General features: G+C 30.5%; 2 protein-coding genes across 2 annotated transcripts in view; one reads left to right on the top strand and one right to left on the bottom strand.

The window, feature by feature from the left end:
- Nucleotides 1–4,545: 4,545 nt before the first annotated feature.
- LOC119690123 (beta-1,3-glucosyltransferase) lies at nucleotides 4,546–25,272 on the bottom strand. The gene is made up of 9 exons (XM_038105115.1): nucleotides 25,097–25,272; nucleotides 16,691–16,766; nucleotides 13,167–13,471; nucleotides 10,350–10,486; nucleotides 9,441–10,032; nucleotides 8,285–8,417; nucleotides 7,420–7,633; nucleotides 5,143–5,407; nucleotides 4,546–4,989 (listed from the first exon to the last, which is right to left on the bottom strand). The coding sequence occupies exons 2-9, from the start codon at nucleotides 16,749–16,751 to the stop codon at nucleotides 4,609–4,611; spliced, it is 2,088 nt and encodes a 695-aa protein (XP_037961043.1). The 5' UTR covers nucleotides 16,752–16,766; nucleotides 25,097–25,272; the 3' UTR covers nucleotides 4,546–4,608.
- Nucleotides 25,273–55,040: 29,768 nt separating this feature from the next.
- Nucleotides 55,041–56,088, top strand: part of LOC119690246 (WD repeat-containing protein 82-like) — a 1,422-nt gene continuing 374 nt past the window's right edge. The window contains exons 1-2 of the mRNA XM_038105266.1: nucleotides 55,041–55,127; nucleotides 55,284–56,088. The exon at nucleotides 55,284–56,088 is cut by the window's right edge and continues 374 nt beyond it. Coding sequence (XP_037961194.1) covers nucleotides 55,099–55,127; nucleotides 55,284–56,088 — 834 coding nt within the window. The 5' untranslated portion in view covers nucleotides 55,041–55,098. The remainder of the gene's footprint in view (nucleotides 55,128–55,283) is intronic.

Below are 56,088 nucleotides of genomic sequence, written 5' to 3'. Positions count from 1 at the left end.
ATGTATTTTTATTTTAAAAATGATCATAAAAAATGTCACTTAAATTGAAGGTGATAAAGTCAATTTTTTCCAAAATCCGTTTCGCTTATAGAAGAATGACCCGTATATAGCCTTACAAGCCACACAAAATTTAAATTTTATTCAAAAATTTTAACTCTAAAAGATAAAAAAGATAGGATATTGCAGAGTTCGCCAAAATCCGTTTCGATTGCAAAAGAATGTACAGTCAATCTTCTATAATTCGAAGTATCATTTAGCATAGAAAATTTTCGACTTATGGAGACTTCGAGTTAGAGATTATTTTTTTTTTTTATTTTTAAAAGAATCTAAAATCACATTTTGAGATATTTATTTTTTTGAAATCAAATACAGAACAGAAGTTATAGTTAAGTAAAATATTCAGAAATTGGGGTTTGAGATTTTAATTTTTTTTTTATTTCAAGCCTTATAGTGATCATTAGTTGTAACATAGTATCATTTGCTTGCAAATAAAAATCAAAATTTTGAATGACCCTTCTATTTCAGTCTTGGAAGACTGATGAACAATTTCATTGCTTTGAAAAAAGGGACTACAGCTAACATCAAAATGGATTCATACTTAAAACAAAAATTCGACTTGTAGAATGCACTTTCACATATTTCAATTGGCACTTGACAATATTTTTATTCGAGTTATAGAGAAATTCGAGTTATGCAAGTTCGAGTTATAAACCTTTGACTGTATATATGTATAGTTTATGATATATAGTTGACTGTATATATGCAGTTTTTTATGTATACGTTTGAAGATTTTATATGAAAAATCTATTTTGGAAGAAGTTAATACTTGATTAGAATTTATTTTTAATATATCAGTTGATACCTCTAACTTTATTTACTTAATGTCTTTTATTCTATTCTAAAGTTTTACGCCTCGTCATGCTTTGGTATCCTTTATAAATTTGTGGAAGTCTTAAATTTCCTAAAACTTTGCTAGTTAAATAAATCACGTTTAAATGGAAACGTGGACGATTTATTTGTCAGTGACTGCCACAATTGGCGTCTACTTCGGTGTCGCCATTACCAGTCACCGGTCTTTATTTTGTTGTCCTTTATTTGTCGCCTTACACTTTAACTTTTTGCGACTTTCACAAAGAAACTTAAATAACTTGACAACTTAAGCGCACCCGAAATTTGTAAGAGCAATGCATATCACAAGCACCTAGTAAATCTTAAATCTCACATGCCGACTGCGCCTATCAATTGAGGTAATCTGTTGCGGCACGTAGAGGCACGTAGAGGCATGTTACCGCACGTGCCACAAACCACTGCACGCCCATTTTTGAAGTTCCTATACATGCATGAAATACCTCAATTGAAGTCAGTTTGTTTCTTAACAATTGGATAAATCAAGCAGACAGTCAGTCAGCAGACATGCAGTCAATACGAAGTTACATTCATTGGCAATGCTTTAGCCTTCGCAAATTCAGTTGTGCTGGTTACCACCTGAAGGAATTGGTTACTCGCTCGGTTTGTTACTAGTACGTAGCCAGATAAGTTAATGTTTTGCAATTCCAACTAAAACCTACCGACTCAACTCAGTTAACAAGTATGATTGTATCCTTTTGGTATCCTTCCAGCCAAACATAGCAGCGCACGTGATCTGATAACGAAATAAATAACACACAAAAGTTTTCTCTGCATGGAAGCCTCGCTCTTTGTCTTCTTTACCAATGACATGCTCCAACTCTATTATCCGGTGTTGCCTTCGGAGCTAAGTTGCATTTCTACTGTTGCCGTTAAGTACCTACATGTTAGTTTGTATGGAATTGCATTTGTTTAAGCCTCGGGCGACATGTGTGCACGGCTCTGCATAACCTGGTAATCTTCTCGGAAGCATTTATTGCATTAAACTTGCATTTTGGATATGTGCGCTAAAATTATGTGAATCGAATTTGCGACTACGGTACTAGGAGTGTTCGTCTTGCTTCTACTGCCATACAAGCCGTACAAGTCATACAAGCCGTACAAGCCATTCAAGCCGTATGTGTGGAGCATACCTTTCAAGGGGGCATGGTGTGCTGCATCGATTTCGGTTTAAATTGTAAAATCGTTTCTCAAATTGATTTATGCAGCAACGAGCGCAAAATTTACTTAATTCCCATTATTGCCTGATAGCGCACGAATGGGTGTCACGTGCGCAGCAATCAGTCAGCGAAGGAAACCTTGCCATTAATTTTGGTGCAACGGTAGCCATTTATGCTTGAAATTCAGTAACTACTCAAAATAAAAATTAAGTAAACAAATCTATAAAAATCGTTATCAGAAAATTTGACATTAAAGCACTGTTTATATAGTAATTATAGTGACATTCCAGTTTTATCAGCAGTTCTACACTATACACCTCCAAGCGCTAATTAGAAATGATAACCTCAATGCTAAGAACAGGAAATTGATATATAACCAAATAATTTGTCCGTCACTTCTATATGGTTGTGTAGCGTTTAGCAAAGCTTCAAACACTACTATTCACCAGTTAGAAATTGCACAAAGCTAGGCTCTGAGAAGACTTTTTAAAGTTCCCTGGTACATTAGTACGAATGACATCCTCAGGGACCTTAAGATTGATCCCATCAAAAAATATATAAAGGATAGAGCCCTGAAATTATTTGCGAAATCTGACAGACTTACTAACTCCGCGTTATCAAATCTCAGAATGGTTACAGGCTCCTCGGGGAGATATGCAGATCTGAGGTCAATTATTGCTTAGTCTAATGAAGTGATAAACAATAATCCAGTCAAGGCGCAAAGAGGGGTTTTGTAGAAACCTCGCAGTTAATAGAAAGTAAAAGTGCTCAGGTGCACTGACTCAACTCAACTAGCCTCAACATATATATAAAAAATAGAATCCCAAAAATATCATTTGGAAAGAATATAAGTGTATGGTATACTGACATTAATTCAAAAATATTGGTATATAGAATTTTTATTAAATCTATAAGGACCGATTTCACAGTCGTAACTTTAGTTTTGACACTTAGTGGGGTATATGAGAAAGTATGACTTAAGTTGGAGGTATATTTTGATATAACTTGATTTCAGTAAATCTATAAGAATCTATGGTATACGCAGTATACCAACTATAGAAACATCATATACGTAGCAAGTTACCACAGTTTTCTAATGAACATGGAATAGCATAGCTGTTGTGAAACTATGCATATAGTAAATAGATAAACCTTTAACTAAACATATGATGCTTTAAACTATAGTTTTGTTTGACATTTGTTTCTGTCATAGTGCTGTCAAATAAGGACTACGGTATCGACTACCCTGTGTAAATGCGCTAGTAGAATTGGCACTTAAGCACACTTTATATTTTTTAATATAATTTCAATATTTAATTAATTGAAAAAATATATGATATTTCATCCGATTTACGATTCAAATTGTGACTTTTTAAATTTATTACTAACTCTAAGATATTATTTACTAGCAGTTAGCTAGTCGCGCAATGTGTTCAGTTGAATTTAGATTCTATATTTTTAGTTTACATCGAAACACACTTTTGTGCATGAAATTAAAGTATAGTGAAGATCTTGCTTTTTATAGTAAAGCAGAGCATTTCGACTATAGTATATTATTTGTGTTTTAACCGACCTTAACCGAGAAGATATATATAGCTTTTGACTAAAATGTTCTCTGATATAAAAAGTTCTTGATATTCGATTTGTCGATAATCTAGGCTAACGCATTCTCTTTCTAGCCTAAATTAAATCCGGGTAGTCGCTAAGAATGTAAGTATTGAATTTTCATTCCTTTACAGGCAGAGATAACATTTTACCACTATGAACAGAGTCATCTTATTTAAATGGTAGTGCAGGCTGTATACTACAGAGAAGAGATCTTTTCCTGTATTTGTGAAAAGTCTTCTTTTTTTGGAAGACTTAATCACTATTAGCGATATTTTCTTGTAGTTGTGAGAAGCCTTCTCTTTTTGGCTTACATAAAACTCGAGTAGTCGCTAAGAATGTAAGTATAGTACTTTTCTCCCTTTACAGGCAGAGATAACAGTTTAGTACTATGAACAGGGTCATCTTATTTAAATGGTAGTGCAGGCTATATACTACAGAGAAGGGATATTTTCTTGTAGTTGTGAGAATGGATTAACTCTTCAACCTGATAGTTAACTGGATTGTTACACCAAAAGCGATGTGGTTAGGTTTTATCTAACTTTTAATCAGAAACTTTGTTGTGAACCAACTATACGAGTATACGGTTTTAGTCTATACAAAGGCATGACTGCTCTGTTTCTTAGACGATTATTTACGAATTAATTTATATCAATTCCAATGTGACAAAGCACTTAGGAAAATAGTTATCCGTTTTGTGCTTCATCGTCGACAAGTATTATCAAGTCATTAAGATAAGTAAACGAATTCATATTATTGATCTAGGGTTCTTCTATGTCAAAAAAATTAGTTCCATTTTTCTTTTTTTGATTTCCTTTTTATTTTTGTTTTATTTTCTTAAATATGTACATAATATATTTTCACTTTCTGTGAAAGTATTCCATAATAACAACAACAAAACATAATCTTTAAATCCTCCTAAGCATAACAAAAATTTTCACAAATCCAGATGTTTCTCTTTGGTGTGATGCATGGCTGGAAAAAGCGGAAATGGAAACAAAATTGGTTTTGGCGAAACGAAATTGGATGCAGAATTAAAATGATTGCGGTGGTGTTGTTGTTGTTGTTGCTGCTGATGACAGTAAAATTTTGTTTCATAAATTGAGCTCGAGGATTTTGCTAATTTTACGCTTTCATAATTGAAGTTGGAAAGCCGAAAATTATATTTAGCTTTCAATTTCTCTGCTTGCAACATCTGATGGTCTGCCGTAGCAAACCAATCCGAATGCACCATATACGGATCCAATTGCCAGAATTTATGAAACGAAATTGGCGGTTCAATCTGTAGCAGTGCAGGAGGATAATCATTGGGACGTGCCTTAAAATAAACAAATAAAAATACACAAGCAGATAAAATTTTATTTTATTTCATTTAATTTTCAATAAAATATTCCATTGAGTTTATTTTTTGAAAGAAAGCGCAATTCCAAAAAAAAAAAATAAATAAAATATTAAAGGAAAAGAAGCTCACTTGATGGAACCTTGGCGTGTGTATGGCACTCAATTGAAGTGAGTGCAAACATGAGCCCAAAATCATATCATCCGGTGCAGTTGCTGACGGACAAGTGCAATGCTGTAATATGAGTCGGACAACTGGAAGGCTCAATGCGATGCCACCACCGCCGGTGATGTAATTGAAGCCATCTTCTGCATACAAACGGTAGCCGTACCGCTCGCCAAGGTAAATATTATCGTGCGGATTGAAACAGCCCAGAATTTCACAAATACCAGCCACGCTGCAGAAGTAAAACAAAAAAAAAATATATATACTTCACTCCTGGACATATATCAGTGTGGAATAATTTTTAAACTATTTGTATAAAGGGAAATAACAAAATTTTAAATATAGCAAAAAACAGAAAAATTATCAAACACGTATAATATATTTTTATTTAAGAAAATTTATTAATTGCAAGAAAGCAATATGACCGCGTCCTTTGATGAAACAATTGAATCCTTGGTATCTTTAAGCAATTTACTTTGTTTACATTGAATTTAATTAATTTATTTTTTACGTTCTTATTTTTATTTAATTAAATTTTTTTATAATATTGAAGTTGGTTTCCTGCATAAAAATGCATTGCTGACATGTACGCAACCAAGTCCTCGCAGTCAGACATGTATATATACCACGGAGTTTTCGCCCATATGAAGGCCTCGCTGGTATTTAAATATCTCGTGACGTTGCACAAATTCAGAGCCTACCACGTGAATTTAAATATACAAAAATACTGTGAGGAAAAGAAGGTATACATTAAGCTATACATTCATGCAGAGGGCACATATAATCCTCACCATATGCAAGAGAAATCATAAAAGCAATAGCGCAAATAAAATAATCCTTAATACGATTTAATACGACTGAATAAAACGTGTAAATTGATATTTTATATTTTAAATCAGGAAAAAACCAATCAAAAGAATTCAATTATTTAATTAAAAAACGAGCAAATTAATTCTAAAAATAATAACATATTAATAATAGCAAATAACTATCTGCCCGCCTGAACAAATCATGAGTTATGCTACACTCTCTCTCAACTATTAACTATAAGTGTTATACCATATATTATATTTCGTTAAAGAACAGCCCAATGATTAACTGCCTGAATATTATACTTTGTCTTCCATCGTTTCTAGATTCTTGGTGTAAATTTTTTCTTTAAATTAGTCCCAAAAAGTTCAAAGTTTTAAATGCAATAATTCATTAAGCCTATGCATATCCTCTAGAAAGTGAGCAACTTTCTATTCTTTCTAGATTCTTAGTGTAAGTTTTATTTTTAAATAAGTCCCAAAACGGAAAGTCCAAAGACCTTGAATTATAAGTTTTTTATGATTTGTGAGTATGGTGGAATATTTCAATTTTGCTAAACTAATCACTCCACGAATTTGGATTCTAAAAATTCAATAACTTCAAATGCATTATTTTATTCAGTCCACGTATAATTGCTTAAAATATTCTGTTCAGATTTTCAATCTTTTCTAGATTATTGGTATAAATTTTATTCTAAAATTAGTCCCAAAATGTTCCAAAAGTGTCAAAGTGCATTATATTATTAAGTACACGCATAACTTTTTGAATACTCTGACCAGTTTATCAATCGTTTTAAAATCATTGGTGCAAAGTAAACCCCTAAATTAGTTTAAAAAATGTGAGTCCAAATTTCCAACTTTTTGGTGGAAAATAACTATTTTCATTTTGTAAAGAGGTTTTATCAAAAAATAGTGAACTATAACAACAAAAATTCGTTTTTATATTATTTTAATGAATTAAATTTTTGGCTGATCATACAGCTGTTTTGAGTGTTACCAAACACCCATCATCGGTGGTCTTGAAAGTAATTCTTGTATTTAATTACTCATAAATAATTTTTTGAGATTGCAAGTACCAGGAATCGAACTTGTGCCCTGTCAAATTTGAAGCTAAGAGTCAGCATATCTTAACCAACTGAACCAAAGCCGTACTTGACTTTTATGTTCGCACATTTTTCTGGAGTTTTGTTAATTTGCTGTGTTTATATTAGAACGAAATCATATACCACCAGTAGAATAATTGAAATAATTTATTATATTTTTTTTTTAATTGTTAAATTTTAAAACTATTCTGTTTGTTTCATTTTGTTGAACTGAACTCCCATCGAATTTCAATTTTAAAAATTTTAAAGGTACCAAATAGGGTCCTTTATTTAGATATATACTTCTCTAAAAGATATTTAACACATTTAAATTTAATCATTGAAGTACTTACCTTAACAAAGTGTCGTCATCGCAAAGAAATATCCATTGTATCGCACTCTTCATGGCTTCAGTCTTCTCCATTGTTTCAGAATTGTACACCTCATTAACTTGTAGATTTATACGTTCTATATCCTTCAATGCGAATCGCAATATGGCCAAAGTTTTGGAACAGTGGCCCGTTTCAACATTGGGCAAACCGACACTGATGGTTGGTACATTCGCATCTGCATAAAACATGAGTATTAGCACAAACCACACACACACAGACCTACGTGCCTAAGTACACAGAGAACAAAACGTAGAGGCATGAGAATCTGCACATGCAGTTCACAGCAAACATGAACACATATTCGTCTTTATTCGTCCTGACATTGCAGTTAAACATCTTGTTGTTGTTGTTATTGTTGTTGTAACAACAACAAGAGCATCATCAGTGAATACAAATCAAATCAATAAGGTATCAATATGGAATATTGTCAACACACATACTCAAAGTGTCCCTGTGTGTAGATGTGTGTTGCGTGTCGCTTAGAAGTGAGTGTACTGTTTATTTTTGCCAAGGTGGGTGAATGTGTGTATGTTATATATGTGTGAGTAGTGTAGACATATAAACTCATTTGGGTATTAAGAACACTTTTGAAAGTTTGGGCCACAATTGTCTCACCTCTGCCGGTGGTTTGTCGTGTTGATTTTGCTTAATTGATCGCCTTTATTGTGGCGAATACTTTAGAAAATAATTTCGAAAGTTCCACATAAGAAAGACTCCTTCGATATATTTTTGTGTTCAAAATTTGTTTGTTTATCTTAAAGTTTCTTATGTGGAAAAGTTTTAGCTTCTGTGTACTTTAATTGAGGTAAAGTTTTTCACCACTCACCGGCAACGTCACTGAAGTAACGCTTATGTACCGTGAAAGGACCCCAAGTTGCTTCAATTATTGGTATGCGTTCCGTATGAAAACGTTTGCAAGTCTTGATGGCAAAATATATTTCAGCACGTCTAACAGGTAGCTGTAAGATTATATATATGAAAACAAAATGAATTAAATCGAAAATAATTAGTTCTAATTTTGCCGAAATTCCAACAAATACGTTTATTTATTTCTCTCGCGTAGCTTTAGGTTTTAACCACACTCACCAATATACTTACATTGTAGGGGCCAACCTTAATTGATTAGGACAGCTGAAGCTGTGAACTCTGATGATGAGTTTGATAGAACCAGACTTACTTCACAAAGTGAAACTCTCCTAGTACCATTTATACTCCAAACAATATTGGTTCTTGCTAATTGTATTTAGTCTTACGATAGGCATTCCATACCTCGGGAATGTTCTAACCCTTTTCCCGTTTGGGTTGTATATTCAAATAGACTGAAAACATAGTTTCGAATTTAGTTTTTAGATTTAAAAAAAAAAGCGGGTTGGGAACTTGTCACCACGTCATTGCATATTAGTTCTGAATTTAGTTGAGTCCACAAATACATGAGGTTTTATAATATTTTATATTTCTTTTGGATTTTTCGATGCTAACAAGCTGTATCCTATCTTCCCAAACTATAGATCCCTATATTAGTATACGTAAGGTAGCATAAGACGTTATGTATCTGCATAAGGATTTTGCGTTATATTGCTTTTAGTGTCTCGTAGAATTTTATATAAATACTACTACGTCCTATACTGCTTACCATGTACACTATGCACTACATAACTTCTCTAACTTTGTTTGCATATGAGAACCATTTTTTAGATAGCAGATAATTTTTTCTTTTGCTGTGGTTCATTGAATTACTGGAGTTGAACTACATCAAGTATATCAAACGAGTGATAAAAATTCATTTTTTTCGGTACATTTAAAATGCTAGTAAAACAAGATTAACATTTTTATCTCGATAGTCGAAAGAATAACATAAAAAGGAAAAGTTTGTAAGGATTTTGTTGTAGCAGCGTATGCCCTCAAGTGACGACAAAATTGTATAAATAAGAAGAGGTATGAGAAGCGAAGGAATGCATAGCTTGAACACTAAAAATACTCACACATGTTGTCACATCCATTGGCTTGGCGTACATAGCACAAACTTGGTTAGAATCATCTTCACCAACCTTCTCGTTGTTAGCATTTTTGCCATTGTCAATGCCATTACTAATATTACTATCTCTTCGGTCGGTATTACTTTCACTTTCTGGCAATGTTAAAGTTTCAACTGCTAATGTGGTCGTGGCCAATGTTCCAGCTGTGTTTGCCTTTGGGCATATGTATGAAGCTTTTTTTAAAATCATTTTCAGCTTATTTTTCAAAGCTGCTCCCTTTTGTTTTTTCACGTACGGAGACTTAAATTCATAAGCTGACTGCAGCTCATTACTGTCAGTGTTCACATTGGTGGTTGCCCTGTTGATAACATTGGCGGCAAGGGTGCTGGTAACTTTATTGTCCATTATCGGCGCACCAGCACTGTTCATTTCTTCAAGACCTCTATAGCTGCTTCCTTCTTGTACCTGTACGTTCTCCAGAATATACAATGCCAGCTCATGTGCAGCATCAATTGTAAATTCTGCACGCCGTGGCTGGAACAACGTTGTGCCACCAATATTATTCCCATCTTTATGGGATGCCAAAGCCGCAACTGTGCTGTTGTTTTGTTGTTAAATTATTTTTCAAAAATGTATGAAATAAAATTAGAAGGAAATAAAATTAAATTTTTTCAAAAATTCTCAAATATCAGGACATTTCAGGTGTGCATGTGTGCGGAGTTGCACTCATATGGTATATAATATTCTTAAGATTTTCTTAGACATTGTTTAACAATAACATTGGCTTTTGCATCCTTAATGAAGCAGCATTTCACATGAGACAATTTCACAACATGGCACAGCTCAGCACAGCACAGCACAGCAGAGCTTGACGCAAAGCGAGGGGGCCATCAAATTGGTGAGACCACCACTTACCTTTTGAAAAGCGTTGCGGTGAAAATGACACCAGAGCGCAGCATTGGATAGGGAAACCAACGTGGATTTTCAAAGAATGCGAAGTGATGAATTATGGTTGCCTCTTGATCATATAAGGCATGTCCAAGCAAAAGTGGCTGAAATTAAAATTATTTTATATAAATTAAAACATTTTGTGTTACATTTTAAAAATATTAAAGTAAAATATTTCACGAAAGTTGGAACTTAACTGCAGTTGCAGTTGCTGACTAGAAATAACTATATTATAAAAACATAACTATTATATTAAAAAATAAATTATGAATTGTAAACTGTTATAGGTATATTGAAAAAATATATATAGCCGATATCGCTAGAATTAGGAATTTGAATAACTGTATATGGGCGATTCTTTCACAAATCAGACGGATTTTGACAAAAAATGACCTCATCACCTCCGTTTAGTTTAGGCTGTTTAGTTCATTTCATAAACTTAGAAGACCCGTATCTCGGGAAAAAATTTAAAAATGTTTTTCCTAGGAGATATGGACCCACTTAGTTTTAAGAATTAGCATTGTAAGTGCACTATGTCGTCGGTATACTCTAAAACTTTAAGGTGTTGGTTGAATTGAAATGAGATTTTGCCATTAGCTCTAATGGAAACTTTGAGCGCTGTGTCTATTATTACTGTAAACAAGATTGGTGATAAGAGGCACTCCTGCTTTATTCTCGTCAACGTAGAAAAGGGTTCGCTTATTTTTCGGCATGTAAAACTCGTGCCTTCGAATCTTTGTATAACATTTTTATAAAGTTTATAATTTTTATGGGAACTCCTTTATCTTCAAGTGCATCCAAATTCGCACTTATTAGGAGAGCGTCGGAAGCCTTTTCCAAATCTATGAAAATAAAAAACAACGGAGTGTTGTATTCGTTACATTGATCGATAATGAGCCATAGGCTGTTAATGTTGTCACTGCATGAACGATTTGCACGAAAGCCTGCTTTTGTTCCTTTTTTAGTAAACGATCCAGTGGTTGTCGTATACGGTTAAGTATAATCTTGTTGAAGATTTTATTGATTGCAGGTGTAAGAGCGATTCCTGTTCAGTTATAGCAAAGTTTTAGAACCCTCTGTTTAGGGATTTTTACTATTAGGGTTTCGCTCTAACTTTACGGTATAGTTTCAGATTGTCATATATCCTTAAACAGTGGTCTCAAGATTTCAGCGACGATGCGTGCATTTCCTTTATAAAATTCTGCTAGAAAGTTGTCCATTTCGGCGGTCTTCCTATTTTTTAGTTGGTGTATAGCTTTTTCAATTTCGTCCAAGCTAGGCGTTTCGGTGGAAATAGATCTTAAAGGGTGCGTAACGATTGGTCGGCGAGTATATTTTTTTCATATCTCCGATTCGAGCTACGGATTCGGCTTCTGTAACAAAGTTATTGAAGAAAGTATGTTTATCATTTCTGGCTTGCTTCTTAACTTCTATTACTAAAACTCTGTGTTTTGCGTTCAGATGACTTATTACTGCGGGGTCGGTTGCATTTTCTAGTATCTGCTTTACCGTGCCTCTTTGAATTATTTTCTGTCAGACCTCTTGGGACAACTATTCCTTTTCTGTTAATTTTTTTTTGCCGATAGTGGCGTGTCTTTATGACGAAAGAAACTATTTAAAAGTTAGACGGATTCGAATAGCAAAGAAAGAAAGGACAAAGACAAAAATTTTATTTGATTTATTGAAATTTGGCTGACCATACAACGCTGTTTCGAGTATTGCCAAGAACTCTTCATCAGTGGTCTTTGATACTGTGCGTGGCTTAAGACAAGGTGATCCCTTATTATATGATATTTTCGTCAAGGAAATAATAATTTCACAAATGTGTCCAGCTTCTTGCTTACGCCGACAACATTGACATCATTGGGTGTAGCAAGCATGATGTAACAGTTGATTTCGAATCTGTCAAGGATTTAATTTATCTTGGCACCGTCATGACAAATAAGAAAGATGTTAGCCTGGACATTAGACGAACAATCACTATTGCTAATGGGTGTTACTATGGACTCAGGCATTTGGGATGTAAAGCTCTCTCTCTGCAAACGAAACTTACGTTCTATAGGTCGATCTTTCTTCCTGTGCTTCTGTATGGTGCAGAAGCATGTACGTTATCACGGAATCATGAAGCAGTTGTGGAAGTGTTCGAAGTTTTTCGTAAGATCTTTGGTCTTCTATGAGTTGGCAACGATTACCGTACACGAATGAACCGCGGGTTGTACGAGCTTTATCGGGATATTTAAATAACTCAGAATGGATGAAGATGCTACAGCGAAAAAGGTATTTGAAGCAGTAGTTGGAGGAATAAGATGTGAAAGTAGTTTCTCCGATGAAGTGATCAAGTTGAGGAAGCATTAATCGGACTTGATGTAGGAGACTGAAGAGGGCGCGCATGCAGCAGAGGCACTTGGAGAGATATGCTGCGTCAAGGCAAAACTTCGTAACGGATTGTTATGGTCAGACAAATAAGTAAGTAAGTAAAGTTGGAGGAAGGTTTTCTAATTAAAATTAAATTTTTACAATAATAAACTTTATGAAAATAATATTAACATGAACAGTTTTAAAATTACTAAAAAAATCAAACAAAAATAAAATTGCACTTAAAATTATATAAAATAAGAAATATTTTACTTGGAACAGGTTCCATAAAACAGTTTCAATATTAAAATAAATACTTCCGTTTTTGCATTACATTGTGGGTTATTTAATTTTTTGTATTATTCCGTTTCATCATTGAATCAATTTCATTCAATGTATATAACAGTCATACCTCACCAACCTACCTACCTCAGTGTGGTTTTCCTGTCTTAGTTTCTCTAAAAGTTGTTGCAGCGCGATGTGTGTACTGTCCTCGCACAGGATAATCCACTTTGTATTGTCACTGACAATGTAACGAGACAGATACGGCAATGCGGTCAGTAAGCTCCAATCTCCAGGGTGATTGAATATTTTATGTAGTATTTGCACATTGATTAGATAATCCAAGGATATTGCATGCGATTGGCTGATGATGTTATTGCGAAGTTTGGTACTTAATTGGTGATGGTAACTATTGTCTTGACTAGTGATGAGTATTAGCACTTCTATTGGAGCTGCAAACAAAGTTTTAAGAAAATTCAAATTTAGTCGTAAAGAAGAAGGTAAAGTTTTCTTTTATAAATTTTTTATAACATTTAATTTAAGTTGCTGGTCTTATTTTGGTGTTTTGCTGGTTCAGTATTTCAAAAAGTCATTAATAATTCGGTTCCCTTGTTTTATATGCAATTGTCTTTGTACTTTGGCATATTCAGTATTTATAATTCTGCACGTGACCTGTTAACAAATATTTCGAGACCATTTCGCTACATTATTTCATGCTCCATTAATGATATTTTTTAACTGCATTCACTTAAAAGCAATAAAAACAAATATTAAATATCTCAACATCATCATTAGTGATACAGATGTTCTTATATTTTTATATAATTTAAAACATGCCTAAAAGAAGCGAGTATGTACAATAAAAATTTATATCATATTTTAACTATTTCATCCGGTCGAACTTGATAGCACAAAAAGTATATTAAAATATTACAATACTTAAATAAAAAATAAAATTCTACATATTAAAATAAGATTTAAATTACTTCATACCGAAAAAGTAGAATCTTGATTAAATAAAATGATATGACATGATATGGCATGATAACCGAAGAAATTGTGACAGCAGGAATCTTTTGTTAGTTTTATTTCATCCAATTTATTACACTTACAAATATGAAGTGTCCAACTGTACAGAATCTTTTTTTTATTATTTTAGGTTGCCTTATATTATATTTAAATAGCTGGTTTCTCTAGATTTCACTCCACTAATGTTCTTGCACAATATATTGTTTTAGTAACCATCCTGGCCGTCTAGTTGCATTCGTAATCTGCAATATTTTCCTAAACGCATGATCTTCTGGTCTTGTCATGACATAATCGTATCGGTGGAGACCAGATTTTCACAGCATTGGATGGATTGGAGAATAAACTAAACAAACTGGTATGATTCCAGCATTGCGGTAAATAGTCTTGGGCTATCACTTCACAGTGTTTGTTAAAAAGTCGTTGCTTTGACTGACTTAAACTTTGTGTGGATGACCGTTTCTTCTGCTGTCATGGAAATTATAATTTAGAATTTTATCAGTAATGTCTTCTGACAATAATTGTCTAAATTTTTTTGGGTTCATTTCTTCTATTAACATTTTGTAAGTACTTCTTTTTTACTCTCCACTCTCCCTTGTTCTGTGTTTTGGCTACACCTATTGAGTAGAATAGAATCAATTTACATATATGCTTCAACGTTGAGGAATGCAAACAAATTGTCTGAAAAATGTAGTTAATTGACGAAATAACGGCAAAAAACAGATGTTTGAGCTTCGTACTCTGGACGGCCTCTTGACGAAATACGAAAGCGGTAATCTCAAGAGGGCTAACCGACGGACGTTGTGGGGATTTTAGTGGTATGAACTGGGCTTTCGATTGCTTTGCACCTCGTTACAAAAAATAAATAAAATAAATTACTTATATGCTTTCACTTTTGAAAGATAACTATTGGAAATTACTCTCTCAATTGTTTTTCAATATAAGAAGCCAAGTTAAACAGTGCTATTACAATGGTTTCTGCTAATGTTTTACTCAGGACTTGCTTTTCGTCGTTTATCAATATGAGCTCAAGTAATTTTAGAAATTTTTAAATTTAGAAAAGTTTTTTTTATTTTTTAATAGATAATAGAAAAACTATATTTCAACATTATTTTCACAAAATTATAAACTGATTAAGTATTTGAAAGTTTATTTATAATTACTGGGAAGCAGAAAGACACTAGCTTTCTGTGTTTTACTATTTGTTTTAAATAAATGCCAATGAATCTGTACACAAATCTATAAGAACTAGTTTAGCTATACATTTTGAGACTTTAAACTAGTTACTTCACAAATAAGTCTCTTATCAATAACAAAAGAATTGCCACCAAACTATACTAACTATTTTATAGAATCATTATATGACTATTATGAAATGAAACTCTTGTATTATCGCTTTATACTTTTGTTGCTTCTCACTATTCCTATATTCTATTTAGATTTTTGATTTAGCTTTTCTAGAAGCAAATATGTTATGGAATATGAGTTCAAACTCTAGATCGGTAAGAGGCCATATGATTGTATTGTTATAGTTTAATCAAATTATCCGATATTATTGATCGCCAAAGACTATTCAAAAGACTGCTACTGAATAGTAATTATTGTTATGGATTTCGAAAAAATTGTTATAAAAATGCTTAGGTTACACACAGATTTATTGTGTATATTTAATTTATATTCCAACTGAAGTAATAATGTATGTATATATTATTTGAGCCAACAGATGTAATTAAATTGAAAACTGTCTTACGTTTATTCTCATGTAAGCATATACGAATACAACTAATTAAACTATGATGAATTGACAGATATACAGTAGGATTCGGCCGTGTTCTATAACCACTTCAAATGCAAAAGTTATATAAAACGGTAAGTACACTTTATATTTTAGTAACAGAAACTGTTATATAGTTTATGCAGAGACACCTGATGTTTGGGTACCACATAAATCAATGCATAATAATTTGATTGACCAAATTACCATCAGTAAAACGCAATGAAAAACATATCAAATGCGGGAATATTCAACGCAAGCGATCATAATCAAAAGCTGGTAGCCTTCTACGAAGGACTTCAAAGCTTGAATTGATGACAACCAAGGTTATATTGAATATATGATGGGATTAGAATGGAATCGCCTATTACGAGCTGTTTTAATTTAGTGCAAAAGTTAATTCGGTTTTGTCTGTCGCTCATAGTTCGATCCCTGGAAAGAATCAATCAAGGAAAAACTATCAGAATTAGTCAATACAAAAAGAATTGCATTGGATTCTGACAATAACAGACTACACACAGCTTTAGTGACTCAAAAGAAATTAATGCAACTGTTCTTGCACCATCTGATTACCATTTGTTTTGGTCTCTGTCAAACTCTTTTAACGGGTAAAATGGTTGGATCAAAAAGAGACGTTGAAAATCATCAGACCGAGTATTTCGCTGATAAACCATAGAAGTTATATAGCGATGCAATTATAAATCTAGACGAAAAATGGCAAAATATTATAAATAATAATAGCCAACATAAACTTTATTAAAATTATTTTCCAAAAAAAAATATTTGATCAAAAATTTACTAAAAAAAACAGTGGAGATTTTCTATAACATCTAATATATATATACACATGTTGATAGTATTTTAAACTTACCTGAAGCTAATGTAAGCGTCAGCATAATCACAACTATTAATGTGTGTAAATAGTTCATCATGTCTATGAAACTGTTCTGCAAAAAAAAAATAAAGAATCTGTAAAGTAAAAATCTTGTTTTTTTTATTTAGATGGCAACATGGAATGATAATTATAAACTGATAAACAAACTAAAAATTTTCATCCTGCACTTGTAGTATATAACATATATTTAAAAGTGCATTCCTGCATATTCAAATGAAATGCTAATGAGTTAAATTCTTGTGTGAAATCTTTAAAATTAGAGTCTTTCAAAAGCTACGCTATTAATCACATGTGTTATATATGCTAAGCCCTACACATCAATTTATCTCTTTTACATACTATGTCACATATATGTTTCGAAAGTTGGTAGTCGTTACTTAAAACTGCATATTGCACTGGCTTCACACCTTACTTTGTACTTAAATCCAATTAGGAAGTCAACTTGACTAATTTGCATTAAAAAAGGCACCTGAAATCTTATTAAAAAGCATCATTGAATCAGATTTAGAACTCTCCTCTACACATATGCGATTATGTTTAACAAAATGTACAAAATATGACAAATTTTCAAGTAGACATACGTTTGTCCGTACCACCGTGCGTATGAGTAACATTTTTCTTTCAAGTGTGTAATTTTATTTACAGTCTCATGATTTATTATCATCCATATTCCATCCATATGTAAGCTCGTGCTTGCCACATGATGTATATTTATTTATTTTATGTTTGCAATTTCCACTCTTTGTGGTTTGAATTTTGAAGTGTTATTTTACTTCAACACTTATGTGTGCATTTCGTAGATATCTTGCTACTTCCATCCTGTTGCTGTTCATCAATTTTGCATTCGTTAACTACGTACATGAAGCCCACACCTGACAGATTCTAAGGCCAAACTGAGTTCAACTTGCAGTTTCAAATTGAAATTGCATTGTTGTTGTTCAAAATATATGAGTTTGGGAGTCTTGCTGACTATTTGACAAAGGTTTGTTGCTTTCACACAATCTTTCAATGTATACACATTAAGGTTTTATCTGGCCCCAAAGGAAGTAACTCGACAATGTGTCGATAATTAAGTTGCAAACCAAATTCAATATCTTCAATACCAAATCTATTATCATTCAACATTTTTATCTTTTGAAACTGAGTGTAATGGTAGGATATAGACAAAATAGATAGGTGCAATCATGTGAACTTCAGATAATATGTTGAATTTGTCTTAGAGATCAAGAATACTTAATATTTATTAAACTAAGTTAAGACTATTAAATTTTCATTTTAAAAATGTTGATATTTATTTTAAAAATAAAAAAATTTATTTTTAAATAATTTATTTTAATTATAATTTTTTAATTAATTTTTTTTTTAATGAATTTTTAATTATTAATATCTTCACTTAAAATAAAATAATCTCAATATACTTTTTAATAAAACAAAATATATTTAAATCTTAAATATACTAAAAATCCGATTATATTATTAAAAGATAAATACATAATATAGAAATATATATTACCATATTTTTAAAAAAATTATAGTCATATCGATATTTAGGCAGCTATCCTAACAAAAGAAATTAATTATAAAAAAAATAACAAGTAAACAAGCTACAGTAGGCTTTTTTGCAAGATCTGTTTTCTTTAAATAGATAATTATGTTATAAATCAATTTCTTATTATTTAGTTAAGAAATAAGATTAAGCATAGTATATATTTTATAGTAAATTTTATAAATCTAAAATATAAAATTGTTAACGAGTTTTATTTACTTGGCGACGGAAAAATTCATTCTCATCATTTTTACCATTAAAAGAGAAAACTGCCTTTTATTGAATCTTGTCAGTTGTCCCTTTTAAATCTATGTATTCCTGTGGTACCAAAATCGGCCATTATTCGAGCTCAAGTGGGCTTTTTGGAAACAAGACTGCTACTCCAACCTACCTACCTAACTAACTTCCTAATGAGTATCGGTATTAAATATATTGGCATGCATTTAGATTGCAGATTTTTAAGAAAAAAATATCTTCAAGCAATAAAAAAATTTTATCTGAAAACAAAAAAAAGGTTGCTGCTGGATCTAAGATCTAAATCAAGTATTCGTAATGAAATTTTCTTATACTTTTCTATTACAGTACCAAACTAGACATATGAAATACTGTAGATATATAAAATATTCAGAGAATTAGAAAGTACTAATAACAGAGGCTTTAAGGTTGTTTCATACTACGCGAGTTAATGTTTATTACCTGTTCAACCTTCTGAAGTTATTACTGTTCTATATCTGTTTGATGGTTTTAACTTCTTTTACAATCTTCTGGTGTAAGAGGGTTAATTGAATCCTTAAATTTTTACATCAAAACTTTTGTGTTCAAAAAATATATGAGGAATTTCGAAGAAGCTTTCGTATTATCATCAAATTATTTTAGTCGTTTCTCGTTATTCCCATTTTCACTCAAATTTTTTAATGCAACTGCTTTGAGAGCAAAACTGAAATATGAATGTGTACCCTAAGTAATCCTACGTTAGTGGTCTGAAGTGCGTATTAACCAACTTGATAAGCATCATCTTTGCTTCTAGATACGCACATATACTTCATAGAAAGTGTTTAAAATAAAAATAACAATCGAAATATAATATCCGAAAGTTGAATTATATTGTCCGTTAAGTTTATTACCAATTTCAAACGACTACTGCTTTAAAACAAGATTGATAAGTTATCATCGGTATGGATTTAGGAAAACTCAGAAGAAAATGGTCACATCAAATACATCAAATTTGAAATATCTTTTTTAATGTAAATCAAGAAATCGAGAAGGGAAAAAAAATGGAATTTCGATTTAAATTTGGTCATGGTGACGAGGCTATCGGAACCCCGTTACATTTGTAGCGTTTCTCAGTAGTAAGGTCAAAATTTTCGCTTATTAAGATTTATGAGTAAAAAATAGAAAAAACAAACCAAAATAGTAGTAAACTTAGGAAAATGATAATTGTGATGTAACTCTCTATATAACATGCCTTTTGGTTGTGACCAAAAAGATCGTAGAATTGTCATGACCATTTAACATGTGACTGCTGTTGATATGTTGATAGTTGATAGACATGCTGTGTATACATAATATATTTTTCAATAAAGTCGAAAAAATGCTGTATTGCTTTGATAGTTATCAAATAACATGATATATAATTAAAATTATTACAATTTATTTAACCTACTGGTAGACAAAAATAAATTTAAAGTTTTCAATTTACTTCTCAGGGAATTTGACATTTAAATTTATTGTTATTAAAGCATACAGCAAACAAATATATCATAATAAAAGAATATCCAGGCAGGGTACGATAACCACTTGTTTTCCATGCCCTCTTTAAACGAAAAATTTATATTAAAAATAAGTACAGTTCATATATATCGCCTTTACTCTTATATAGTTTACGAACTATTAAAATGCAATAAAGTTGCTTTAATGTTGCTTTGAAGAGCTGCATTACAGCACTTTAATAGTTTAAATTCATTCAATTTTATGTCCGAATATGTCGCTGTTGTTTTGTTTAAATATTAACTGTTAGCAGAAAACAAATGTTTAAAATATTCAGTTTACACGGATGTGGTGGCTTAGTAGATGTAATGTTTCTGACACCTATGTCGTTGGTAGCGTCAACATATAGCTCTAAAATGTTGCTAACATCGGAGTCAGCAATATGGCGCTCAAGTTCACAAGTACGCAAATATTACAGGCTGAAGAATCATGTACACAATCAATGTCTATTCAATTATATGGGCAGTTAGAAACGGTCGACAGATTTGTAGCAAACACTTTATAAATATATGAAAAGGCGGGACTGAAAGCTTAAAGTTTTTGAAGTTTTGCAATAACATAAATAATAATAATAGTTGAAAGTAGAAGAGATTATAGAAAAATTGTAGAATAACTTGAAGAATAAATAATTAAATAAATTGTAGAAAGTGTACTTGTGCAAAGATCTTTTAATTAAAAAATACATTATTACAATCATGAACCAAATAACAGTAACAGTGGTGCTAACAATATTCTAAAGTTACTAATATTCTAAAGTTAAAATTGCATTTAAATTTATACGAAAAATATTTTATGTGGAATATGTCCAATGAAACGGTTTCAAGATTAAAATAACTATTTCCGTTGTTGGATTGCATTGTAGATTATTTAATATTTACTGTCCTGTCCTCTATGTAGTTTATCTGTTAAAGAACTCACTTTGTGTAATTCCCTCTCTCTGAACAGTCCAACTTTAGTTATAAGTTTTAATTAAATTTTTAAACATTATAAACCAAATTTATTAACTAAGGATATAAGCTTCTTGTTTACTGATGTATTGAAGTTAACGTCTTATGTACTGCCGTAAATAGAATTGGTGTGTTTATATGCAGAAGTCTTTTACGTCCTACTTGCTCTGTTTTCTTTGCTAAGCATAAAGTCATATATTAGGTTATCGTCTACAGTATTCACAATCAAAAATAATGTTTTAATATTACTGAATTTCAATCGTGGATTTCAAATTCGATGACAAAATAAATTAGTTTGTTAAAGATAAGAACTGTGATTTATATATTAGCTAAATAACTGTGACTTGTAGTCCACTACTAACATCATCAAGACGTTAGGTTAGGTAAAATTAGGTGAAGTGGAACAAATTCTTTTAAAAATGCCCTTTAGATACCACATTCCTCGTAACAGCGAGCAGAATAATGGTTATATTAGAACCAATTGTCTTTTTTCGAGCGCCGGTATATATGTACAAGAGAACATATCACTGGACAAACCGAGCATTGGTGACATGCCTCCTAAAGTCCAGTGCCCTGTTAAAATACAGCAAAACATTATAAAACATAGCAGAAAATCATGCAACTCTTCTAAAGTGTGGGTATATGTTACCTTGAAATATAATGTATCTTTTTCAAATCCTCTACGATAGTGGTGAGTGCAAATTTCTATACATTTTCGTACGAAATGATGAATTTTTATCTGCTACAGTCGTGTCAGATCAAAGCTTTTTATTATTAACTGGAAGAAATTTGTTTAGGATGAAACCTGCATTCTAATGTAGAATGACTCATGTTTAGGAGTTGAAGAAACGTAAGACTAGTCGTATTCATAAAAATATTGTGCCCCGGATATTAATATTAAAAATACTGTTTATTTACATGTACATTGTGACCGAAAAGCTTCCGGAAATTTTAAATAAAACGCAAAATTCTTAATCTTCATCAATATTTATTTTATCTCCTTCAAAATATGCTCCATTAGAAGCGATACACAAATGCCAACGTTTCTTCCAATCATCAAAAAATTTTTTATAGGCGCTTTCCGGTATGGCTTTGAGTTCCCTCTGCGAATTCTGTTTTACGTCTTCTATGGATTCAAAACGCGTTCCTCTGAGTGGTAATTTGAGGTTGGGAAACAGGAAAAAGTCACACGGTGCAAGATCAGGTGAATACGGTGGCTGTTCGATGGTATTTATTGAATGTTTGGCCTTAAAATCGTTGATAATGTTGAACAAATTGAGGTGAATCGGAACAAGCCGGGCGTTGACACGTCGCATACACAAATTGTCCACCAAAATCAAACGAGCCATCTCACGACCGATGCCTAGCTCTCGTGCTATCTCTCTAACACTCACATGAGGATTTTTGAACACGATTTCCTTTGCCTTTTCAATGTTTTCGTCGGTGGTAGAGGTCGAAGGTCGTCCAGAACGCGGCATGTCTTCGACGGTCGTACGACAGTCCTGAAAGGCTTTGTACCACTCATAAACTTGAGTTTTCGATAAAACTGATTCCCCATAAGCCTTTTGTAGCATTCGCAACGATTCTGCACACGAAATTTCGTTCGAAAAACAAAATTTGATGCAAACTCTTTGTTCAATATTTTTTTCCATTGTTTTTTTCGCAACGCACTACTGAGGTGAACTGGTTTCAACAGCTGCCGTAAACGAACTGTCTGACAGATCGCGCTCATTTTTGGCATAGTAATTAAGGACAGTGCTGCCAAACTACATAAACTTAAAATATCGAAAAATATACAGCGCGCGAATTTTAAATGAGAACCTCCGAAAACCTTTCGGTCACAATGTAAGTTTTAAAATAAATATATAGGAAATTGTGTGGAATTCTAACAAATGTATGAAGAAAGCATGTAAGAAAAGAATTCTAAAGAGAGTGCAACACATTCTATAGTGTTATAAATTATAATATATATATAAATCATATATATTATAATATATATATTTTTTATATATATTTGTATATTGATATTAGTCAATTGATATTAGGTACTAACTACCTACAAATCGCAACAGAGTTTACAAGTTTATTTGAAAAAAAGCTAAAAACTTGGTGTTGTAGAATTGAGGTTTTTTATACATAATATTTTAGTGGATTTATTTAGAGAAAATTAAATGCGAATTCTGGATTAACACTAGCATGACTTTCTCATTATTACATTCCTAGATTGAGTTTTACACATAAGAAAGAATATATAAACCATGCAACAAATAATGCTTCTATAACAGAATAGTATTGAAATTTAACAATTAAAAATAAAAAAATATAATTAATTAATTCGATTATTCTACAGCTGATTTACGATTTCTTTCTAATATAAACACAGCAAGTGAATTTGTTAATAAAACTTTCACAGCAAATAAATAAAACTCCAGAAAAATGTGCGAACGTAAAAGTCAAGTACGGCTTTGGTTCAGTTGGTTAAGGAGCGCTTGATTCTTAGCTTCAAATTTGACAGGGCACGAATTCGATTCCTGGTATTTGCATTTTCAAAAAATTATTTACAAATAATTAACTACAAGAATTATTTCCAAAACCACTGATGATGGGTGTTTGGTAATACTCAAAACAGCTGTATGGTCAGCCAAATTTCAATTAATTAAAATTAATTAAAAAAAAAAGAATTATTAATTGGTACAAATTAGGAGTCATTAATTAGTATTTAAACTTAAAAAAAATCAAGTTGATATCTTTTATACTTTTGTATTCATTTTTGGCTATAACTGCGTAACTTATATCACTTTTTCTAATAACTTCTTATTAATAGCTTATTGCCAGATTTATTTAATTGTTGTTTAATCACTGATGTAAGTATTAATGTTATAACAAATCGTTTTTAAAAATTTAATTATTATAGGAATAGTACAGGACTGTCCATAATGTGGTCCGCGACTTATTTCTAATCTACCAAAATTAGGCAAATTTTTCTTTATTATATTTTAGTAACATCACATTATTTAAGTTTTGTGGTATCCACAAATAAATGAATTAAAATTTTTTAATTAATTTATTATACTTCACTTTAATTTACTTAGTTGATAAAGACTTTAGTATATATATCTTTGTACAACTGGTTCAAAAACCTTGTAACCAGGGCCGTAAGTCTTTATATTAAAAATAAAATATTTTTTAATTGTAAAAGAATTGTTAAAGATAAATTAATGAAGAATTAATAAAACTAAATTTAATATTATCGCCTCGTTTTCATTTTTCTTCGAAAAAATTGTAAACGTATTTATTTATTTCTACGGCCCGTTAATCTATTCAGTGATTTGTATTGGCCCGTGATCTTATCTGATCTGGACAGTCCTGATATAGTATGTATAGTATGTGTTTTTTGTTGCTACTAGAAGAAAAACTTAAAACTTTTCAAATTGCTTATGAAGAAAAGTCATAGATCGTATGCGATGCTTTCTTTATTAATTAATTAAGTGCAGCTCACGAAATATGTATTTGCCGTATATTTGCTCACGAAAATTTGAAATAAAATTGAATTTATATGGATTTGGTCTGTTTTCTATTAGTTGTTTTGTATTGGCAAAGAAGCAAGTAAAATTCGCACACATAAATTAATTGGATTTATTCAATTGACCACAATTTCAATTTCAATTTCAATGTTAAATTCGAGGTGCTTTGGACTGCACCTCGGGCTGATGTGCATGTACCGACCTCAAGTTATTTTGTTGAATTTATTCAATTCAATTGGATTCCCACAACACAAAACAACACATTGCAATTTTATTGAATATACAAATTATATAAAATATTCCATAAATCGAATATTGTGTTTTTAAGTAATTAATATTCAAATTTACTCTCAATATATTTTTAAATAATTAAATTAAATTTCAGAATTTTGAACAACAAACAAAAATATTTTTCTATGCAAAATTTCCAAACAGATGAAATTTTTTTTTTTTTTGATTTGGAAATAATTAAAAAATATTTAAAAAATATTTTAAAAATATTTAAAAAATATTTTAAAAATATTTTAAAAATATTTAAAAAATATTTTAAAAATATTTTAAAAATATTTCAAAAATATTTAAAAATAACAAAGCGCACCTTTTTACAATATTTGTAAGTGTTTTTGTCGTAGTAAAAATATTTGCTTAATATATAGAAATAAATCTCTTATCGTTATTATCGGCGCGAAATATGGCACGTGTTGGTTACGTTATAGCATTTGACCTCATGGCCACGTCCCGACTACGTACTGAACAAGGCGGCAAGGCAAACTTAACTGAGGCGGCAACAATTCCGAAATTGTTTTGAAACTATCGTTTACTGTGTTAAACATCTGCTGTCCGTCCGCTATCATCTGTTGGGCTGATGCAGTACCATATATATTGAAAGAGCTAAACTTACACTCAATACAATGTATACAGGGTGTTTGATGCAATATGTGGGTTGCTTACACTGTAGTAAGCACATACACTGCACTTAAATTAAATTCACCTTCCAACAGTCGAAAAACACCCCGTATATATGCCTTCATCTTCCACTCACTTGAAAAGCGTCAATTGCGCCGGTGCAATATTTGAGCAAATAGATTTACTGTGTCTGTTCCAACAGATTTTATGAATGAATGCCGACTTTCAGTGGCAGTGCTTACAAGTTGTTTTGAGTCAGTTTCTACAATTTTTGAAATTCTTGAAATTTTAGAAATTTCCGAAATTATTTTGCCACAAATTTTTTGTACTGCTTCGGTTATTGTTTCAACTTCTAGCGCAACTACTGCAGACGACATATAATCTAAGCGAACAAATTGAAATGTCAAATGGAGAATGTGTTTGATATATTTTTTAGTTATCTTCCGGCTTAAAATTTTATTTCCTCCGAGGCCACAGAAAGATAGAACAGCTCTGCTCTAGTTATGCTTTAATTTAGCAACTTTTCACAGCATCCCAAACTATGGCATACAAAAATTATTTAAAAGCATCAAGAAATTTACTTTATGCATCTTTACTTTCACATATGGTTTTAAGAATATATAAAATGTATATATGCTATATTTTATCACATAACAGATTTAGAGAGGTGAGCACTTTTAGATAGGCTGAACTCATGATGTCAAAACCGATGGTCAGTCAAGCGATAAAAGCGCTTAGCTATCCGCGCTTAGGTTCTCTAAGTTGACTGATTTCATTGATTACTGGACATGAAAACTTCAAGTACACTCTTAAAAACAAACAGCTCTTGCTGAGAAAGACACTTGCAGGCTCTGTCAAGAAAATAAGCGGTGCATATATTGTGCCAATATCCCGCCCTGGCAAGCAGGAGTATGAATGTCTTGGGACACCATTGGGCTGATGATGACTGTGTTGCCAACCTCAAGCTAAATGAGCTGCTTGCAATAACAAGAGATATAGTTATGTGAACTAAAGCCACTTGGCCACTTTGGCAGCCTCCGAGAATCGAAGGACGAAAAAGCACCTAAATCATTTCGTGGTCTATTTCGGCTTATTCTTAACTTCAGTTCGGTCACTTGATGGACGATGCGATGTCTCAATGAACTGCTTACAATAATAAGAGATGTAGTTATGTGAACTAAAGCCACTTACTAACTTTAGGAGTCTCCGAGATCCGAGGGACGAAAAAGCACCTATGGTAAATTATTTCGTGGTCTACTTCAGCTAATCCTTCACTTTAGTAGGGCCACTTGATGGACGGTGCGACGTCCCAATGTCCCATAATATATATATATATATATATATATATGCAAAACTATTTTTTTGCAGTTACACTAGCTTAATTTTACAGAACATCTGATTTAATTCTGTCCAGAACTGCAAATATTCAATTGAACGACTTAAAATTTTATTTCCTACGAGGACACAGAAAGAGTTACCAGTTTTAAGTAATGAGACTTTATCTCTGTAATAGGAGTGCACTGCAGCTTAAAATTTGCTAATGAGAAAAATATGTTAAGTAACGTGTAAAATTTTTCATTCCTTCAAAAAATCGAGTACAAGATTTTGAAGCTACCACTTTTGAGCACTTGTTCTTGAGCTAGTGCAAAACGGAGGCTTCGTTTACCAGCTCCCTACTGCTTCGCTGATTTCTTATTATTCCCGGCTTCGTTTTAATTCCATTTTAGAACGACAGTAAACAGCTTAGGGTTTCCTCTGAGCCATTTTGTGTTATTCCTCTTCAATTGCGATATTTGTCTGTACTCCCATGTAGCATGGTATTTGCTGTAGCTGGCTCATGTAGACGTGTATATTAGTTTAGCAGATCTAAAAACGCAGATCTAAAATCGCACATCTACAGCTTAAAATGCTTGAATTATCTCCCAGAGTTCTACGCTAAAGTTGAACTATTACTATAACTATTAAATACTATACTATTTTACTTACTACTCTTTGAGCTGATAAAAGTCTATTTTGATATTTAAAGATTATGTTAGAATTTTTATCAAGAGTTTATATAGATGCCACAACATACTTAACAGATTATAAGTTTTTTGATTTTTGGAAAATCCAAGTTCAAGTTACTTTTATATAAAATGGAATAGGTGTAAAGTATAGTATTTCAATTTTGATTTTAATTGCATCAACTTCCATTATGTATTTGAATCTCTGAGTAATACCTGCATATTTTAGACTGTTCGCAACTACAAGGACTAATCATCTACTAAGTCGTAAATGTAATACTCGTATGCTACCATACTATATTTTGGGAAAACTCTTTTCTAAAACTAATTCTATTTACGAGCAAATAAGTACGATGGTTTTTGGGATTTAAATTATTGAGTAAAAAGTTATTTTTATTAATTTCAATTTTTTGTTGTTGAAACTGACGCATCTTATGACGAAAAGAAACTATTTAAAAGTTAGAGGGTTCGAATAGAAGTGAAAAGACAACATTAAAAATTTTAGTTAATTTATTGAAATATGAGTGACTATACAACGCTATTGTGAGTACTGCCAAGTACTCATCATCAGTGATCTTAGGAAATATTTGGATTTTTAATTAGTTTGTAGTCTGTATATATATATGAACCAAACATTTTATATTATAATAAAATAATCAGGCCTATTCTGAATACTCCCAGCGAAAAAACTCCCTATTCCCACGCTGTTCCCGAACACACAGCTCCCTTATTCTGAATCGCTAGGGAGACAGCAGTTTCGTGAACAACAACAATTTCAAATTTGTTTTGTTAAATTTTGGCAACCATGCCACTTTTTAATGACGAAAAGTGAGAAAATGAGCAAAACAAAAAAAACAGTTGCGTATCATATGTTGATTTAAATGTTAAAATCGCATTATTTGTTTGCTGCACAAATTATTAGAAATAAATATAAATAATTTTATAAGTGATTAATGAAAAACTTTTATTTTAATGAGAAAAATAAACATATAAAAAGAATTGTGCAGTTGTTGGTGTTTATTTATATAAAAAATTTTTAAAAACTTTAAAAATGCATTCAATTGCATTACGAATATTAGCAGAGGATTTGGCTCAAGAACATGAGCAAGAAATTTTGAAACAGAGGATCAATCGGAGAAACTTGAGAGACGCTGTAAATCCACTTGAGCTGCCTAATTTCTTGTAAGTACAAATGTAAATTTAATTTGGTTTTAAAATAAACTTTTTTTCATTATAGATTTCAAAAATATTACAGAGTAAATAAACCAGTATTTATTTACCTGTTAGAGGAACTTACTGAGGGACTACAACCAGCAAAGAAGCAGTTTGCAGTTGCTCCAATTGTGAAATTGTGCGCTTGTTTGCGTTTCTTTGCTGAAGGAGCTTATCAGACATTAAATATCACATTAAAATATATTCGAAAAATTTATTATTATTGGTTACTTAAATGTTAAATTTAACTCTTTTCTAAATTTTTAACTAATTAAAAAAAACCTTACGTTATGATATCAATTCTTCAATGTCTTTATTTTCAAACATTCACTGCTTTTATATAAAATTTGAGTAAATGATAATTTACTTTTTTTATATAATTAGGATAGAAATGTCCTTTATGCTTCAATTAATGAACTAATAATAGTTTATACCTGTGCAGATCTTACAATAAAAAAAAAGCAATGTTTTACCTGCACAAAATTGCAGTTTATTTTAACTTATTCTAGGAATCCATTTATTTCAGAATTTGGTTTCCTTTCATTTTTCTATTGTTTTAAAAACAATAGTTAACACTTTAATTAGTGGAAAAAACCCGTGTGAATAAAATAAATAAATAAAAATTTAAATATTTCAAATTTGTTATACTTTTATTAAAATAATAATTTTAATAAAATATATTAAATGAAAATTTTGTTATATTAAATTTATTAAAATATATTCGGAAAACTAATCAAAAAATAAAACTTTGAAAATATTAAATTTATTGTAATAATTTTATTATAATAATAATTTTATTAAAATATATTCAAAAATCTGATCATTTTCAGTTACTTTTATATTAAATTAAACCATTTTTAATACTTTTTTAACTTGTCTCCCCAACAATTTGGTAGGGAGAGAATTTGTGCAAAATTAGGAAAAAACTCCCATTCGCATGCGATTCAGAATAGGGGAATTGGGAACAGGGAACATACCAAATTTATTCAGAATAGGGGAATTGGGAACAGGGAACAAACTCCCATTCCCTTGCGATTCAGAATAGGCCTGAATAATAAAAATATTAAATATATTAAAATACAAAACAACACTTTTATCTTTCTTTTACAGATGAAAGGCTTAAAATTAATACTCATTGTGATTGATTGTGATATTCGATTCATGGAGGAAATGATATCAATTGATAAATTGATAAAGGTTATCGGCTATTTATAATGATAGATCCACAAAATCGCCAACGACTCTCACGACAAAAACGTGGTATCAGCTCTATGAATGGTGTTATGGAATGTTGTCGAGAACTTTTATATGTATCATTTGATGAGATCGGTTGGGATTGGATTGTATAATACAACTACGTGGCTATGATGCGTACTTCTTTAGTGGATCTTGCAGCGCAGTTGCGAGCGTTGCACAAGTCCCTTCACATCATAATACATTTAAACACGTAAGGATATTCATGTACGAATATTCACTTGAAAACAGTTTTTCTAATAGGTCTATTGTATCAATTTGTTTTTACAGCAAGAGCTACCAATGAGGCGTAGTCAAGGTCAAAAGCGGTAAGAACTAATTTTCTGTTGCACAGCGAAACAGTACTCATCACTACAGCTGGTGTTTGTGTATAGTAATAATGCCATCACCATTGGCTTGGCTTAGCCTGACCTGTAAGTGTTAGGCTTAGATCTCGTGTCTGTCAAATTAGAAGCGATGACTAATCTTTATCGTTATCTTTACTTTATCTATATTGTTGTAAAAATTTGTTAAGCTAATCATCTTTCATCTAATCAAGCTATATCATCTTTATTAATGATATAGTATTTGACAATGATATATAGATCTTCATGTAGGTTCTTATTCATTAATGAGTTTTGAATGCAAATTTATTTGATATTTTTTCCGACGTTTCTATTTCATATAAAATGTACTTTGGTTACATATATTACCATTCCATATATGCTCATCTCTAGTCACCTCATCCTTTGTGTGGAAAGGACTTTTATTTGTTGCCTGTAGTTTAACTGTGAACTGCATGCAAATAAGAACTTTGCAGATTTTAACTTTGAAACGTTTTCCGGAAGACTTCACAAATTTGATGATGAACCAAAATATCTTTGAATTTGCATTTTTTACACTTTTGAAAAATGAATTCACTTAAGTGTCGTCGCTGAATAACGCGCAATGCCCTCACGGTAGCTTGGAAAATGAAATTTACATTTAATGAGGTTTAAGTGTTTCCCCGGTGGCAAACGCATCAGTAACAAAACGAAAATAAATGCTAAAATTTAAAAAGAAGTTTCTATTTACACCCTCAGGATGGCAGTGGCAGGATTGCCATCACACATATTACAGCGACAGAATGATGATGAGGTGATGCGACTGTTGACGTTGGGGACGATGAATGCAGAAATGAATGCAAATCAAGGACAACAGGATCTGAAACCGAAAACCAAAAAAAAACAAACAAACATAAAAATTTTAAACTGAATGAATATAAAGACTTAGCGGCATGCCTCGAGTCCTGCATGGAATAGCGCGGCAGAGAGCGGAAGTTGTGGAAAAATAGCGGAAACAGTACCTGAAATATATTGGGTTTTCTGTTGTTTGAGTTTTGTGACTTTCACTACTGATTCAGATTTTTCAATTAATCTTTAAGTTGTTGTGGTGAGTGTATCCACAACCTTTGGTGCTTGTGCGGCTCGTGATCTGTTGACATTTGTAACATAAGTTGTAAAAATGCAAATCCCAAAATTCTCAAAACAAACAAATTTGTAAATTTGTAAGTAAAGATATTTTTATTAGCTTCAACGATATCATAAAAATTTCTAAACACGTAAGGATACTTTATGAAATATTTTCACGAAATAATTCGTAAATGTACTAAGCAATGCAGGACTAACAACAGCCGCAGCAATTTCCCAAAAAAAAGACTTTAAAATTAAAAACTTTTAATGAAGGTCTTTGGAAAATGCCCTGCAACTCAACTGCTACTGTTCAATGACAAAAGCATATAATTTTCTTTCGAAATATTTAATTTTTTATATTTATTTATTTTTTGTGATATATACGCAGCAGAATCAACTTTGAGAAAAAATGGAGCAATTTATTTTAAACTCTGTAACTTTCTATAAGTAATTTTATTAGAAGCACCATTGGTAATTCGGCATTGCAATTGGTTGTTTCGGAGGCACAACGACGACTTGATATCATGGGCAATGAGGGGAGTGACTTAACTATCCTCACCATGATGATGACTAATCATCATCATCATCATCATCAACATCAGTACCAGCAATTTTGAGCTACGCAGTCCATTACGCTGTAAGCACTAAGATTTCTTCAGTTCTTGTTGCTTTCCAAATTCGGCAGGACTTGCGTTGATCCTTGTTGGTTGCTGTAGTATAAAATTTCTCTGGTAAAGCGATTTTGTATTTTCTACGTGAGCATAATTTTTAAATTTCATTATAAATACTTACAATGAATATTAATATAAACTGTAATGTAAATTTCTTAACAGTTTGTGAACATTTCAACATTTCAATGGAAGAAATGTGCAAGAAGCTGTTGAAAGCAAAAAATGGATTGCTTATTTCAGAAATAATACCATGGAGTTGGTTCATTTTATAAGTAATAATTTATAGAAGCACAAGTAAATATGTTATTTGCAAATTTACTAGAAGGCAGTTGTAGTGTTGTATCATTCCATAAGGCAAGTAACATATTTCAACTGTATTCTGTCAGGTTTTTATAGACGATTAAAGCGAACCGCTTTTGTTTATATAGTTTTTGTAAAATGTAGTGATTGATAAGGTTGAGATGAGGTAAATGAATTTAAACTTGGCCACACACCTACTGTATATAGTACTTTCCCTGCGGAGAGGGGAAAAAAATACTCCCGCGGTTAGGATTGCCTCTCGTAAGAGGTGACTAAAATCCCCCAGTGCCAGTCTGGCACTTATGTAAGAAGTGCAAATGGTAGTGAGTGAGTACGGCACTCGCGGTATCTGACCAGAGATGAACCGATATGGTACTACGGGGGTCAGTGGCCCGCAGCTTCGGCTGTTCTGATCATTGGCGTTGGCTTCATAGTGGCTATCGGTTAATACCCAAACGTACGCGGGAAAAATGATTTGGTATTGGGTTATCATTCATTCGCCGTGGAGTGCGTTTCATACCTGGTGCTACAGCCCAAATTGTAGCAGAGGTTTTAGTTAGGCCTCGCATCTTACCAAGGTGGAAGTTATGACTTACATGAATTTCTTCATTGGTATTGGCGGAATAAGGAAGGCTATTCCAATGGGGCGTTGATTGACGCTTTTTATTTATATGTGTATTAAGAGCACAGTGATGTTAAGCCATCAAGGCAGGATATCACGTAAAACAATTTGAGACTTTTGTATATAGTACTATGTATATAGTAGTTATAGTTTATACTAAGCTAGAAAGTTTGCAATTAAAAGACATACAGAATACTTATCATCATGTTGCGAAAACTAGTTCCTATTGACCAATGTTTTTGTTCCTGAGACGACTCCAACCGCTTATCAATTTAGCAGACTTTCAATTTAAATTTAGTAGTAAGCACTCGACTATCAAACAAGTTCATCGACGAATTAAAATGATAGCAGATGCTCTTGAAAAAATAATGAAATATGTTAATATGCAGCGAATATAGATATATCCCAAGCATTTGATATAGACATATATATTTTCTCTGACAAAATCAGTCTTAACACTACGCTCACCTCGAGTGATTTCAAAATTAGTGTGGGAACGTCTTCAGATTAGAGGACATAGCAGATTAGAGGAAAACGAGAAAGGCAATGAACTAGCTAGAAAGGAGGCGGCCTTATATTATGTTGGACCAAAATCATTCTGTGGTCATTCATTGAGCTTTTTCAAACTTAAAAAAAAAATTAAAAATAGATGTCAGAGATAGATATCACTGGTTTTTGACTTAGACATACAGTTTCTATGGTAGGTAGAATGACTATTAACATCTATTAATTTTTTTATTGTATAATTGACGATAAATTCTTTAAATTAATAAACTTCCAGTTGCAACTAATTTTATTTTCATTCATATTAAATCTTTAATAATAATTTGGGCTTTAACCTCAGGAGCGTAAAATTTTGTGGCATGAAAACGTGAACAAAATTGACCTTAACAATAACGAAACTGATTGTTATCGCATTTGGGCCCATGCCGGGAATATTTTCATAATCTCTTGAGGCCACTTGCACTTAAGTCAATAGGAATTTAATCGTTTACAAAGGATTTCACATTATGGCGCTAAGTAATTAATGGTTTTACTCAGTAAAGGAAGTTCAGAAAGTCCAATAAGTAAAAAAGTATGTGAGTATCAATAACATACCAAAAAAAATTTCTTAATAAATTGAGACGAAGGGTAGGTGGTGAAGAAAACTTCAAGAGAGTGAATACAATAAAATGCTATTGAATTTAGTTAAAGTATATCATTAACGGTAATAAAGGACTTTTGTGTCGATGAGTTTTCGCGATAAGAAAGTTCTTTGCGGTACAGTAAAAGCAAAATGAAATGAAACGGACAGTGAACCAATAATAACAGAAAAATACGCACTTACATATAAAAGACCAACAATAATCAATGAGACATCTATATACATTAGAGCACAAGTAACAAATGACCCAGTGAACATTTGGAAGTAATACGAACTTCGATTTAGTTTGGAACTTATTGAAAAATGATGACTATATTCTGTACATTAATATGATTAAATCAATTAAATATTGCTCCATAAGACATATCAAAAAAGTTTAATTACTTGCCAATAATTTGTAGGAATTTTTGTAGTTGAATCAATCTAGTCCGAAAATCCGTTTCTTGGTTAAGTACAGTATCTATTCCTATCAGTTTAATAGCTTGTCATGTTGAAAAATCAATTGCAAAAAATATATCATTAAAAAATTATTCGCAGCTAAACCAGATTAGTCTAAAAATGGCTAAAATATATATAATCCCACAAACAAGGCAATTAGTATTAATAATATAAAATATTGATATTTGTTTATCAATTTGATAACCGGATTTAGTGGAGACAGTTATTTTCAAAAAATGTTACTACTACATATGTACCATATGCCTAGATAGCATACTTCTCGAGACATTGTTGCTTAAAGTTGTCTTACATTGATTACACTAACAAAAAAACTACACACGCCATCTAGTGCCAAAAGATAATTACAAATGGCACCTCAACTGGTTTTTGCTTATTTTTATCCACATATTCTAAGTTCGGTATCTCGACTACAAAACTATGTTGATATAAAGTGTAGTTAAAGAAGTTACTGAAAATACTGGCGTTTTCTGAAATCCTTTACCAAATAAGCGTGTCTGGAAAATCAAAAACATGTTTACTAGGAAATTGTTCTCCCTTCCAACACTAAAATTTCATCACTGTCTGATGATTAGTAAAAACTTGCACTTGATTAATTTCCATATCTTGAGGACGGAAGTCCGCAAATATTTTTCTTTTATTACACATAATCTAAATCAGTGTTGTATAATTTTTGAAGAGAAGATTAATATCATCAATATGCTATAGTTTACCATTGCGTATAATTGTTGAACAGAAAGATATATGATCTAATTATATGTGATTAGCTTAGACATCTGTTGAAGCATTTATGATAATGACGGAAATAGTCAATTATTTATAATGTTACTTAATAATAGTTATACTAGAAAATAACACATTTTAAACCCGCTTCATACTACTCGAGTTAATGTTTATTACCTGTTCAACCCTCTGAAGTTATTACTGTTGTATATCTGTTTGATGGTTTTAACTTCTTTTACAATCTTCTGGTGTAAGAGGGTTAATTGAATCCTTAAATTTTCACTTCAAAATTTTTGTGTTAAAAAAATATATGAGGAATTTCGAAGAAGCTTTCGTATTATCATCAAATTACTTTAGTCGTCTCTCGTTATTCCCATTTTCACTGAAATTTTTTAATGCAACTGCTTTGAGAGCAAAAATGAAATATGAATGTGTACCCTAAGTAATCCTACGTTAGTGGTCTGATGTGGCTATTAACCAACTTGATAAGCATCATCTTTGCTTCTAGATACGCACGTATCGAAATAAAATATCCGAAAGTTGAATTATATTGTCCGATAAGTTTATTACCAATCTCAAAAGACTACTGCTTTAAAACGAGATTGATAAGTTATCATCGGTATGGATTTAGGAAAACTCAGAAGGAAATGGTCACATCAAATACATCAAATTTGAAATATCTTTTTTAATGTAAATCAAGAAATCGAGAAAGAAAGAAAGATGAAATTTCGGTTTAAATTTGGTCATGGTTACGAGGCTATCGGAACCTCGTTACATTTGTAGCGTTTCTCAGTAGTAAGGTCATAATTTTCGCTTATTAAGATTTATGAGTAAAAAATAGAAAAAATAAACCAGAATAGTAGTAAAGTTAAGAAAATGATAATTGTGATATAACTCTCTATATAACCTGCCTTTTGGTTGTGACCAAAAAGATCGCAGAATTGTCATGACCATTCAACATGTGACTGATGTGTAAGGTGGCTTTAATACAAATACAGAGGTTTATAGACGTATTATGTATATATAATGTATTTTTCAATGAAATCGAAAAAATGCTGTATATCATTATATCATTAAAATTATTACAATTTATTTAACCTACTGTTAGATAAAAACAAAATTTTAAGTTATCAATTAACCTCTCACGGAATTTGACATTGAAATTGATTGTTATTAAAGCATATAGTATACAGCTAACAAGTATATCATAATAAAAGAATATCCAGACAGGGTATTAAAATCACTTGTATTCCATGCCCTCTTTAATTGAAAAATTTATATTAAAAATAAGTACAGTTCATATATATCGCCTCTACTCTTATATAGTTTACGAAACATTAAAATGCAATAAAGTTGCTTTAATGTTGCTTGAAAGAGCTGCTTTACAGCACTTTTAAAATTATATTCATTCAATTCCAAACCAACGCGATGTTTGATTCTTACCAAATAAATTGAGTAAATACGGTTATTGAAAACGAGACGCAATATATATCTCACGTATCGGAAGTGGTTAAAAAATATTATCTTATATAGTTGAAGATATTATCACTTTTGTTAGAGAAAATAATATACTTAATGGCCAGAACTACAAAATTAGAGTTATAAAGATTGATAAATTATTAATTTTTAGTATAGTTCAAAAATATACAGTAAACAAAAAGTGCAAAAGTTCTATTTTGACAAACCAGTATTTAGAGAATTGGAGTGTTGGCACTCAGACAATCATTCAAGACTATTAAAAATCTTGATCAAATTGGGCCTTTATACTTCAAAATTTTGTAAAAGTGAAGCTTTTAACAAGGAAATGGTTACCATTGCAAGATGATCATTCTAAAAATTGTTAGAAATTCTGTATATCGAAAATATTTCATGGAATATATAGTATGTAGATCAATACTTCAGAACAGAAATATTGTGCAAGGCATGAAATCTAACAACCATGTTACTTTATAAATATAATCAAAACATATAAATTTAATAGCACAGAGTCGAGGTTGCTAATAGGTTATTTGACATTTTATATAGATTACACTAACAAGAACTACACACGATATCTCGATATCTAGTGTAGTTTTCAACTACAGTTTAGTTTTTAACCAGGAAGAAAATTCTGGGGTGGAACATTTTGTCCCATTTTGACGCATATTTGTAAAGTAAAATGAGAAATGAAGTGATTAAAGTGCAAAATATCTGTTGGTTGGAGTGCTCCGCTTTAAAAGACTAATAGTACCCAAGTACTTGTACTTTTTGTTCGGCATTGATTTAATATGTTCGCTGGGTTATTTAAGTATCCTCCGTCCGAATTTTCTAGCAACTGAAAAAATTGTTAACAAGAATTCGTGCGAAAGGTTAAAAAGTTTTCTCATTAATTATGCTGGCAAATTGGTGCAAGCCCTTAAATCCAATAACAGGTCGTAAAAAAATTTATACATTACATTATATATATATATAAATATATTCGTATGGAATGAGAAACTGTGACACTCTGAGAAGGAGATTGGAAATCTGCAATAATAAAGAGCAATAATATTTGAAAATAGAAACAAATCATTTTTCATACTACTAGGGCGATCCATGGACAAGGAATTAGTATGACAGTGGATTTGTAATAAAAAAACATTGATGACAAATTAATGCAAATTTCCGTTGATGGAAAACTCACTAATTTTAAATTTTCAGTATTTTTTATAAACACAGATTTTATTGTTTTATTGTTTTTCGACAGCACAATTAATCACTTCAGGCCAATCAAAAACTTATTGAAAGCGGCCGATGAGAAACATAAATTTCATAATTATTTTAAATTTGATTAATTTTAAAATAAATGATATGTAATTATTTGGTACACAACAATAAATAAATACAATGAATTGTTAAATAAAAAAATATTTTTTTCATCATACTTTGTAATTCAAATGATGAAATTTAATACGTTATGTGAAGTCTTTAACATAACAACATTTACTTAAAAAGTTTTATAATTAAATTTATAACAATTTATTTTTAAAATTTGTTTTATAGCGTAATTGTTTCTAATTGTTTTGCGAACTCTTCTAATGAACATAGAGTATCTTTCAAAAAAGTATAGTAAATATGGTGACTAATTCTCAAAACAGAGATCTTATTTTCAATATTCATCGAGATTTAAGATTCTAATAAAAGTTAACAAAAGAAGCTTTCAGTCCAAACATTTAAATATCTCTAAAGAGTCTTATTCTAATACCTATATTGATATTAAAGGTGTCTTATAGTCTAAAAATTAGTATTGGAGTAAGGAAAGTTAAATGAAAGTTAAACGTTTTTGAGTTATTACGTATTTTCCGACCAAAGGATTCTTATCAATTTATAGAAGAGAACAAGATGTCTGTAAAAAAATACGAATGGGAACTTAAATCGAGATAGAGACACACCATTGTCTGACATAACCTTGTCTGTTATCAATAGTAAATATTTGTTTAACTTTATGTATGTATAAATAGTATATTTATTTATTTAAAAATACGAGCACATTTCAGAATTATAATGAACTCGTATAAATGTAAGCTGATTTATTTCTATTAAATCCTAGCTAGTGCAGTGTTGCTAAAAAGTTGCATAATAAATAATTAGTTTCATGATTTGGATATATGTGCAATAATTTAGTCCTGATAAAGATTTCAGCTTAAAATCTCAAAATCTCAAAATCACACACATATCGGTCGACATAGTATACATAAATGTTATCCAGATGTTTATACGGATATCGGACTTTCAGCAACTAAACAAAAAATTTTAATATCATACCTACATCTATTTTCTCCTGCGAGAGTATTTTCTAAGGTTTCTTGAAATGTTTGAAAGTTTACAATTTAATCATATTTCATGATTTTTAAGTTATTTGTTAGTTCGTCTGAAGATAATTTTTATAATAATAATATTAATAAAGTGGAAAACCACATACTTTCATGCGATTGGACTACGGGTACAGCAAGTTGTGATTACGCATAGTGCTTTAATGTAGCACTTTAGTTCTTCCCTATGTCCATATGTTTTGCATTTTTCTATATAAAGAAACGGTTTGTGACTAATGGGTAAAATTGAAATAATTTTAATATAAATATAATAATGAAACGAAGTTTATCCTTTGATATGCTAATTATTTTAAGCTTATTAAGTATTACTATATATTGTGAGAGAATAGGAAAACGTAAAGAAATTAAACAATTGCGGATTCGGAAATTATGGTGGATTTAAATGTTTGACGTTATCTATAACCATAGGTTTTTGTGTAAATATGTTGCACTTGGTGACTAATTGAATTGAAGCTTTTTGAGGTGCTGCAGCTTTTTAGAAGAGGTCATATACTGCACGTAGTTGAACGTGCGGAATCTTTAACTATTTACGAAGACCTACTTTAGCATATCAGATTTCTGGAATCTTTTTGTGATTGAGATGTGAACTGCAAAACATGTGTATTCCATACTGAGACGAAATATGTAAAGTTTGTCTTATTGTAGATGTTGTTGATTGGCTTGTGTTCTTTATAGGGCATTTCATTAGTTTTCAGCAGTGTACAAAATCGTTATAAAAATCTACATACGACGAATCCGCATTAAAGCAAAATTGGTGTATTACTTCATGGGAATCTATGTGCAGATTCTCTCCACTGGTCAGTACTTACAAGAAGAATAATCACAACTTTGGCATGTATGGGAGTTTTTGACTAATAGAAGGTTTAGACTTCAGTTTATCTTGCATCAGTAAGCAACTTATGCCAAGAGAATTTAAACTTTTACTTTCTAAGCTTAGCGATTAGTATTTTGTCTTTTTCGAAATTTGTTTTTCAATCTGATTCCCCACTTTATTTTCTAATTAATAGAACAACATTTATTGAAGATAATAATTAAAATATTATATTAATAACTAGTAACCAAATTAAATTGAAACAAATTGAAAACAACATTTTTGTTTTCGAATTTATTAAATAAAACCGAATTCATATGAGAATTATGAAAAAGTTTTTACCTGATGAAGTTTAACTATTAATTGCAATAACATAATAAGTAAATACAAAATCATTATCTAGAGTAATACAATATATCTTATTTCTTTAAATTCATAATCACTTTCATTGTTAGATATATAAATTCTCTTGTACTTTTACCATGTCCACTGATTGGTAAGTAACCCTAAAATACTCGTTACTGGGAATTTAAGATACAGATTCAATTTTCATGTGACTTGCAATTTAAATCACTTCAGATTAAATAGCGGCATTGTAGATTTCAACTAAGTGGTAATCTAACCTACAAAAAAGTATGAAAATGGTAGAAACATAACAAAATTGACAAAGGGGGTTTGACTCTCTGCATAACATGCCTTGGTGATTGTGATCAAAAAGAGCGTAAAACTGGTGACTATTCGTCATAGAGACTATCTGCACTATACAATACTAAGGCTTTAAAATATTCCCAATTCGCTAATATCTAATTTGTCGTATTCATAGAGCTGGTACTAATGGTACTAATTAATAATTCCAGAAATTTCATATTTCCGATTACGTTTTTAGAAATCCACATGTATTTTTCAATTTTCAGTAATTTTCATTTCATTTCAGTTTCTTAGCATTGTCTTCTCCTGGAAATTGTAAATTGTAATTAGCATTTTCCAGTTTCTAACAATAATCTTCTGAATGCTACACTCTGCCCTCTTTGAGACACCACTGCGAATGAGTTACAATATTTAAGCAAAAGTCAGATTCCTTGGTTTCACTATTTCTTCAGTTCACTTTATTTACTGTAAAAGTAAGAAACTATTTACTCAAAGTTATTAGTGAAAAAGATATTGTCTTACGACTTCATCAAATGGTTATTGGGACAGTCAGATTAGCAATCACCTTCCTATAATGAACAAGTGTTTAAGATTGGTAGTATCAATTTGGTGCATGTCTCTTTCCTTGACTCTCGAGGAATTAAACATTTATTTATATTGATAGTTATATTGATTAAGATGATCTTATGCAAGTTTTTTAGAATGATTTTCGTTCCATCCTAATATCAGAGTTCATATATAACATAACCAAGGCTTGAAGTAGTTTTCAACTTTTTCTATTACATTTCTCTTAGACATGTAAGTTTCATTAACTCTCATAATATTTGAACATATGGATGGTTACTTTACCTATACGTTTTTAACAACAATGTTTTTTTTGTCATTAAAAGGATTATCTAGATTTGAACTAAATCTCAAATGAAAATAATCTTACTCTTCATCACCATATGGGTTAAAATTTTCTAATAAAATTGATCAGGATAATTTGAATTGTATGTGGTTAGAGCATATTTCTCCGAGTGCATGAATGCTGAATATTTAATTTGTAGCCATTCAGAGTGGTTCATTCCTCCATAAGAAAAATGTTTGTATTGTTTAATTTCAGTCTCATAAGATTAAGAGCTTACGTGTTATATCAGTTTTATATAGAATATAATATCAAAAGCAAGTTTTTTGTTTTTATTTATATTTTTTTTATTGCAACAATTGATGACCCATATGGAGTTGGCAGTTATTCAAAACTATTTGATCTCTAGAAAAATCCATGCTCATATGATGTGAAAGCAAATATGCTCTTTGGATTGAATGCATCATATTGTACTGACACAACATTATTTTCAGTGAATGTTTTGACCTACTGCCCTGTATTTTGGTTCCAAATGTGTACTTGGAAATTGGTAGTATCAGCTTAAACATACTTTAAATTAAGATTTAAGCTAGCCCTTAATGGTAACTTTAAGATACTTAAAATCCAGAAAATATCTGCACTAGATCACTACGTTTCATATCTCCATCAATTTCATATTCAAAGATTTTTATAAGACTCATTCATTAAACTCTTATAATTATACAAGCTAAAGAGTGGCCCATCCATATTCTGTGAATGAACTATCCGAAATTGTTTAAGAAAACATAAAAAATATATTAGGAAATTTGTTTTGTTAATCTAGGTAATATAGCTATGTCACCATTTGAACCAATCTTTTTTATATTTATTGAAGGTTAATTAAGAAAAAGCGGTCAACTCTTCAACAAATTTTCTTTATGGCAATAATCGATCCTAAATATCTCAATTTCATGTGAGAACTGTATTCGAAAACTCAATGAATGTAATTAAGGTTTTGGACAGCGATGAGTTTGTGAGATGTGGCATTATCGTGGTGAAAAATCACGATAGATATCTCAAGCAAGAGCCATAGCATCACAAAATAAAAGCAATATTTCTTATTTATCGTTTTATCGTTTGTTACGCCGGAAGGAATGTGAAATGCAACACAGCTCGGACAACATAAAAAAATTACCAGATTGACTTTAATTTTTATTTTCAACAAGTATTAACCTATGTTTCATGGGTAGATGGGCGTGAGATCTGTAGAAGCTGAGGAAATCATGTCTTCAGTAACATGATATCGATGCTCTTTATAGATGTGTTAGAATTAAACATATTCCATATCAATGACGTATGATGCTTTTTATGGTCAAAATATCAGTCATTATATTATAAATGAATTAATCCAACTCTCTAAGAGTCATACTACGATTTTCTTTCTTAAAATTCTAAATTTTGTCAATAGATCATCAATATTAATAGAACAATTATCAATTCATGATCTTTTATGATCTTTTATGATCACAGCAAAGACAGTTAATTATTTATTTTGTTATTTAATAAGAATTTCATAAGAAAGTAAAACATTAAATAATTTCTCAACCTTCTCAAGTTTTCCAGTTATATATGTGTTTGTTGCTTTTAAACTCTCTGAGAATCCTCTAACAAAAAGACCAGGTAAGGGACTCTGACGTTTGTCTTGAAAATTTTTAGAAGTTCTGGTCTAATCGTTAAATTGCCTTAGTTGCCCCTCTTTTCTCTCATGTTTACTCAAAATTTTTGATTGCAATTGTTCTGTGAAGACAAAATGGAATATAAATAAGCACGTTACACTCCTTCTGTAAGAGATATTAAGTATGTGGTATAATATGGGTACAAACCAACTTGATAAACATCATCCTGGCTTCTAGTTCACATATATACTTAATAGAAAGTGTAGAAAATAAAAATAATCGCCGAAATAAAAAATTGGGTATTAAACAAGTTTAATTATATCGGCCGATAAGTTTATTATCGACCTCTGCTTTAAAACTACAAGTACTCGTAACCATTGGTATGGATTGGTGTGGAAAAATGCATAAATGAAAAAGTTTGCGGGCCTTGACGTCATTAAATACGTGAGTATCAGAGGTTGAAGAACCATGTAATTAATTAATACTCGTAGCTATTCACTTATTTGGGGCAGTAAAAATCGATCGTGTTGTTTATAGTAAATAACTTTCTATATGTGTCTTGTATTGAGTAAAAAATGTGGCTCTTATAATTTAATATTTCTTGGGAGATAATAGTGAAACAAAGAATGTTTTTCTTAACAGCTAAAAGCCAGGATTGTGCCAAAAGAGATAGATATACTAGAACACATTTATTTTTGCAGTTCACTCAATTAATTATAAGAACAGTATAAGGATTCTGTAATTAAAATTAATCATTTCGAAGTTGGCTTAATATTACTGGAAGGTTATTTTATGAATAAGTATAAATATAATATAAATTTATAGCATAAATAGGCGAGCATCTATGAGTAGCGCCCGGTGTTTAATGAATTCTTGCAAACTCCCCTCGCTATGCTTCTCCTTAGTTTGTAACGTTTTATTATTAAAATTTTTAATTCAACTTAATTCAATAAAAACAAAAATATAACAACATTGTATGATTTTTATTATTGTTAGATTAACTTGTCAAGGGAAGATCTATCTACAATTTTAGGTTAATTTTTGTTTTATAGTCGTTTTATTAACTTAAGTTTCAGATATAAAGGTGTGAAACCCATTAATATATAGACATATAAAAAAAAAAAATTTAGTCGAGAATTGTTGAAAAAATTTTGATGTCACTGCATAGCGCTCCCGTTCAGGAGTGACTCCCGATATTCCAAAATAATATTACACTTTTCATATGAAAACTTGAATAACATAGAATAATTTAAGAAATATTAAATTAAATAGCAACTTTTTGCATAAGTAAAGCGAGTTCTTTTATGTATTCATCTCTTTCAATAGATAGACTTGATGAAGTGCATCAGTGGGTTAACCAACATACATATATACCCATATATCAATGTTTAATAATCAAGAAAGTTTGAGGAAGGAGTATTTTAAATAAATAAGGAAATAAAACGTTATTCTTGCTATAAAATAAATTTTAATTAGTATAAAAATAAGAACTCACGAAGAAATCTCAAACTACGATACATCGGATGGTTAATATGGCTTAGTGAGGCACCAATAAAAACTGTATGGAGTATTGTATAGAAGAATATGCTTGATTATTATATTCAGATTCTAGAATAGAATTTATGAAACTTTATTTATAAAATAAAATTGGAGGAAGTATACAAAAATTATATACAGCTATAATATACGTATATATATAAAATATAAACTAATTTATTTCAGTTTAATGCCAAGTTGGTAAGTTGCATAAAAATTAGTTAGATTAATGGTGCAGACATAATTATAGCAATTTATTTCGAAAAAAAAATGTTGGTTTACAGAAACATACACATATCGGCTGATATAGTATATACATATATAATCTAAATGTTTATACGGAAACCAGCCTTTCAGCACCTAATAAATAAATAAAGAAATTTTAAGGTTTCTTGAAATTTTTACATGTTTACAATTTAATTATATTTAATTAGATGATTTGTAAGCTATTTATTAGTTCGTCAGAAGATAATTTTTATAATAATAAAATGCGACCAGATTACGGGTACAGCAAGTTTAGTGCTTTAATATAGCACTTTTGTATTTCCATATGTTAATATGTGTTGCATTTTTCTATATAAAGAAGCGGTTTGTGGTTAATGGGTAAAATTGACATAAATTTAATATATACGTAAAAATAAAATAATGTTTATTTGTAAAAATGTCTATGCCAACCAGTTTGCTTAGTTAGTATGAATAATGTCTATTATATTATCTTTGGAAGTAGTTTTTATATGCGTAACGTCAGTCAACTGTGCCTCAACAACTTTATATTATAGTTGATTTATTTTAAGGTTTATTCATAATTGTGAGAATAACAAAGAAAATTAAGGAATATATACAAAGTATATTAATTTCTTCTGATTTTTTGGGATGTATTGTATATTGGGATGTAATTATTGTATATATTTTATATATTTTATATATTTTATATATTTTATATATTTTATATATTTTATATATTTTATATATTTTATATATTTTTTAATATTTTAATATATTTATATATTTTATTATTTATATATTTTATATATTTTATTATTTTATAATTTTTATATATTAATATTATATTTTACAATTTTATATATTTTATATATTTATATATATATTTTTTTTGGAAAGATATATGTGTATAAGGTTAGAAGTAATGGAATAAATTGTTTAATAAGTGGAGGTATTTTTGTATTAACAGAAAATTATTTTTGAATAGCTGGTAGATGCAAAAATAAAATTTTTATATATATAATATATAGTGTAATGTATATTATACGTAAATTATTTTCAAAATTGCTCTATTCCGAATTACGTCGTCATATCTTATTAATTGCATTTTTTTTCTTCTTGTTATTAACAGTTATAAAGTTTTAATTGTTTTTGATGAAATTTCGTAATTTCAGTAGAGACTAAATATTAGTTTTTAGGTCACATATTCTTTAAAATTGTTAATGTTTATTATATTTTGGAAAAGAAATTTGAAAGCAATGCAAAGGACCGTTCCTTTGCATGACTTCGGAAATAAGTTCAGATATGACAACACGCTTGATCTTGTCAGCCAATTTATAATATCAAAATATGAAAATATATTAATATCTTCAATTTTATGTTAAAAAAAACTGATGATCAGAGAAGACTAATGATTATCATTTTTAAAGAAATATGGGTTTATCACACGTCGAGATCACTATACAGCTACTTGTGGATATTTACTGTTCTAGACGTAACTATTTTGTTTTGTTGACACATTCATCAAACAAAAAATAAGGATGGACATTGAATTTTCTTCAGATCTTACTACTGTGTTAACAAGTTTCTAACAGGTTCCGACAATTTTAACATTCTTAACTGTTGTTTAACGATCTGTGCTATAAATTACATATGAGACAATTCTATGATGCCATAAGTGACGTTGATGTTTTATATATGTCACTGCAATACTCTTGCTATATCAAGATCGTAGAATGTTTAATCTTGTAGTTATTGAAATAATTTGATGATGGTCAAGTAGATGGATAATATATAAAAAGAGATACAGAATTTTTTTTAAAATAATTTATTAAGTCTTTACTATTATTAAGTTCAAAAGTACTTTTTTCCGTACTCTTAAATAGTAAATATAATTAATTTATGATAATTGTAAAGAAAGCTTTGCAATTAATTTATAGTTTTCTGTGCTTCTTTATAATCACATCGCCTAATGCAGAAATTCAGATAAAAAGTTTTCGCACGACACGCAACTTAACCCACTGCCAAGCCGTCAGTTGCCCATTGCATATTGCTTCGCACCCATCAACTTCTCATACGAAAGATACATCTTTCATGTTCCTTTTCAAAATTTTCGCTTTAAATTTATTGAAATGAAGTCACTGTTGGTTGCTGGCAGCACTGCTGTCACCTCAATGCCATAGCGCGGACTACTCCAAGTGCTGCAACTAAATAAATTTATGAGGATTAGCTCTGTGCGCGTTGAGTCGAATCAGCCAAGCTGCAGCCTGTGTGCAGTCACCACAAGTCACTGCCACACCAATGACTGCATTTCAAGCGCTTAAGTTATAACTCGAGGGGTCGCATGTAGCCACCAAAAAAGCTGAAAGAAAAAACCTCAAGCCACAATTTTTTAAGTGGCAAATTCCGCGTTGCTGCTGAGATTGCTGAGATTTGTTGCACAATTGCTGAAAACTGATTTTGAATTGCTCAATTTTTAAACTTCGGTGTTGAATGTAGAGTTTTATTGCTAAGATTTAATAGTGACATTTGAACGGCTATTTGATTTCTAACATAAATTCAGCTCAATGTATTGTGGCTAACTATTACCTCACATCTTTTGAACCAGAACTGATATTTAGGTAAATGGGTTTGTTGTGCCCTATATACTCACATGGTTACAAATTTTTTTGTTTATGTCCGAAAAAGATATATATAAATAAGATGTTTGTTATGTACAATACGAAGACTTCGCCCAGCATAATAATGAAAACATCGAAATAAGAGATTCACAGATGTTAACTCTAAAGTACAAACATAATAAAGACCAAATCGCTTTTTAACCCATTAAACTCTGCCTATAGGTCCGCTCCAGAAATTTTAATATATGTCTATTAGAGAACATAGAAGCTGAAAGAAACATTTTTTTGATATCCTGAAATATTCCTGAGATAAAGTATGGATATTTAAATACTTTACAAGCGTTGGTGTGTTAATTGTTCTATCAATTTTACATATTTGCGAAAAAATATTCTATTTTGTTGACATTTTGAAAACGCCCTTTCATTCGTCGAATATATAAATCTGCTTTTTCCGATCGGTTAAAAAATTTGCACAAACAAAAGTAAAAAAAATATTGTCATATTGTGCATGATCGTTGCGAAGTGCACACCCTGAATAAGATCTTTATGCAAGTAAAAGGGAGAATTATAACATTAGGATGATTGAGGATGATTCGTTGACAAAAATTTTTTCTTGCTATTGAGCTGGAAGTTATTCTTTACAATTGGTCTGATGGAGATGGTGACGGAGAAAATAACTTTGGCCAATCACAATGCCACCTAATACAGTCGATACAGTCACTAGCAATGAAAAATTGAACGACAACGTTCAATTTCCATTGTTGTATGATGGACTAGAGTTGCACTGTGAGATTGGCAGACAATTCGTTATCGAATGATGATGCGGACAAACACATGCCATCTAGTGTCAATTATGATAATAGAGATGTCGAAAATAAACCCGTACTTCAACAATTTGAAGAAGATGAAACGCTGATTGTTTCAATATTTAGTGGTCGTTGCCATAAATCTAATCTACCACCATTGAATTAACATGAATTGAAATAAAATAAGTTAAAATATTTTAAACAATTCACGTTAATTTTCTTAACTGACAAAGACTTCAGTAAATGGGTCAGTCTTTTACAAATCCGACACCTTTTTGATCTCATGATTTTCGATTTGGTTGAAATTTTTTATGAGCTCCTTTTATAAAATAAGAAGACCCGTATCTCGGGAAAAAATTTTGTAATTTTTTTCCTAGGAGATATGTACCCATGGGGTTTTTAGAATTGGCATTGTAGACACATTTACAAATGGCTATATTTCAAGTTCTACAAATGGAGGAAATTAAAATTTACTGCGTTTCAAAGATAATTGATCAAACTTTTCAGAAATTGTTTAAACAATTAAAATTGTTTATATTTAAGTACTAATATTAACCGTTAAATTAAAAAAAAAAAAATTTCTCAAAACACGTACCCAAAATTTTATTTTTTATATTTTATTTAGATTCGGTTTTAAATTTTACTACGAAATAAAAAGTTTCGAGATACCAACTTTTATTAAAATTTTTTAATATTTTTTTTCTCCCGCAAAACACTTCAAACACATGCTTGCTACATTTTCATTGAATGACTTTTCAAAGAATATACTACATATATTCTTGTATAATATTTTTGATTTCGAAATTTCTGGACGATATTGTCATTACAAGTACTTTTAAAAATTTATTTATCCTTCTTATCACACCAAACACACACACACGATTTTTCAGTAAAAAAAAAAGAGGAATATGTTAAACAAATTTTTCTTTTTTAGTTTTGATTCAAATTAACCAATAAGTTCTACTTATAAAATAAATATTTCTATTGTGATATTTCTTTTAGAAGTAATTAAAAAAAATTAATATATCAGGCGTCCTTTACGTTACTCATACCCACCTTAACACCATTAAAACAATTTTCCAAGAAAAATTATATAAAAATTTTTACTTTTTATTTCTAGATTGAGTTTACCATTTAATTCTACATAAAAATGAAACTTTCTAGGACTTCTGTTCTCAGAAGTATTTTTATTGAATAAATAATTTTGACCTCATTCCTATTTTTAAATCACGAATTTAAAATGTTCAATATTCCTTACGATAACTGCAACAATAGCGATGAAGATGATGACCGGCATCAATTTTAAAAAATCTACATGAAAAATTTAATGGCACAACAGATAAAACTATGAAAATAATAATATTATGTGTGATACATAATTGGTCTTTCCGAAATGGTCACGACTTACTAACCAAACGCTACAAAATGTATAATTACTGTTGCTAAGAACTTGCTTCAGAAGAAGGAATCTTAGAGGATCCAAATCCAAAAACCTATCCATTGCTAGGAAAACATGTAAACTTCCGAATGTAATGAAAAAGTTTTTTCATTATTTCCCAGCATTATTTCTCAGTAGTGAAATAATGCCTAGGAAAAAATATGCGTATCCGTCTAAGTTCATAGAAAAAGCACTCAAATATAAAAGTGGCTTAATCTAAGTAATCTGAAGGAGTTTCATATTCTTTTTAAATTCAAGTATCCGGACCTCGAATGCATTTTCTATATTTGAATATTCTTTGCGTTCTTGCAGGAGCAAGTGGCACATATTTAGTTTTTGTATGTGATCCATATACGAAAAATATATATATATGGCAAATGACCATTCGATGACTTAGCTGGAGGCTTAAAGAAGAATGCTGCAAGAGCTAGTCTTCAACGAATCCAAACACCAAAGGAATTATTTAACTGGACTTAGGAATGTTCATCAAATATTGAGTGCCTTTTCTGTACTTTAAAAGACTACGAAGCTGAAGAAAGTAAGATAAAACACCGCTTTGAATCAGGTACATCACATTAGTTAAAGGCACATGTAAATATCAATGCTTTATTCCCAATTCCAAAAAAGTATTAATGGCAAAAATATTGTCTTCTTCAGACATTACAGATTATGTATCAATAATGAAGTGAGTATTAATAAAATCAATATAAAAACCATAAAAAAATATTATTAGCTCCTTACAGTTTATTTCCCATAACATTTCTTACCTCTCCAGAGTATTTTTCCAACTGTAGAAAAATAATAAATAACACCGAGAAAGGTAGGTGTGATTATGTGCTGCAGTTATGTAGGTAGTTCGGCTAGTAAGAAACTAATTAACTTTTTAATTCATCTATCATCTATGTTAAAATTCATAATTTAAAAACGGAAATGATGCGGAACTAATTTAAAATGTTAACATTTTATGTATAATTTAATATACATTTATTTTAGAAATAAAAAGTAAAAATTTTTGTATAGTTTTCCTTCGAAAATTGATTTTATGGTACTATGGTGCGTATGAGTAACGTGAAGGACGCCTGATAAATTAATTTATTTTAATTACTTCTAAAAGGAATATCACACTGAAATTATTTATTTTTAAGTAGAATTTATATATTAATTCGAATCAAAACTAAAAAAAGAAAAATTTGTATCACATGTTCCTTTTTTTTACTGAAAAAACGTGTTAAGGATTAATTAATTTTTAAAAGTACTTTTAAGAACAATATTGTTCCGAAATTTTTGGGTTTTATGTAGAATTTTATTACTAATCGAAATCAAAAATATTATATATGAATATTTTTTTTGTATATTCTTTGAAAATTCAATTAATAGAAATGTAGTACGCATGTACATGTTTTGCGGGAGCAAAAAAAAAAATTTAAAAATTTTGAAAAATCATGGTATCTCGAAACTTTTTATTTTGTAGTAAAATTTAAGACTGAATCTAAATAAAATATAAAAAATAAAATTTTGGGTACATGTTTTGAGAAATTTTTTTTTTAATTTAACGGTTAATATTAGTACTTAAATATAAACAATTTTAATTGTTTAAACAATTTCTGAAAAGTTTGATCAATTATCTTTGAAACGCAGTAAATTTCAATATCCTTCATTTATAGAACTTGAGATATAGCCATTTGTAAATGTGTCTACAATGCCAATTCTAAAAACCCCATGGGTCCATATTTCCTAGGAAAAAAATCATAAAATTTTTTTTCGACATTTGGCTCATAGAAAAAAATTTCAGCCAATTCGGAGATCATGCTGTCATTTTTTGCCAAAATCCGTCTGGTTTGTGAAAGAATGACCAATATGTGATATTATTGCATATACTATCACTACAAGGTACTAGGAATTTATTTATAAATTTAATTTAAGATAAACTTTGTGACACTGAATTCTCTTTTTTTCATTTCTCAATAGGGGTAGGTTATTTTAGAATTGCTTAACTCAAATCTACATCCAGTTTATCTAGATCTCTAGATCTGATAAATTGAGGTTTTAAGGGATCAATATAAGTATATTATTTTATCAGATTCGAGTTTCAAGTCTGTAGTGAATTTGCTATGAATTAATTTATAAACATTATAGTCTTGAACAGCCTTTTTTAAGTTCTCCGCCTTCTCCAGTACAAAGTTTACTGAAAAATAAAATTTTTATATCAACAGTACGCTAATGTTATATTATTGACAGTACTTTTTATTTTTACAACTAAGCTGGCACTTAACTGACCACTATTATATGTTTAGACTTCAGCTTAACTTATACGCAGCAGCCAAATTTGAACACATAATTTCCATTTTAGAATTTTATGAAATACCACTTACTGGACAATGAGTACGCGCTTATCTCACACATTTCTGCATTGATTTTGTATTGATTTTATACGGTAAATAGAACAGAATCTCTCACATTTTTGAAATAAATCCGAAAATGAGTTAAGTACGATAGTCTAAACACACTAAATTGCACCATTAACTCCAAAGAAACGGTAGACAGCACATACATATATTTACTATGCCATTGTATTGGATATAAGCGTTACTTTAAGCGTTTTAAATGGGCTTCAAATCGTCATTTTCATTGCGTATTACAACGGATGTGCGCCGAATATGTTAATTTCTAGCGCATTTAAAACGCTAAGCGCAAAGTATAAACGGATCACTTGGTAGTTTTACCAATAACTTATCAAAACTTATTGGTGCTACTGAAATAATTTTTCTGGGCAAGAATTCTGAGAATATAGAATCCGCTATATTACGCAATATTGCGTAATATAATATGTGAGAAATGTATATAGGTATATGCAAAAATAGAAAAAAAAATTCCTTCCTAATAGATATTAAATTAAATTTGAAATTTAAGATGACTTAGATTCATCTTCTGTTTCATTAAATCTTTCTGTTGTTTTTTCTATTTAATTCCCTCCATTTTAATAAAGCCAAATTAAAAGGTTTTATTATCATTATTTCTCATTCTAAAGTTAGCAAATTTTCAGAGATGTTAAAGTTAAGTTAGTCGCTTTTTGGAGTATATTATTAAAAATAGAAATATATATTAACCCAATTATTTTGTCCTGCTAAATTCCGAAAGAGTGAAAAGGACAACAATATTACAGAATTCAAAGAAGGGACAATATAAATTGTCTCTACACTTGTTTATTACCGCCATTTAAAATATAGTACAAATATAGAATAAAGGAAAGAGTGAAAAAGACAACAACATAATATAATTCACGAAAGGAATAATATTAATTATTTAATGTGTTTTTCATAAATAATAAACAATTTTATTTTTATATATTATTTAATGCAAGTCTATGTTGACGAATTTTACAGTAAAAAAAACAATAAGAAAAACCTGATATTAGATTATACAGGACAGAAAAATAAATACCAACTACAAAATACACTGGATCATAAAAAAGTATTTCATTGCAACAGTTTATCCGTAGGTTATTTCAATTATTTTTCGCTATTTTCCGATCTAAATTTATGCCTTCAGTCCGTGTGCGTAATGATTTTTTTTTCTCCTCACGTTTCGTCTCCTTTAGCCATATTTGGTATTCACGCTTTTCCAGCAACTCATATTTTCTATGGCGTTTTATATATACTTCATCCCTTATGTCCTCAAGCATATTTTCGTCGTCACTCTTAGCAGAAGATGAATCAGAGTCAGAGGTGATTTCTCTCCATGATCGGCCAAATCCTTCAGTACTTTTACTAGCAAATGAAGTGGAACTGCTAGCTTCACAGCGTATTGCTGCACTGCAGTCTTGGTCCTCAACATCAGTCTTTTTTTCTTTATTCTTTTTAGGCATTCTTATACGTTGGAAAATTAATTAATTGCTATAAGAATCAATTAAATAATAATATGAAGTGATTTTAATGCGTGTGTTATGGATTTTAAATCAAACACCAAACAGAAGACGACCGCCAAAACCGATGGCAAGAAATTTTTTCAAGTTTGACGTTTGTTGACTTTTTGAAGTTTTCATTGAAATGAAACTCTGGTAATGGGAAAATTGAAAATAGAACCAGGATTGTTCAATATTGCGTATACGCACTTTTTTCAAAATTATGAAAGTTTTGATACTTAGATTGTGTAAATATCGTCTTCTATCACACATTATCAAATATAAAAAAAATTGGAGTAGTAAATCTATGATTTTCAATTCGGTAAGGCTGAAAAAGAAAGGTTGTGCAAAAGTCATACAACCTTCATGTTCCACGAACTACTAGTAGTAAATCTCAAGTAAAACACAAGTAGAATACAAACTGAGAGCGTAACACAAATAAAGTGCCAAATTATGCTCTTTACTCAGATTTTCATGGAACAGCTTTGTTTTAAGTCTGGTGAAAACACCAGTTCCGCGCAAATAAACAACACAAAAATTTAAATTCAAACCAAAACAGCTGATTCACATATCAACACAAATTTTACTTGAAGTAAAATGCACGAGTAAAGTCTGCGTACCATTTTCAAATTACGACAGGAATGTTACGCTCTCTCAGATGCTCTCATTTACTCTGAAATTTGCTGATGGAACGCACTTGTGTATACACAGTGTTACTCAAAGTTACTATGAGTAGCTCGTGGAAGAGACCTAATATTTGAAAGGCCAAAAAATTTATCAATTTATTTGTAGTAAATTCACTACGAGTTCGAAATTTGTATCTCTTGTAATGAAAATTGCTTAACGACACTTTAAAACCTCTTTTTTATAGCATTAACTCGTTGTTACCGGGAATCTAAAAGTATGGGTTGTAAATTTGAGCATACCAATCTGTGGCGAACACATTAACCAGCGCAACGCCATCTGGCGTGAATGTAAAAACCAAAGCGCGTTTTCTCAGAAGAGAGGGGAAAAATCACATAATTACGTGTAAAGCAATAAATGCTAGTTAAATAATAAATAGTTACAACACATATTTAAAAGTGTTTTATTTAATAATAAAGTGGTGATACAGAAGTACCACAAATTCCAAACTAACCTAACAATATTGGAAAATCAACAACAAAAAAAAATTTGATTTCGTACAGTGTTATCTTATAACATCCCTGTTGCAAAAACTTTGGTTATTGCACGTATTAGGAAAAATAATAATATTATATAAACGTAATTAATTTAGATAATAAAGTACCTTAACATGTAGTATGTGAGTGAATTGTCTGTGCATATGTGTGCATATTGCTTAATGTAAATCAAAATATGCTACTCCTTCTTGAAATATATTGACAACATATATAAACGCACATGGCAACACTGTAACCTTAAATCAAAAAATAAAGCAAGGATTTTAAACCCTGAAAAGTTCTGTCATTCGAAATAGCTTTTCTGGTTCAAGATATATCTTTTGATATCTGCTGCTAACGTTTATCTGAAGAAATCAAGTCAAATGTATAACAATCATTTTAATTATCTGAGGTGAATATATCTTATTGGTTATTTAAAATAATGTATTAGAAAAATTTAATGGATAATTAGTATATTTTAAATGATAAATCTAGTGCGTATATTTTTCCTATACTTTTCTATACTTAAGAAACGTTCATGGTTTTTAGAAACTTCTTTCTTTTTTAGCGGATATAATCAGTTTTATATAAGAAAATGCCTCTATACGGATGAAGTCATAAAAAGATTCAAAAAGGCTAGAGAATTTACAGTCAACAAAGCCATGATCACATGCATTTCTTTTTCGGTTAATGGACAGTTAATGGTGACAAGTTCACTAGATGATCAAATATGTGTTTATGACTGTAATACTGGTTTACTTAAGAGAGCGATACATGTAGATAATTATGGTGCAGACATTCTACGCCCCACCTCATTTTGGGAGATATTTTTCAGCTCAACTAAATTGAATGATGACCTCCGGCTTTTGGACGTGAATGAAAACAAATACATACGGTTTTTTAAGGGACATGACAAAAGAGTTACCTCTCTCGCTATCTGTCCATACTCGCGCCGATGTTTGTCCACATCCCTAGATAGAACTGCTGCATTATGGGACACGCGAGTTTTAAACAAGGTCGGAATGATCAATCATAACAGCGATAACTCTGTCGTAGCATTTGACCCATCTAGTTTAAACTTTGCGTTAGGTGTGAATGGTTCATTATTAAAGTTATATGATTGTCGGAATGTCATGAATGGACCAATAAAAACCTTTAAATACGCAAATGTTGAAGATTGGAGTCAAATCGAATTTTCATCTGATGGAAATTTTTGTTTAATAAGTACAAATAATGATGTAATACGACTTATTGATGCCAAATTTGGCGATCCAGTTCAAGTATTTTCTGGATTTGCAAATACCGTGAAAATACCATTGAGAGCTAGCATAAGTCCTGATTCAAAATATGTATTATCCGGTAGTACTGATTGC

The sequence above is a fragment of the Teleopsis dalmanni genome, chromosome X (assembly GCF_002237135.1).
Source record: "Teleopsis dalmanni isolate 2A chromosome X, ASM223713v2, whole genome shotgun sequence".
NCBI lineage: Eukaryota > Metazoa > Arthropoda > Insecta > Diptera > Diopsidae > Teleopsis > Teleopsis dalmanni.
Note: the sequence above shows the minus strand (reverse complement) of the source record. Positions and strands in the feature narration are given on the sequence as shown.

Bases quoted from the DNA above. Each gene is read 5' to 3' on its own strand.
- LOC119690123 (XM_038105115.1), bottom strand. From the start codon at position 16,751: ATGATGAACTATTTACACACATTAATAGTTGTGATTATGCTGACGCTT. The intron at 13,472-16,690 runs GTAAGTTTAAAA...CTTTGTTTGCAG, and splicing joins GACGCTTACATTAGCTTCAG to CTCCAATAGAAGTGCTAATA. The intron at 4,990-5,142 runs GTGAGCTTCTTT...GTTTATTTTAAG, and splicing joins ACACGCCAAGGTTCCATCAA to GCACGTCCCAATGATTATCC.